The sequence below is a fragment of the Talpa occidentalis genome, unplaced genomic scaffold (assembly GCF_014898055.3).
Source record: "Talpa occidentalis isolate TD23 unplaced genomic scaffold, MPIMG_talOcc4v2.1 talOcc4.2, whole genome shotgun sequence".
Taxonomy (NCBI): domain Eukaryota; kingdom Metazoa; phylum Chordata; class Mammalia; order Eulipotyphla; family Talpidae; genus Talpa; species Talpa occidentalis.
Window position 1 is genome coordinate 55624701 of NW_023602073.1, and position 72089 is coordinate 55696789.

At 42.9% G+C, this 72089-nt stretch overlaps 1 protein-coding gene, 1 long non-coding RNA gene and 2 pseudogenes across 3 annotated transcripts; 2 read left to right on the forward strand and 2 right to left on the reverse strand.

The window, feature by feature from the left end:
* Window positions 1-346: 346 nt before the first annotated feature.
* On the forward strand, window positions 347-10173 carry LOC119253283 (uncharacterized). 2 transcript variants are annotated; one of them, XR_005127032.2, is made up of 3 exons: window positions 347-444; window positions 7155-7284; window positions 9960-10173. It is a non-coding gene; the product is annotated as an uncharacterized LOC119253283 (long non-coding RNA). The 2 variants fall into 2 exon arrangements; XR_005127033.2 differs by lacking the exon at window positions 9960-10173 and adding an exon at window positions 9211-9382.
* Window positions 10174-18369: 8196 nt separating this feature from the next.
* LOC119251394 (HLA class II histocompatibility antigen, DP alpha 1 chain-like) lies at window positions 18370-28425 on the reverse strand (annotated as a pseudogene).
* A 4302-nt stretch (window positions 28426-32727) lies between these two features.
* On the reverse strand, window positions 32728-52149 carry LOC119251395 (HLA class II histocompatibility antigen, DP alpha 1 chain-like). Its single transcript, XM_037518697.2, is given in 5 exon segments — window positions 32728-32799; window positions 50456-50571; window positions 51256-51471; window positions 51474-51524; window positions 51903-52149. Coding segments are annotated over 5 exon segments (702 nt in total).
* Window positions 52150-61471: 9322 nt separating this feature from the next.
* Window positions 61472-66480, forward strand: LOC119251396 (HLA class II histocompatibility antigen, DP beta 1 chain-like; annotated as a pseudogene).
* The last annotated feature ends 5609 nt before the right edge of the window (window positions 66481-72089 follow it).

Consider the following 72089-nt stretch of genomic DNA (forward strand, 5'->3'; position numbering starts at 1 on the left):
GTTATGTGCTTCTCATGTTCTGCATCCGTCCTTCCAGTTTTTCTTAGTCTTGCTGTTGTTTGTTTCCAAAGTTGTCTCTGTGGCCAGCATCAGCCCAAGGCGTAAACTTAAAGAGCTTCTCAGGTTTTTGCTGTTCTGTGCCTTTCTACATATCCTCATAAAAGCAGGACATTTAAATTCAAAGTGAAGGATTAAAGCAGGGGGGCATGGCTGTTAGTTCCCTGGGCGCCTCTCCCACTAGAGGAGGCTGCAGCATGGAACCCACAAGCCTGAGATAACTTCAGAGTTCCAGAATAGTCTCACAGACAGGTTCTGCCAGTCCAATTGTTACCTCGGTGGGCGACACGCCTGGCCTTTCCTACTTAGCCTTGTTCTGATGTTTCCTTATTATCCTTTTAAATATCCATGGATTTTAAAATGAAGACTCCTTCATTCTTGATCTGGGTAATTTAGCTAGAAGTTTATGAATGTTTGAATTTTTCATTAAACCAGGTTTTGGTTTCATGGATTTCCTCTACTTTCCATTCTCTATTTCGGTGATTTCTGCTCTTATCTATTTTTCCTTTTTTCTACTCACTCTGGGTTTACTTTGTGGGTTTTTTTTTTTTTCTTTTTCAGTTAAAGCATTTATAGCTGTAAAAAATTCCCCTGAGTACTGATTTAGTTACATTTCACCAATTTGTATGCAATTTTGTCTTCTTTTGCATTCAGTTCAAAATATTTCTAATTTCCCTTTTTGGTCCACAGGTTATTTGGTGGTATGTTGTTTAATTTTCAAATATTTGGGATTTTTCAGATATTATTTCTATTGTTGGTTTCTCATTTAATTCAACCGTGGTCAGAGAACACACAGTAAGTCCTCACTAACATGACCCAGTGAGTTCTTGGAACTGTGGCTATAGCAAAACGATGTACAAAGCAGGGCTTCCATTTAGTTCAGTGCCAGCCTGGAATTTTTTTTTTTTTTTTTACTCATCAATGTTATAACAAACAATGTTGAGCAAAACAACCTTATTTGAGGACTTGCTGTACTCTGTAGGATTCAATCTTTTAAATTAATTTGGACTTCGTATGACTCAGCATTTTGTGACTATCTGTTATGCACTTTAGAAGAATGTGTATTCTGCTGGGAGGGAGGTATCCTTTTATAAGAGTCAGTTGGGTCAAAACAATTGATAATGTTCAGGTCATCTGAATACTGCTTTTCTGTCTCTTCTGTCAATTATGGAAAGAGAATTACTAATGTCACAATTGTGGCTTAAACGATTTTCCTTTAACTCTGGTCAGTTTTTGCTCCGTGCATTTCTGCTGTTCAGTGTGTACACGTTTCCTGTTGTTATCTTCTAGATGAATTAAGCTATCACCGTGAGACGCCCTTCTTTATCCTGCGAATCTTCCTTTCTCAAGACTACAATTAATGTGGCCATTCCAGCTTTTTTTGTGATTCGTATTTGCGTGGTATATATTTTTCTATCCATTAAATTTTACTGTTTTTTACTTTTTTTTTCTAGTCTGGGTTTATGTCAGTTTTGGGTTTTCTTTTTCTTTTTTCTTACATTGTTGTTGTCCCCATAGTTCTCCCGCTATCATATCACCCAGTGAATCATTACCATATTCTTTTGTGTTCCTCCCTCCCCTGTTTTGACTCCCCTCGTTCCCCCTTCTGTCCTGTATGCCTCAGATCTGCGGTCAGCTTGCTAATCTTAACTGTTTCTTGATCTTTTGTTTGATTTCTCTTATTCTACATATAAACCATTGACATTTATCCTTTCCCTGTGACTTATTTCACCCAGCATAATCCTTTCCAGCGCCATCCATGTTGCAGCAAACGGCATGCGTTTGTCTTTTTTGATCACTGAGCAATATTCCATTGTGTAAATATATCACATCTTTTTAATCCTTTTAAACTGAGCTTCTTATACATAACTGAATCTTGCTTTACTGCCCAGTCTAAAGTATCTTTCTTTTAGTTGGAATATTTGGACCACTTAATTTTAATGTAGTTATTGATATCGTTAGTTTAGGTCTATCTTGAAATTTTTCCATTTTTCTGTCTAAAATTTGGTATATACCACATTCTTCTGATCTAATCACCCATCAATGGACATTTAAGTTGCTTCCATGTCCTATCTATTGTAAGTAATACTGTTGTGAACACTATGGAACATATGGGCTTTTGTGTTGATGGCTTCATATTGTGTGAATGTGTGCCCAAGAGTGGGATTGCTGGATCATATGGTATTTCCATTTTTAGTTTTTTAAGGTAAATTCAGATTTTTTCCCACAATGGCTATACCAGCTTACATTCCCACCAATAGTATACTATGTTTTCATTTTCTCTGTATACTCTCTAACACTGTTGGGGTCTTTAATATGTGCCATTCTCACAGGTATGAATTGGCATCTCATTGTAATTTTAATCTGCATCTCTCTTATTAGAAATGAAAATGAACACTTTTTCATATGTCTTTTGACCTTCTGAATATCCTCTTTGATACATTGTCTGTTCATATCTGCTGCCCATTTACTAATTGGATTGTTTCTTTTATTATTGACTTGTATGAGTTTTTTTTAATATATCTAGGTTATTAATCCCTATTCAATTATATATTGTGTGAATATTTTCTACCGTTCAATAGGATGTCTATTTAATCATCTTGTATTTTCTTCCACTCTATAGAAGCTTTTTAACTTGAGTTAATCACAATTTTTTTTTTTTATTTCCCCGCCATAGGGATGGAGTCGCCAAAAATATCTTTATTGCTAATATCCTGCACTGTATCACCAAAGTTTCTTCTATGTATTTTATTGTTGCTACTCTTATATCTAAATCTTTTATCTATTTGGTGTTTATTTTTGTGTACAGTATTAGCAAGTAACTCAACTTCATTCTTCTATATGTGGCTTTCCAATTTTCCCAACATCATTTATTAGAGACTGCCTTCTTCCCATTTTATAGTCATAGCTGCTTGATCATAAATGAGGTATGGCATATATGTGGATTTATTTCTGGGCATTTGATTTATGTATTTATTTTTGTGCCAGTACCATATTATTTTAATACTATTGCTTCCCAGTAAAGTTTGAAATTGGGTAACATGATACCTCCACTTTTCTCTTTTTTTTTTTTTCCTCAGAGTTGTCTTTGCAATTCAAGACCGTTTGTGGTCCCATAGAAATATTAATATTTTTTTCAGTTTCTTTGAAAACTATTGCTGGTATTTCTATGGGGATTGCGTTAAATTTGTAAATCATATAGGCAAGGATAGTCATTTTGATTATGTTGATTCTTTCCATCCATGAGCATGGGATATCCTCCTATCTCCTTATGATGCTATCGAAGTCCTCTAGTTCTATCTTATGTTCTTGCTGTATAGATCTATTACCTCCTTTATTAGGTTGATTCTGAGGTATTCTTTTTAAAGCAATTATAATTGGAGTTACTTTTTAAATTTCTTTTGCTTCTTGTTCATTATTGGTATATAACAAGGCTATGGATTTTTGTATATTGATTTTGTAACCTGCCACTTTGCTGTATCCATTTAATTATTCCTAATAACTTTTTGATGGCATCGCTAGGACTTTCTCTATATAAAATATCATAACATCTGCAAATAGTGGTAGTTTCACATCTTCTTTTCTGCATTGGATTCCCCTTATTTCCTGTGTTTGTCTAATAACTCTAACCAAAGCCAGAGTACTAAGTTAAACGTAAGTGGTGACAATGGACATCATTGTCTTGTTTTCAGACTTAATGAGAAAGCTTTCCATTTTTCACCATAGAGTGTTATGCTCGCTATTGGTTTATAATATATGGCCTTTACCATATTGAGGTAAATTTCTTCTATTCCCATCTTGTCTAGAGTTTTTATCAAAAATGGATGCTGAATTTTTCAAATACTTTCTCTGCATCTATTGATATCATAATTTTTATCTTTACTTTTGTTGATGATGTTACATTAATTTATGTATACTTACCCACCTAACCATGCTTGAATCCTTATGATAAATCCCACCTGATCATAGTATATAATTATATACATATAATATAGTGTATAATTATATATATATATCATATATATAATATAGTGTATAATTATATATATATATCATTTTCTTTTTATCCAGGTTGGAGTCCGTAAACTACTTGATCTATGGATTTAAGTATAGCAGTTCCATTCTGCTTTTGGTTCTTTTTATATATCTTCCATTTCTCTCTTCATTGTGTTCATGTTTCCCTTTAATTACATGTACATAGGTATAGTAATTGTTTTAGCGGCTTTGTCAACTAGTTCTGTGATCTCTGTCATACTGAAGCAGGGGCGGAGAGGACCACAAAAGGGCAACAAGGCCAGAGGCAGGATGGAAGAATGGAACGGCCACCCACCTGCCCAGGCTCTGAGATCAGAGAGCCACAAAAAGCCCCAAAAAGCCCAAAGGTCAAAAACCAAGGGCTATGGCAATACGACACCCACAATAGGGGCCTACTGGGCTGTAGCCTAGCAAAGGACAGTGCCCAATAAGAGGACAGGTCACTGTCTGTGGGTTCTCACCCACCCACACGATTGCTAGAGACCTTAGGCTCCAGGAACAACAACCATGGGGTTTATTTTACAAACAGGGGAAACAAAGAGCTTACTGTATCCACAAGTGGCAGCTGTCTCACCCAAGTACCATCAGTGATGGTCGCCACCAGTCACCAGGAATGCTGGGCAGAACTAGCCAGTAGTGATGGACACCACTGGTCCCGCAAAGGCGGTGCAGAGAACCAGTGTTCACAGCTCTTTGTGAGTTGCTGGGTTACACCAACAACAAACATCTCTCTGAGACACTAGGCCCAGGGCCTTTGGTGCTCCTTCCAGGCAATGTCAGAGACAGGACCAGGGCTCAGTCTGTGACAGAGTCCTTCGGCTTCTCTCCCCTCCTCAGAGGTTGGCTGCTTGATGCTTCCTTTCTTCTTTCTTTGGAGGCTGGAACCATCTTCTTTTTTTCAGGGGCTAGCGGCAGCGTCTCTGGGCTGATGTCATCTTCCTCCTCTTCCAGGGCTGGCGTTGGCTCCCTTCTCCAGGGTCTAGCTAGCATCATCTCTTTCACTGGGGGCGTGCGTTGCCTCTCCTTCAGCTCCCTTCTGACCCTGACTTATATCCTCTTTCTGGGTGTCTCACCCACAAGTCTGATTGGACCATTTTTCAATCCTGTGGCTGATTGGATCATTTATCAATCAGCCCATAGCACCTGATTGGTCCATTCCACAATCCAGGAAGTGCGCTTGGGGTGTACTTGTGTGACTTGTAGTGACTCATGGTGAGAGGCTGGGTCCTGGTAACAAAAGTCTGATTGGACCATTTAGCACCAATCAGCTCCCAGCTCACAATCTGATTGGTCCACTGTTACAGTTGCTTTGAGGAGCAACTGCCATAACTGACAAAAAGGCAGTTACTGAGCCCTGAGGAGCAACTGCCACAACCAACTCGTGGTGGAGTAGCGGGTTGAAAGATCACCACTACTCCTGCTGGCTCCCACTGCTGAGGTGGCAGGAGGTTGGAGGGAAGGTTGGAACAGCCACCCACCTGCCTGGGCTCTGAGACCAGAGAGCCAACAAAAAGCCCCAAAAGGCCAAAAACCAAACCCAAGGGCTATGGCAATACAATACCCACGCAACAGGGGCCTGTGGGCTGTAGCCTAATGAAGGACAGTGCCTGATAAGAGGACAGGGCACTGTCTGTGGGTTCACTTGCACACAATTGCAAGAGACCTCAGACTCCAGGAACAACCATGGGGTTTACTTTACAAACAGGGGAAACAAAGTCCTTACTGTATCCACAAGTGGCTGCTGCCTCACCCAGACAGTGTCAGCGATGGTCACCACCGGTCACCAGGGGTGCTAGACAGCACTGGCCAGTAGGGATTTTCACTACTGTCACGCAGAGGTGGTGTCAGAGACACCCTGTGTTAATGGCTCTTTGTGAGCGGTTGGGTTACCCCAACAACAACAGCTCTTTGAGACACCAGGCCCAGGGCCTTTGGTGCTCCTTCCAGTCGATGTCAGAGACAGGACCGAGGCCCAGTCCGTGACAAAGTCTTTCTTCCTTCCTCGGAGGGCTTCTCTTCCTTCCTCAGAGGGCAGCTGCTGGATGCTTCTTTTCCTTTTTCTTCAGAGGCCAAGACCAGAGTCTTCCTCTTCTTTCTTTTTCCTTGGGGGGCTGCCGGCTCCCACCACTGAGGTAGCTGGATTTGGTAACAATATTATGGTTACATAAATATTTTCCAATGTTGACCCTGACAGATTATCACGATTACATTTCTTTTATATCTGTCAGGAACAACTTTTCTTTTTGCTCTTAAGTTTAATGACTGGAAACCTGTGAATTAAACTAACAAAAGATTATTACCAAGAAAAAAAGCATCAATTTCTATTGATATTTACATATGTATTGTTCACAGAAAAGGAGTGGTACTCAAAGAAATAGCTTATATACCATTTTATCAAAGAAAATGGGGGTTGGACTTCAAGCAGTGATAAACCACAGGGAGCTGCCTGGGACATATAAGGGGAACTAACAGAAAATAAAGGTTATTTTAGCAAAGTCTATTCATGCAAACTCCTCTCAGAATGGCCTCACCTTCTCCCAGGCAGGAGGCACCTTCACAGAGGGCAGGGAATGTGTGCCTTGCTTAGGCAGGTAGGGAAAGGTAGAGAAGAACTTTTCCTTGAATCAGTTGATTCTCATTTATCTTCAGCTCAAAATAATCCTTACACCACTGTGACATATTTGGAGACAACACATCTAGATCCCCTTCCACATTTTAAATTGAGTTAATAAATTATCTAATATTTCCTTGCCATTGTTTCTCTTTTCCCTCTGTACTTCATTCTTAAATCTCTATCAGAATTCTAAATCTCCTCTGACATCAGTAAGCCTGTAGTTTCATTTTCTTTTCTGAGACACCCATCATGTTCCCTGACTAGCTGCTCCCACCTGGGACAGCTGCACAATTGTTCTCTCACTCAGTTATTGCTGCATAACAAAGATTCCCAAAACCTCAGTGACACAAACAATAAACCTTTATTTTTTCACATTTCTGTGGGTTGGCTATGGCTTGGCTGGTGAGCTCAAAACTGCATTATATCTGTCCTGTATCTGTCCTTGCAGTGGACAAGCCAGAACAAGTTCTCCTGGTGATGGCAGAGGTGCAGGAAGGCAAGTGGAAACTCGTGATCCTGCTTAAAGCCTAATTCTGGACCAGGCACCATGTCACTTCCTCCCACATCCACTGACACAAGTAAGTCATGGCTGAGCCAAGCCCAAGTAAAGAGGTAGAAGATATATTCTACATCTTTTGGGAAAAACTAAAAGACAACATGGCAAAAGTAACTGATACAGGGGAAGTTGAGGAATTGGGGTTGACATTGACTACCTCTGTTTTCTTTTTGAAGTGAAATCTGCACTGTGTGAATTCTCTTTCCTGCTTTCCAGTGTTGGATCTTCTGTCTTCTTGATCCCATGAATTTCTCTTTCTTAGATTACTTCCTAATTTTGGTGAAATACATCTCCACTTCTTTGGACACCTTTCTTTCTAAGTAGACTGGAATTTCATGATTGGGTACCTGTGTAGGCCTTTTTTTTTAATTTTCATTGTTGATGGACCATTTCAATCTGAAATCCTATGTCATTCAGTTTGGACAGTTCTCTTGGATGATATCTTTGATAATTCCCCTCTTCTCTGGCTTTTATTCTTGGACACATCAATATTTGTAGTCTGGACCTTCTGGATTAGTTCTCTGATTTTCTTATCTCTTCTTTGTTCTAAATTATGAGAGATTTTTTTCAGCTTTGTCTCTGAAAACTTCTATATTTTTAATTTCTGCTTTCATCTTTTTTTCAAAGAACTTTTCTAACTCTGATTATTCCCACTCTAAGCCTCATGTTCTGATTAGACTGATTAGTCTGTGTAGAAAGGTATTTTTTCCTTAAATGTTTGATAGAATTCATCAGTGAAGCCATCAGTGGACTTTGAATATTCTGTGAGAAGTTTTTCAATTCACAAACTTAAATTCTTTAATTGACTCAAGTTTGCTTTTGAGTCAGTTTTGTTAATTTGTGTCCTTCAAGATATGTTTCTATTTCATATTAGTTGGCCAATTTATTGGGATAAAAATGTTCATAATTACCCTTTACTATCTTTTTAATGTCTCACACCTGTTGTGATATACCCACTTACATTACTAATACCGTTATTAGGTTGGTCTCTCTTTTCCTTGGTCCATTTAGCAAGAGGTTTTTCAATGTTTTGAGTGTTTTGAAGAACCAGTATGTGGTGCATTGATTTTCTCTATTTATCCATGTTCCAGAGCCATGACCCCCACTCTCATTACTAATCTTGGGTTTAATTTCCTTTTTCTATATACTTTTTTAAAAGATTTTATTTATTTATGCATACAAAAACTGGGGTGTAGGCCAGCGGTGCAGTGGGGTGAGAAGATTCACCAGAGACAGAGTAGAGAACAGAACAGGCAGATCTCCTGAAATGCACTGCTGAGGTGAGCATTGAGCTCAGGCCAAGTGGCAAGCAATAGCTTGGTAGTGCTGAGACTTCAACCCCTGCACCACAAGAGAGGCCTCTTTTTTCTAGATTCTTACGGTTGAGATCATTGACCTAGAGTTCTTTTCCAATGTATTTAAAGCTATAGGTCATCATCTTAATTACTGCACCACACAGATTTCAATTGTGTGCTTACATATTCATTCAGTTCAAAATATCCCTGTGACTCTTCTTCAATTCCAGTGCTATTGAGTAGTGTGTTATTCTCCAAGCATGTGAGATTTTCCAGATTTTTTTGTTAATGGTTTCTAATTTAATTCTGTTGTAGTCTGAGAGTGTATTCTACATGAATTCAACTCTTCTAAGTTTATTGAGACATGTTTGTGAACTAGTACATCTTCTATCAAGTGGAATATTCTATGTGTACTTGAAAACAGTATCAATTTTGCTGTTTTAGGTAGAGTATTCTATAGATGTCAGTTAGGTCAAGTTAGTTGGTTCACACTGTTATTCAATGTCTTCTCTATGCTCACTGATTTTTTTTTTCTGTCTAATTGTTCTATCAATTACTGAGAGAAGTGCTGAAATATATTCCATTATCACTGTTTATCTATTTTGGCTTTTTTTTTTTTTTACATGAACCATAAAATTTTTTATTGGATCAAGAATTGCTAAGTCTTGGGCCTCCCTGGTGGCACAAGTGGTTAAGCACAGAACTATGAAGCTATCAGCAGCCACTACAGCACGAGTTTGATCCCCGGCCAGGGAGCTACCCACATGGCGCAGCAGACCTCTCCTGTCTCACCCACCACACCTCTGTTCTGTACCCCAGTTCTTATATGCATAAAAAATAAATCTTTATAAAAAAAAAAGAATTGCTAAGTCTTAAGTAAGAATTGTTCTATATTTTTGCTGATATGATCCATTTATCATTATGAACTAACATTATATTGATTATATTCCTTGTTTTGAAGTCCTATGTATCTAATTTTATATAGCCACCAGTTTTGCCACAGTTAGATTTCTTCCCCATCCTTTTCTCTTTTTTATCTATCTTTGTCTTTAAATTAAAGTAGGTATCTCACATGGTGTGGGATGGACGGAGGGAGAGGGACAGTAGGATGGTAATTAGAACTTTGCTGGTGGCCATGGTATGGTATCATACACGCTAAGAGGTGTGAAAAGTTACACTAAAACTTATACAGTGTTGTAAACCAATGTTACCTCAATAAAAACTAATCAGACATTTAAAAATAAAGTGGGTATCATGTAGACAGCATATAGTTGCCTTGCACTTTTATGTATTCCATAATTTTTGCCTTTTAATTGGAGTGTTTAGACTATATACATTTAATTCAGTTATTGATATGTTTTAAGTCTTCCATTTTATGATTTTTTTCTCTTTGTTCCATCAGGGTTTTGTCCTTTATTGCATCTTTATATCTTAAATAAATTATGTTTAGAAATTCATTTTATATTCTCCATTGGCAAGACACCGGTATCCAGATCTGCCTGAAGTCTCAAACTTTTATCTATATACTTATTTTTGACTGATTGCTGTGATATTCAAAGTATTCCTCTTTAATACATTCTACCTTCAAACAATAAAGCATCACTCCTCTTTACATATATAAGAAACTTACAACATGGTATTTCCTCTCCAATTCTTTGTAATATTGTCACATATTTTACTTCTAGGTATGTTATAAATCCCCAAATATATATTTGTTTTAAACATTATTTTTTATTTTAAAAATTAAGGAAAAAGATAAATTAAATTTTGTATTTATCTGTACACTTGCCATCTCACGCTGTTTTCATTTTAACATCTAGAGAACTTTCATAAAGGACTAAAGTCCTTGCTCAAATGATATGCTTTCCTCCCTGATTAAAACTGTTCTTCTCAAATCCCTGATTAAAAGTTTTCCTGATGATAATTTTAGCTCTCACATGGAGTGATTATAACAGGTACAAATTGGAATGAATGAAGATGGATTTTCTTTCTTATCACATGAAAAAAAAATCCCATGCAAAGTCACTAAGGTTAAGGGAATTGTAACCAACCTTGGGAAGGAGTCTCAGGGGATATGAGTGCTTTAATAAGATCTTGGGAGCCACAAAACAAGGGTGGTGGGAATTGTATAGGGACTGTAACCTAGATGAGAATGCATACATTGTGCAAAACTGAAAAATGATGTAAAAAAATAAAAAATTAAAAAAAAAAATCTTGGGATCCAGATCTGTCTGAAATCTCTCTTCACACAGACCAGATCTTTCCCCTCAGAGACTCCAACCACTCAGAGACTCCAACCACTGCAGTGTTCAAATCATACACAACCACAGCTCCATCCATGGCAAATTTCCTTCAATATTCTCACCCCATCCCTCCCTACTCTGTATTTAGGGAAGAACCCTGGAATGAGTTAATTTTCTCAGATCCTACTGTCCAGGTGGTGTCAGAACCTTCAGTATCTATACCTAGAATCCATCTTGAAAATAAGCTTTCACAACCCAAATGCCCAGAAATAGATGACTGGACCAAGAAGATGTGGTACATATACACAATAGAATATTACTCAAAAATATCAATCAAAAAAGATAAACTCATGCAATTTGCAACAACATGGATGGTGCTGGAAGGGATCATGCTCAGGGAAATAAGCCAGAAATAAAAAGAAAAATACCAGATGGTCTCACTCATAGCAGGAATTTGGATAACCTAAATAAGGGACCAGGAAACAGACTAATTATAATAAAGTAAAAATCAAAATCAACAAGTAACTATAAACCAGAGACACACTATGGAGGTGGGGAGGAATTAGGATCAAAATAAGGGGGGTGGAAATTTTATGGGGATTATAACCAAGTTGAAAATGGCATATATTGTGCAAAAATGAAAAATGATGTAAAAAATATATAAAATAAAAAATTAAAATTAAAAAATTAATAAATTCAGGCTTCAGGTACTGCAAAAAAAGAAAGAAAATAAGCCTTCATAAAATATTGCACATATGTGACCTGACCTGAGACTTTCAGCAAGAACTAAAGAGATTCCCAGCTCTGATATACTGACAAACTCATCGGTCTGAAGGATATCTCAAGAAGGACAGGAAGACCAGAGAATGAAGAACCCAGGGATGAAGCTGTCACCACATCAATGCTACAAAAATTTTGAAATTTAATAGTTATCTTTTACATGTTGGGAGCTTTGCTAAGGGAAAGGTGATGTAGGTGACAAAAAAGAGAGGACTTGAAGGGGACCGAAGAGGAAGTAAGATGAGAGTGGAGTTTGTAGAGCAGGTGGAACCCAGCTCTTTTCTAAGTTCTCTTCGTTGCCTGAGATTTTGTTACCTGCAGCAAGACACACACAGTTACTGTCATCCTTGGGTTCAGGACCCGCAGCTCATGTCCACCCTGCCCCAGACCTTCTATACCCGATCCCTCCTTTCCCTGCTCTCTGTGGGCCAGAGACAGGTTTTTCTCTGCGAATGTCCTAGTCTTCTAGGTTAACAACATGAGGAACCAAGGAGTATTCCAAGGTGGTAAAATTTCCCCACAACCTCCAGCTGATTTTAGGGTCAATGCGCGTGCTCCAAGTCATGCACTCTCCTGAGAAGTGGAGGTGCTCATTATTGGGGCCAGAGAAGACGCTCAACTCCAGGATGATGTCAATAAAAGGACAATTGGTTGCACTCTGAAGGGATTCCAAAACCAGTGTATATTTTTCAGCTGACCACCTGACAACTTTACTCAGTGCTTCTTCCTTCCTGAAAGTCTTGACTCCCTTGACTTACAATAATTTCTCCTAATTCTTCTGCTGCTCTTTCTTCTCTCCGTTTTCTTTGAGTACTTCATTTAGTATTTTAATTATAATTTTTGTATTATTTTTGATTTTTATATAGGTTATTAATTTTTTTAAATGTGTTACACGGCAATAGCTATTCAGATCTTTGCCCATTTCTAAATTGGGTTATTTGTCTTTTATTATTGACTTTTTTAAAAAAGATTTTTTTATGCATACAAGAACTGGGGTACAGGCCAGAGGTGCGGGGGGTAAAAGGATTCACCAGAGACAGAGCGGGGAACAGAACAGGCAGATTGACTGAAACACACTGCTGAGGGGAGAAGCGGGCGAGTCAGGAGAGGTCTGCTGCACTATGTGAATTGCTTCCTGGCCGGTGGGGAATGGAACTTATGCTGCAGAGGCTGTGGATAGCTTCATAGTGTAGTGCTTAACCCCCTGTGCCACCAGGGAGACCCTAAAATTGGTTATTAAAATATAATTGATCTTGGAATTTTTTTGTGCCCCTAAAGTTTGCACCCAAGACCATTGCCTCATCTCTTCATCCTAGTTTCTATACCTCCTCTTAAAGTCTGGCATTCTCTAGGGTTGCCTTCATTCTAAACAGTCCCCTTGGAAAATATCATGGTTTCCCATGCCATCAACAATTACCTACATATGTCTGAACTACTGACAAAAATGAATGGTAATCTCAAATGAGAGGTACAACACCAAAGGTATGATCCATGAATCAACTAATTAATAAGGTGAACTCATTAACAGATTTCTGCTTTGAGAAAAACAACTTCAAGGAATGAGAAGACAAACCACAGACTGAGAAAATATTTCCAAGAGACACATCCGATAAAAAGAATTATACAAACTATTGGATAAATCTCAAATCTCAAGAGAAAAGAAATAAACAACCCAATTTAAAAACAGGCAAAAGACCTGGACACTCACTTCACCAGAGAAGAAGCACAGATGGCAGATAAGCATGTGAAAAGATGTTCAATGTCACATGTCATTGGAGAATTGCAAATTAAAATAACAATGAGACACCACTACACATGTATGAGAGTGGACAAAAATCAAAACACTGACCACACTAAATGCTTGTGAGGCTGGGGAGCAATAGGAGGTCTCATTCATAGCTAGTGGGAAGGTAAAACAGTGCAGACACTTTGGAAAACAGTTTCTCACAAAACTAAACATACTCTTACCAAATGAGCCAACAATCATGCTAGTTGGTATTTATTCAAAGGAATTGAAAACCTATGCCCACAACCCCTGCATGCTGATATTTATAAGAACTTTATTGACAAAAGATGGAAGCACCCAAGTTTTGTCCTTTAATAGGTGAATGGATGAGTGAACTGTGGTATATCAGGCAATAGAATATTATTCAGCACAAAAAGTAATAAGCTATCAAGCCACAAAAAGACAGGGGGCCTCCCTGGTGGCCCAAGAGGTTAAGCACAGCACCGTGAAGCTATCCACAGTCTCTGCAGCACAAGTTCGAGTTCAATCCCCCGGCAGCCAGGGAGCTACCCACATGGCACCACAGACCTCTCCTGTCTTGCCCGCTGCTCCCCTCAGCAGTGTATTTCAGTCAGTCTGCCTGTTCTGTTCCTTACTCTGTCTCTGGTGAGTCTTCTCAGCCCCCATACCTCTGGCCTGTACCCCAGCTCTTGTATGCATAAATAAATAAATCCAAAAAAAAAAAAAAAAAAAGTAATGTAGGAAACTTTGCTCCTATGTGAGAGACATCAATCTGCAAAGGCTAAGTACTAGATAATTCCTACTATATGACATTCTGGGATTGCCAAGGGTTGGGGAGGAGGAGAGGGTGAAAGGCAGAGCGCAGAGGATTTTTAGGGCAATGAGACTATTCTGTATGATACTACAATCGTAAAATGTCATTTAAAATGTGATTGAAAGGCATAAGTAAAATTCTGAATAAATCAAAAAAGATTACATGCTTCAGGATGGAGTGATTTAATATTAAGATGTCAATTACTCCCAAAAGTATGTGATCCCAATAAAATTTCCACATAGAAATATTGAGAAACTTGATAATTTTAACTTAAAATTTATTAAGAATAGTAAGTATGTTTGATTAGCCATGTCAAAAATGAAGAAGAAAAGCTGAGAGAGAAATTATCTTTCCAGGTATTTACCGAATACAAGGTAGCGTAATCAAAATACTGTAAGAGTGGGACAAGGAGAGATGTGCAGATCAACGGAACAAAACAGAGCTCAGAGGCAGACTCGTCTATAATGGAAACTTTATATATAAAGGGGGCACCGCAAACCTGTGGAGAAAAGATGAGCCATTTAGAATTTCTTGGGAAAACTGGTCTACTAGGCAGTTAAAAATAAAATAAAACTTGATTCCCATTTAATACCAAACACAAAGATGGTTTAGGGGCAGGATGGGCACAGGGCGGGATCTCTATGATTCTATGCAGACAGGTAAAGGAGTAGTCCTGGAGTCCTTGGCGGCTTTTGCAGGCGTTTATTTTACATTTTACCAGGTACACGGCAGGTAGGGGTGCCAGGGGGGCCGGGAGGTTGGCAGGCCTCCCAACCCCCAGCAATTCTTCACTCTTTCTGGGTTCCCCCGCATGGCCTCTGTTACTGTGGTGGCGGTTCTCTTCCGCTCTCTGTTCCTCTGCTGTTCCGTTCTCTGCTGGCGTCCCTATAACGACACCCTTATAAGGCCAGTCTTAGCCCAGGTGTACCCACCTACCTATGCCCACATCCCACTCCAGGTGGCCACCATCAGGCATGCATTCAGGACCGCAGGGATCCATCATCAGTCCTAATGGCGGGAGGGCAGAAAAGTCTGATACCTTTTATTTACCCTACAAATGGATCCTACATAAATTAAAGACCTATATGTTAATTCTAAAACTACAAAAGATACTGTAAGAGAGCATCTTTGACACTTCAGCATGAGGAAAACTTCTTAAATCACAAAAGCAGAACATAAAAATATTGACTAATGGGACTAATTACAAAACCCTATTTCTGTTAAAAGAGAGAATTAGGAAGGAGCTGCTAGAAATCTAATTAGGAGGAAAACGATTGTAATGCTTAAAACCAACAAATGACTACTGAAAGACTACTACAACTTCATAAAACAAAGACAGTAGCACAGAGACACATTTTTAAAAGGATTTGAGCCAGCAATTTGTAACAAGCAGCTTACATAGAAAATGAACCAACTGTGAGTAATTAAGAAGCTCATTAAATTAAAACAGCAGAATGATATTATTCTATCACTTGAAATTGGCAAAACTTAGAAACACCGGTGTTGATGCAGATTGAGGAGCTGCAGAAAATTTCAGGAGCTCCTAGAGGGAATTAAGATTAGTGCAGCCATTTTGGCGAGCAGTTAGGCAGTATTTAGTCAGAAAAGGAGTTACATCTTCAATGACCCTGCAAACCCTTTCTAGGGTATATACATTCCAGAGATGTAGGTCCATATGGAGCACAGGAAATATTTGCAATTTGGGAGAACCAAAGGCAATCCAGGTGTCCCAGGGAGTATGTGGATAAGTGGGTACGCACAGTAGAATATTTTGGAACAACTGGAATCAAGAGGTTAGATGCACAGAAATAATCTATCACAAAATACCACTTTGGTTAATTTAAAATATTATATACTGAGTACTAGTATATATTATATAGGGTATAAAAAAATAAAAAGAAATTTATCAAATCCATCAGAATGCTTACCTAGGGGATTGAATAGGAGGTTAGATATGGGAGTGGAAACTGGGAATAGAAGAGAATAAATCACAGAGAAAACTAGGAGGTGCCAATGATGATAGCATGATTGACTAAACACTCTGCACCTGAGATCCAGCATAAATTCATCATCACCATCATCAATTAGATGTAATCACCATCTAATGATCACTATCTTAGCAGGAACAGAAATACAAAAACAGATAAACATAAAAATATGTTACGTGCCATGATAAATAGAAAACTATGGAAACCCAGCAATTTCACTCCTAGGCATCTACCCAAAGAACACAAATACACTAATTTGAAGGGAAACTTGCCCTCCCAGGTTCATCACAGCGCTATTTATAATAGCCAAACTATGAAAGCAACCTAAGTGCCCAAAACAGACATGTGGGTCAATGAGATGTGGTGTGGATACACAAGGGAATACTACATAATAATCAAAATACTACAACATAATCGAAAAAGATACACTACAGCAATCAAAAACGATAGACTCATGCCATGAGTGTGGGAACATGTGGGAACATGGATGAAACTGGAAGGGATTATGTTAAGTAAAATAAATAAGGATAAGACAAAAACCAAATGGTATCACTTATATGTGGAATCTAGAGAAACCACACACAAGGAGAGAGAAAGCCAAACTCAAAAAATAGCTCTTGAAAACTGACTGTAGAACTGAGATATTTAGAGAGGGCAGGGGAGAGGGAGGGACAAGCACTAAGTGGGAGGGAGCACAATGGACTATGGTACTTTGGTGATGGGAGCACCATGGTAACAGCGCAGGGAGCCATCCTATACTTCCAAATACAAACAACAATGTAAACCAACATTACCTCAATTGAAAAAAAACAACAACTATGGAACACCAGGAGGGGCCTGTGTGTGAATTTTGCCACTCATTGAGGCACCCATGACACTATGTATACATACATACTATGTGTTTCTATACATATTGTAATCGTGTATAGAAATATGCATCTGGTTTTTGTTTGTTTGTTTTGCCAGCCCTCAGAATGCTATTGGGATTTCTGCTCAGCAGAACTGATGGAGCTTCTGAGGAAGGAAGCCTCCTGGCCATAGGAGGTCTTCAGTACCCTCCACCTAGGGCAGGAGGAGCTCCTGACCTCTGCAGCACAGGCCTTTGCTGCACCTGCTACCCTACTGGTGGCAGGACTCTGGCATTTCCCCAGCTTTAGTCCCCTGCCCCCCTCCCCCATATGTAGAAGACACCTGCCTGAGCAACAAGCAGGAGGGAAAGCACAGTCAGTAACCACAGGTGGTAGTGAAAACAAGCTGGTGTCCACCAAAACCAGCCACTCCCCCTTTACCTCCTTGTAACTCTAGATAAATAGCCTTGCCCTCTGCCAAAGAGCAGAACTGTCGTCTTTCAGACACCAGTCTGTTGCCCTCCTCAATTTATTGGCAAATTAAACTATTTTCCTTCTCTTCAAAAAAAAAAAAGAAAGATGCATGTGGTTCCACTATTAGACTATGGGCTCTCTGAGAGTTTTAACTTGGTCTTTTTCTTCATAATATAGACAATTTCGAGGGAGCCTCCCTAGTGACAAAGGGGTTAAGTCTCAGCGCTATCAGGGAACTACCCGACATGGTGCAGCAGACCTCTCCTGTCTTGCTGCTCCCCTCAGCAGTGTATTTCAGTAGATCCATCTGTTCTGCTCTCCACTCTGTCTCTGGTGAATCCTCTCCCACCATACCTCTGGCCTACACTCCAGCTCTTCTATGCATAAATGAATAAAAATAAATCTTAAAAAAATAAACAATTAGAATAGTGTCTTGAATCCAAATTTCCTGGATTTGAAGGCAAGCACCATTATTTCTTATCTGTGTGACATTGGCCCCAATGCTTAATGTCTCTGTATAAAATGGTAACAATAATAGTACTTACTTCATAGAGTACCTGTGAGGACAGAATGAGTTAATAAAATGCAAATTCTCAAGCAAATGCCTGGGCAAGTTAAGTACTCAAGAAATTATCAAAACTGCTGCTTTGTTATTATGCAAAAGTCAGCATGCCTTACCAAGCTGAATTCATCCTCCCATCCTTTCAAACTACAGATCCCAGTATACAGATTTCTTATGTACTACAGATCTTTCCCTCTGACTGTGTCCTAAGATCCCAACTCTCAGAAGAACTCATGGGAGCCACAGGTCTTGGCATCACCAATCAAATGCTGAGATTTTGGGATGAGGTGAAGCCAATGTAGAAGCACACCAGGCCCACTGTCAGGTCCACAACACAGATCAAATTCTCTGTTGACTCAGACAGTTGTTTTAGATTCAGGGCCTCTAAGGGGGAAAAGGAAGAAATGGAGTCAGAAAGAACAGGGAGGGTTGGGACTAGGACATGTGTTGGTATTTAAGGTCACAGACAATTTGATAGCATGTTAGGATAAGAGAGAGACTGAACTGGCAATTGGGGAAAGCAAGTACAGAGGGTAGCAGGTTCTGAGAGTAGAGGGTGCCAGGGGGGTCATACAGAGGAAAAGAGTCTCCATACCCCACTGCCTGAAGAGGGCTTGTCCAGGCCCAGTGCTCCACTTTGCAATGGTCGACGTCCTTGACTAACGGCTTGAAGGTCAGGTAGTGGAACTTATGGAACATGTAATCTTTTCTGGGCTGGAAGAGGCTCTCAGAAGCACCTCTGTGACTGTCTTCCCGTTGTGAACCCACGTGACATTGATCAACTTGTCGACATGGCAGATGAGGGTGTTGGGCTGGCCCAGCTCCACAGGATTCATGGAAAATACAGTCACCTTGGGAGGCCCTGGAAGGAGATGGGATTTGGTAGGTCCCCTGTTATGGAATGAATCCAAAAGTTTCTTCTTTGGAGTGTCACCTACCTCAGACTTTGTGATACCCCTAGGTTACTGGATCAGAGCATGCGTCTTATTCCACTGATCAGCCTCACTCAGCGCAGCCTCTCTCTTGAGTGAGAAGAGACGCTGCAAGCCCTCAGCTGTACTGGACTAAGTCCGTGGCCACCTGGGAAAGAGGATCACTCAGCAGAGGGCATCTGGGTGTCTAATTCTGTGTGTGGCAAAGACACCTGCCCCTCCCTTCCCAGAAGCAGCAGCAAAGATGTGGGTACCATTTTTGGCCTGAGCGTGGCTGGAATGTTTGATTATGTTGTTCAGCTTTTCCGTCATTCTAGCCATGTTGTTCATGCCACACTGAGTCTCAAAAGTCAGGGCCTCAGCAAATTCCTGCAGATTCCAGACAGCACCCCTCTTGTGCATGTCCATGTAGAGCATCTCATCCTCATCAAACTCAAACAACTTCTCCCGAGTGTTGATATGTCTATACAAATATGGCATAAATTGACACATGACCCTGGCTGGCGGCATAAAAAAGCAGAGGAAGACATGAGAGCTGTAGATATGAATATGTAAGTGGTAGAGGCCAGAAAAATTAGTAACAACTTACTAATTATAAAAAAGGCAGAAGGAAAAAGGTCAAAGAAAGATGTAGTGAGGAAATCAGGTTAACGCCAAAAGGGAGTTAATACCAAGAAGAGAATAGTTATAAAAAGAAACGAGGGAGGAAGAAATGCAGAAAAGTATCATTGAGAAGTGAAGCTACTTCTGGTATTTGAAAATCTGGGCATCCCAACCTTCCTCAAACACTAATAACAATAATGGTAAGTGGTCTTTGTTAAGCACTTGCTATGTATCAAGGCCCGTTCTAAATGCATTATACATATGTACTCTTTTAATTGTCATATTAACCCTATGAAGTAAATACATCACATGCTATTTGCAGAAAAGTCAAATAATTTACTGTAGGTTCCACAGTCATTGATGAAACTAACAGAGAATTTTTTCTCCCCATATGTTAAAATATTTCTGACCCATGTGTAAAATTCTTTTTAGAGATGGGGGGGAGGGAATTAATTTATTTTCTATTTAATGAAAAGGGAGAATAAATAGAACATTGAGGACAGAAGAAAATGTCCTTTCCAATTTGAATGCTTTTTACAGTCTGTAGGCTTCTATTTTAGTTTATGAAAATGCAACTTTAGGATATAGTGTTTGTTTATGATATTTTTCATTTTAGGCACATTCAATTCAAAACAGTGAGTAAAGTTATTTGGGCAATGGTTTCAAACTTTCCTCTTGAATGCATGCTTTTAATTTTCATTTTAAATAAATTGTTGATGAGTTTGAAATACCCATGGGACTTAATTTACCTTGTTACTTAATATTAATTAGTTTATAAGAAGTAGTGATAGGGGCTAGGAAGGTGGAGGAGATCAGGGGAGACACTAAGCTGATATGGTAGGAAATCTCACACACATATTGTTTATGACCTGTCTGCTCTGAGTTAATTTTGCATCTGGAGGAGTGTGGGGAGCTAGCGCTATCTGAAGACCAGCCTCAGCACAGAGGGACAAGCATGAGGCCTGGTGTCCAGGAGGGTGATAAGGAGCTCGGGGGGCTGTACATCACAGATTCCTGGCAGCGGTGAAGGCCTGCTCACTGCCGAACTGTGTTCATCTCACTATAAAAAGGCAGCTGGAAATGAGATGTTGAGGTGGTTTCTTTAGGGTGCTAACCGCCCCCCAACTTCCAGATTGCCAGCTGTCTGATTAAAGCGCACTTTAAAAATTCAATTCCTGTCTCTACTTTATTGGCATTTGGTGGTGACAGGTGGCCCAAACTCTGGTCTTCCAGTTACAGTAGTAGAAATAAAAGAAACTGGTCTCACTCACAGCAGGAATTTAGAAAACTTAAATAAGGGACCAGGAAAAAGACTAATCAATACAAAGTAAAAATCAAAATCAACAAGCAACTATAAGCCAGAGACACACTACAAGGGGTGGGGGAAGGGTGGGGAGAGGAAGGACTAGAGTCAAAATAAGGGAGGGGGGCAATTGTATGGGGAATATAACCATAATGAAAATGCATACATTGTGCAAAGATGAAAAATGATGTAAAAATTATATAAAATAAAATATTAAAACAAGAAAGAAAAGAAACTATCATAAAATAAATCTGAAAATTTGAAGTTTTCTGGGTTTAGAGTGACAGATGAAGGAGTGAAAGGGGGGCTTCAAGGCTTATGCGGCCCACCCTCCTAACTCATTGATTTCCTTCACCGTAGCCTGGGATGAGGGTTCCCATTCTGTGCTTGGGCTCTTAGAGCCAGAGGGAAAGTGCTTTTCACAGGAGACTTAGGATCCTCCTGACTCTTAAAATTATGGCAGAATCACCTTCAGAACAAAGGATAAATTAAAAGGGACAAATCATCTAAGAGTTATAGTGAACAAAACTAGATGAATTTAGTTAGTACTTTTTCGATGGTTCGCAAAAAGTTCACAGGGATTTAAAGACCTGCCAGGCTGAGACAAATTATTTTCTTCAACTGTCATTTCGTTTACACACCAAAAATAGGTTATAAGTTTACTATATGTCAAGAACATTTAGACACTACTCAAATAAAAATAAGACATAGCTGTGTCCCCAAAGCACTTGCAATCTACTGAAAGAGACAGACAATGGTAGGTAGAGTTCGCATGAATATGAATAAGTGATGTGCACAGCATGCCATCAGATAAAGTATGAGGGAAAGTTTCCTGGAAAACATATTACTTGAGTTCAGGCAGTCAAAAAATAGGGGGACACCATTAGTCACACAGGAGAAGAATGCTCAGAAGCCTAAGTCCTGAAGTGACATCAGCAAGACGGAGGAGGAGGAAGCTCAGCAGAATAAAGCACAGGAACCAGGAAGAAACCCCCTAGACAAAGGCTACCCCCTTGGAATGGACACAAAGAGTGAACCACATCCTGGCTTGTCTAGGGACTGTCCAGGGGAGGGGACGAGTTTCTGTTTGGCCTGACTCAGAATGCTGGTGGGACTAGTGCCAGAGTTTAGAAGCTGCTGAAAACAGAGGCAAAGAAGCCAATTAGAGCTGCAAGTTACAGGCAAATGGGGGGGATGGAAAAGACCTGAACATTTTTTAGCATTCCTAATAGCTCCGGCAAGGTAGATTAGTGTGCATCCTTCCAAAGCACAAAGCTTGCAATGCAAAGACTGGGGGAGCTTCCGCTGTGGAATGGCAGCAGAGGAGAAGAGAGAGACCAGAAGGGTCAGATCACAATGGGCTTTACATGCAAAGCTCAGAAATTTGAATGCTATCCTGAAAACTCACAAGAAATCATTAAAGGAATTTAAATAAGAAAATGAAGAGCAGATTTGCAATTCAGGAAAGTGGCAGTGTCACCCAGGAGGAATGGCAGAGGGATTCTTCCCTTCCCAAGGAAGGCAGAGAGCCAGTTAAGAGAAAAGATTAGTTGCCTTTGAAGCAATGAGAAAAGTAAAAAACAAGCACAAAAGAGAAAGAAGTGAGAAGAGAAATGCAATAAACAACATTAGAACTGCTGAGTGATGCAGGGGTAAGAGAGGTGGAGAATTCCCAGGTGACTTGCTTGTTACTATATCGGCCAATATAATCCACTTGATTCCATTGAATGAAGAGATGTCAAAGAATGAGGATGAGGATGAGGCCTCCCTGGGGGTACAGGGCTATCAAGCTATTGCCAGCCATTGTGGTATGAGTTTGATCCCTAGCCAGGGAGCTACCCACATGGCGCAGCAGACCTCTCCTGTCTCGCATGCTGTTCCCCTCAGCAGTGTATTTCAGTCAGTCTGCCTGTTCTGCTCCCCACTCTCTCTGGTAAATCCTCTCACCCCCTGCACTTCTGGCCTACACCCCAGTTCTTGTATACATAAATAAATAAAATAAATCTTTGGAAAAAATGAAAGAGGATGGGAGTAGATGTTGAGATCAATTTGGAGCATTTGAGTTTGACGCTCCCTAGTATCAGCACAGCAGAAAGGAGCAGTGAACATGAGTCACTCTCCCTGGCTGGGTCCTTAGGGTTCTCCAAAGTCTAGTCTTCCAAGTTCAATAGTTACCTCAAGACATAACCATAGGGCCGCCCCTGGTGGCGCTGCAGTTGAGCGCTGGGCTGCGAGGCTGCCTGCAGCCTCTGCAGCGCCGGTTCCATCCGGGGCTGCAAGCGAGGGTCCCACATGGCACGACAGACCTTTCCTGTCTTGCCCGCTGCTCCCCTCAACAGTGTATTTTGTCAGTCTGCCTGTTCTGTTCCCCGCTCTGGCTCTGGTGAATCCTCTCACCCTCCCACGCTTCTGACTGTACCCAGTGCTTGTATAAATAAATAAATAAATCTTAAAAAAAAAAAAAAAGACATAACCATAGATCTTGAGACAAGAAAGCTTGTGAACCACCCACAAATATCCTGGGAGGGTCCTAGACGCCTGGGAGAAAGGGAGAACACAGGATAGCTCTACCTGCATTTGCTCCCAGGTTCTAACACAAAGAACGCAAATCTCTGAGTTTCTCCAAAGCAGCTACACAAAGCAGGGTCTAGGGATGCAGGCCAGACATGGAGGAATGCAGGCGAGACAGGGAGGGATGCAGGCATCAGCTACAGAGTTGCTGTGAGCAGATGTCTAGGGTGCAGAGCATAATCCCCAGAACTGGGTCTGAGTTGAAACTCTGGCTCTTTGGCTTGGTGTGTAGTCATGGCAAATGTATTGCTCTTGTAGAGCTTACAGTTTTTTCTCCTCTAAAATGGGGGAAATTTTATCTTCACTGAAAGCTCTTCCAAGGAATAAGTGAGGAGAGATACTCAGTAGGGGTCTGGTGAGCTGTGGCTGCTATTGCTATGATTATCATGAGTGGGAAGGACAAATGAGTCTCCTAAAGCTACAAGTCACAGCAGCCTGCCCCGGCTCTCATCTGCTCCTCTTAGGGGGATTCTCTTGCATCCTCCTGACCACTCACCTCTGATGACCTCAGCTCCTTGGAGACTCAGCAGGGAAGCCCTGGAGAAGGGTTGTTGTGAGTTCTGGCAGCTCTGAGCCCAGAAACAGAGATGAGGAACTGGGGTGGGGTGGAAGCAGACAAGAGCTCCAAATTGGTAGGCATAGAAAGGAATCAATATACCTAAACTCAAGCAATTCAGCAATAATAGCACTTGAAGCAGGACGTTTCCCAAGCCTGCTGCTTGGGGGAGTCTGCTCCTTAGATTCTGCTGCTTGCTGGAGCGGAGAAGGTGCTGGGTGTACTGCACTGCTTGTCCACAGAGGTAGCCATGGGTACCCTGACCCCCTTCCCGAACAATAAAGAATGTTTATGCTATGATGGATGGGGTAGAAGTTTCCCCACACAAACTGTATAAAACCTGCCATTTTTACTCCGGTGTTCAGCCTTTTGATAGTGCTCCCACTGAGCCCGCCAGTGTGACAAATAAATCTCTCTCTCCGCCTCTGAGTGCCCTCTGATTTCTCTGGGAAATTGCCGTAACACACTGACATTCTCCATTGCTATGTAAAGGAAACAGTGCAAGGGGCTGGGAAGGATATGGGAGAATTTCATAGACAGCATAACCAACGGAACAACTGAGACTTGAAATTGTAAGTAACCGAACATTCTTCCCACAACAAATGTTTTATATTATGTGATAGGATGGGTGTTCCCTCATTCATTCCTCCCTCCCACGCCCACCCCAACATTCAGCTTACCTTTGATGGTTATGTACATTATTTTTCTCCAAATGACTTTTATATTTCATTTTTTTAAAGATTTATTTATATTTATACAAGTACTGGGTACAGTCAGAAGCGCGGGAGGGCGAGAGAATTCACCAGAGCCAGAGGGGAGAGCAGAGCAGGCAGACTGACGAAGTGCACTGCTGAGGGGAGCAGCGGGCGCGGCAGGAGAGGTCTGTGCGCCATGTGGGGCCCTCGTTGGCGGCCGGGGATTGAACCAGCGCTGCAGAGGCTGAGGCAGCTTCGCAACCCAGCGCTAAACCACTGTGCCACCAGGAAGGCCCTATAGTTCATTTTTGTGATTATATACATACATATGTGTGCATGTGTATATGTGTGTATATGTATATCTATACATGTGTATGATTAATATACCAATTTTTTATCCATTTATACATCAGTGGACACTTGCTTCTACCTTTTTGGCTATTGTAAATAATGCTGCTATGAACATGGGATTACAAATAGTTCTTCAAGACTGTGCTTTCAATTTTTTGACAAAATACCAAGAAATGGACTTGCTGCATCATATGGTGATTATAATCTTAATTTTTCAGGAACTGTTATACTGTTTTCCATAGCAGCTACAAGATTTTATGTTCCCACCAATATTGCACAAGTATTCCCATTTCTTCACACCCAAGTTAACACATTATTTTCAGACTTTTTGATAGTAGACAGCCTTGTGAGTGTGAGGTGGGGTTGCACAGTAGCTTTGAGTCCTTCCAGTGAATTTTAGGACTGCTATCAGGGTGACTATGGCTCATTTTTTTTCAGAGACCTGATTGTTTTCTTTTCTCTGAAGAAGACCTCAAAGATTGTGTTGGCTCATCTAGAGAGATTATTATCCTCTGACTGTGCCACCTCTCACATCCCTACAGGCAGAATTCTGCTTTGTTTCATTTTTATGTTTTCTATTTCTTTGTTGATATTCCCATTTTATTCAGAGTCCACATCTTCCTTTAGTTCTTGAGCATCTTTAAGACACTTGTTTTACATTCTTTGCCAAATAAATTCACTGGTCTTTCCCTGAGACATTTTCTGATGGTTTATGTTTTTTTCCTTTGACTGAGTTTTTTTGGCTGAAAATTAGACATTTGAATATTATAATGTGGACACTCAAAATCAGATTCTCCCCCTTTCACAGGTTCTGCTATTCCATCTTTGTTTTGATTTTATTATTTAATTATTGCAGGCTATCTCTATGCCAGGAAGCAGCCTATAAACTTAAGATGTCATCAAACCTTTTGTGAGTCTGTGTCTTTCCCTGGGCATGTGCGGTGACTTTCTAAGTTACCCTGTATATGCTGTTGCTGTTGAATATCTTAGTCCTTAAATGTCTTTTTCTCAAAAGAGGAAAAGTGGAAGGACAAAAGGTGTTGGTTCTGTAAGCCCACTGGAAGCAGCTTAGCAGGCAGATGTGACAATGAGGGGTATGTGGAGCATCTGTGTCTGCACCAATATTAGAAGTAGGTCTCTGAATTGAGACATAATGACCCTGATAGCAGTGTTATAAAAGAACCTTGGGTCCCCTATATTTCTCAAAACTAGCAGACTTCTAGGAGGAAGATTACATGGGCAAATGCAAGTTGTAAATATGCCCACCAACAAAGGCAAGTTAGGGATTCCAGAACTCATTCTGAATTCTGGGATGGGTAGCCTAATCTCTCTGTATTATGTCTCTGAATGAATTTTTACACACTAGAATAGCACTTCCTTCACCCAACTGTCCTGTGGGTGTGTGAGAGGTGGCACAGTCGGAGGGGATAATAATCGCCCTAGATGACTCAATAGAATATTTGAAGTCTTCTCCAGAGAAAAAAAGACATAATCACTCAATACTTCATGACTTATCCTAATGCGAAAATGAGCATTGCTGTCCTCCATGTGCCATCTTCAGTGCATCATATCTTAATTGTTAAATTTCAAGCTAAGCGGCCTCCCCACTGGCTCAGCGGTTGAGCGCTGGGTTGCAAAGCTGCCCGCAGCCTCTGCAGCGCCGGTTCCATCCCTGGCTGCTCCCCAGCCACTGGAGGAGGGTCCCACATGGCGTGCAGACCTCTCCTGCCGCCCGCTGCTCCCCTCAGCAGTGTACTTCGGTCCTTCTGCCTGCTCTGCTCCCCGCTCTGGCTCTGGTGAATTCTCTCACCCTCCCGCGCTTCTGACTGTACCCAGTGCTTGTATGCATGTATGTATAAATCAAACAATCAATCAATCTTTAAAAAAAATTTTTCAAGCTAAGCTTCTGCACAATGAGTGATATCTAATATCAAGCTCACCACCCATGGGTGCCTTTCTCAGCATTTGTCCAATCCCAGAGATCACAGAAGACTCCTTTGGGCCCTCCGATATTTCAAATAAAAGCTCCACTTAATGAGTTCTCTTTCTCTGACCCCAACTCTCTCCATCTCATCACCCTTCTTCCAGCTCCATAATGGTCCTACAGGTTCCTGAAGCCCTCTGGATGGTGGCCCTCATGGTGCTATGAACAGTGCTGAGTAATCCTGTGGTCCAAGGCGAGGCTAGTCCAGGTAAGGTCAGAGTAGCTATTCCTGCAGGACTCGTTCATAGAAAAATCCCTCTAAGGGACCAGACTCTGGAGACTATAGGGGCTCCTGCCACAGATCAGTTTCCTCAACTGTGAGGGCTGGGCCTTCAGAAGCCTGAATTGTAGAGGGAGGAGATGGGGAAAGAGGAAGCTGGAGAAGCATCTAGATGATACTGAATAATGTCCAGCAGGAGGCAAGGCGAGGCATTGCAAGGAGCTGTTCTGTGAGATAATGGACAGCGGGGGCAGTTGTCAAGGAACGCTAACATAGGGTAAACAGAGGCAAAGTGTACATGTGATGGTGGGAGACTGAGGGGTGGAGAGGCAAAGGGTGGGTTAGAAGAATGAGAATGTGTAGGCACGTGAAAGAGACATCCTGCCCAAAACATATGCTCCATAATAACTCCCTGGTGGAGGAGCTGGAGTCTGGGGAAATGTGGGAGGAGTGGGCAGGGCGGATTCTATAATCTCTCTCTTCGAATCTACAATTCTTCCAACTCCAATAGATTTCCCAACCTCAAACTGCAGAAAAGACCTGAGAGAGGCAGACTTTGGAGGAAGAGGTTGGTTGAATAACCCCTAAAGAGCAGGAGGAGGCAGCAGATGGGCCCCCAAAAACCCAGACTCACAGAGGCAACATCCTTATAGCTCTGACACTTTTTAAATGAGCTCTCGTGACAGGGGTTCCCCCCTTCACACACTCTGTACCCCAGGAGTTTACAGCACATTCCATCTGGGCAGTTGCAGGAATATTGTGGAGTGGGGTCTTTGTGCACTTACTCGTCATTTTCATGCCCAAAAGGAAAGAAAACCAATAGGAAAAATGGGAGGAAATTGGCAGTCAGCAAATCCTCAACAAAAACTTTTCAGTCATTAAGACCTGGTCCAAATGGCAACTCCTACAGAGATTTTCCAGTAGCCAGTGGGCAGCACTAGCCCTTCTCTCCTCTGAGTTTCTTGAGGACTTTGCACGTTAAAACAGGTCACACACTGAAGGTGAAGGGGCCTGACATGCACTGAGCAGAGCCAGACACAGCGTTACATGTTTTTCTCTTATCAGCTTACTCAGTTCATACAGCAGTTCTTCAGGGTAAATGGTGTTCCTGCCATTTTATATTTCAAGAAATGGAGATAGAGCTAATGAGTGGTAGAACTGCGACTTGAGCACGTACCTGTAACATCTCTGTCATATCTTTCAGCAATTACACATTTTAATAGAGCCTACAATGAATGAGAGATACTTCACTTAAATCAGTAGTTTTCTAACTGTGTTCTAGGTAATTCAGAGTTGCTTCAAGTGTCCCACAAACAGTACAGAATTCCTCATATACAAAAAATGAAGAATTCAAATCGCCCAAAACAACCTACTCCCATTTTTGTCTGTGTTGCAAGTAAAATGCCCTTTAAAAATCAACCACAAATAAGCAATAAATGTTTCAAGAAAGAAATTTCAAGATTACTTTCCTAGACTGGCCAATGGTCCCTGACTGATAAATGTGCAGAAGAAAAAGGACCAGCCCATTAAAATCACAGGGGACACTTTGAGGACTGGGAGGTGGGGAGGGTGGGGGGAGAGGCACATGGCTGCAGGAGAAAACCACTTCTGCCCTAGAAGGGGCAGGGCTCAGGGTTCTGGGGCACAGGCACCAGCACAGGAGGCAGGTCAGGGCGTCTGAGCCAACAAGTGGGATGTTGCCTTAGCCAGGACACTGCAGACTGAGGCTCTTGTGGTGCCCCTGAGGCCTGCCCCACCCCCTTCCCCTGTCCTCCACCACCCGCTGTGCAGGAGCAGGTGAGCTGGGAGGGAAGCAGAACCCACCAGGTGAACCAAGTCATTCAGGTCACACTGCAGGGACAGAGGGGGCGACCAGACCCTGTCTACCACCACCCCCTTGCTCCTGAAATCTCCATTCTCTCTTCGACCCTCAGCAAAGTGCCCCAGTATTTAGGGCTAGAGCTGAGACAGCAGCTTCTTCGGGGTTATGTGCTTCTCATGTTCTGCATCCGTCCTTCCAGTTTTTCTTAGTCTTGCTGTTGTTTGTTTCCCAGGTTGTCTCTGTGGCCTGCATCAGCCCAAGGCATAAACTTAAAGAGCTTCTCAGGTTTTTGCTGTGTCTGTGCCTTTCTACATATCCTCATAAAAGCAGGACATTTAAACGCAAAGTGAAGGATTAAAGCAGGGGGGCATGGCTGTTAGTTCCCTGGGCACCTCTCCCACTAGAGGAGGCTGCAGCATGGAACCCACAAGCCTGAGATAACTTCAGAGTTCCAGAATAGTCTCACAGACAGGTTCTGCCAGTCCAATTGTTACCTCGGTGGGCGACACTCCTGGCCTTTCCTACTTAGCCTCATTTTGATGTTCCCTTATTATCCTTTTAAATATCTATGGATTCTGTACTGATGACTCCTTCCGAGGGCAGAACTCACCAGGTGAACCAAGTTATTTCAGCCACACTTCAGGGACAGAGGCAGCAGCCCCACCCTGTCTACCACCACCTCCTCTTTTCTCCCATGACCTCCATCCTATTTTCTTCCACCCTCAGGGAGGACCCCCAATATTTAGGATAATGCAACATCACCCAACTTTAACCTCATTTGTATTCTTTTTCTGATCTCTCCTTAGTCACCCCTTGACATGGTAAAAAAAATAGGGGAACATTCTATTTAAAAACAAACTTGCAGGCCAGCTGTAATTAAATTCCTCTCAGCAGTAATTTGATCCTATTACCGGGTCTCAGCCCCCTCAGCAGTGGGAGCGGCAGGAGCAGTGATCTCTCACCCTGCTGCTCCCCCACAAGTCAGTTGTGGCAGTTGCTCCTCAGAGCCCAGTAACTGCCATTTTGTAATGGGCCAATCAGGTGTGAGTTGTGAGCTGATTAGTGCTAAGTGGTCCAATTAGACATGTGGGTGGGGCACCCTGAAAGAGGATATAAGCCAAGATCAGAGGGCGCTGAAGGAGCCCCTGAAGAAGAGAGGATGCCAGCCCCGCCCCCACCCCCACCCCCCCGCAAAGAGGAAGAAAGAAGGGGAAGGCTCTGTTCCTGGCCCCTGAAGAAAGAGGAAAAGAAGCATCCAGCAGCTGCCCTCTGAGGAGGGAAGAGAAGCTGAAGGACTCTGTCACAGACTGAGCCTCAGTCCTGTCTCTGACATCATCTGGAAGGAGCACCAAGGCCCTGGGCCTGGCATCTCAGAGAGCTGTTTGTTGTTGGTGTAACCCAGCAACTCACAAAGAGCTGTAACACTGGGTGTCTCTGATGCCACCTCTGCAGGACCAGTAGTGACCATCACTACTGGCCAGTGCTGTCCAGCACTGCTGATGACCAGTGGTGACCACCACTGATGCCAGCTGGGTGAGAGAGCTGCCACTTGTTTCCCCGGTTTATAAAATAAACCCCATGGTTGTTCCTGGAGCCTGAGGCCTCTTGCAATTGTGTGCAGGTGAACCCACACACAGTGCCCTGTCCTCTTATTGGGCACTGTCCTTTGCTAGGCTACAGCCCACAGGCCCCTGTTGCATGGGTGTCATATTGCCATAGTCCTTGGTTTTGGTTTTTGGCTTTTGGGACTTTTTGTGGCTCTCTGGTCTCAGAGCCTGGGCAGGTGAGTGGCTGTTCCATCCTTCCATCTGGCCTCCTGCCTTGTTGCCCTTTTGTAGCCCTTTCTGCCCCTGTTTCAGTGTTAGATTTAGTATTTAAATTTCAGGTACCCTTTTTGATGAGGCAGCAAAGGTGACTTTAAAAAACACATTTAAACATTTCAAGTTTCTGCTTATGTTCCTGGCAAGTTGATAATTTTGTTCACTCATCCCCTAATACACAAATATTTCCTATGTGCTATGTTAGATACACAGAAAGAAATGAAAAAGACAATAGGCATTTGCCTTGAGAAGTTAACCTGTAGAGGATGAAACAGATATCACACCACCTGAATTTGCCCAGTGTGACCAAGAACAGGGTAGTTTCAAAGGGACTCAGACAGAAGCACACAGGTGGTCAGCGATGGGTCTGTACCTGCAAGAACTCTGCTGGTGGCCACCTAGGAAGATGGGCAGGTAATAAAGGCTGCCACATTTTTTAATGTTAAAAACTGCATCACTGGGCCTCCCTGGGTGGCCCAGCAGTTGAGCGCTGGGCTGCGAAGCTGCCTTGGCAGTGCCGGTTCAATGGCGAGGGTCCCACATGGCGCGCAGACCTCTCCTGCCGCCCGCTGCTCCCCTCAGCAGTGTGTTTCATTAGTCTGTCGGGTTCTGTTCCCCGCTGTCTCTGGTGAATCCTCTCATCCTCCTGCACTTCTGACTGTACCTAGTGCTTGTATAAATAAATAAAAAAAAAATCTTTAAAAAGAAAAAAAGAAACTGCATCACTAATGCCTCTAGGAAGATGGCGCCCACCCTCACAGTGCTCTGGAGGATATGAAGATTTTCACTGACAAAGGTACATTCCACACCAATTTTTGCCCCGTTCAATCATATTGAGATAAAATTGACACACAGCACAGTAGTTTAAGGTGTACAGAGTAATGTCTTCATTCATGTGCACACCTTTTGAGGTAAAGTCTCTCTCTATCATGTTTGAAAAGTGAAAAGAGACATTCATTTTCAAACTAGGAAGTCCTTCTGACAACAAGCTATAAGAAAACTTCAAGAAAATTTCTGTGCATTCCCAGCATACAACACAACAAAATGGAAGCATATTCTGGATGTAATACTGGTCCAGAAGGGAGAACACCTAATTGGAAAAGAGAGATAAGGGAAGGCTTGTGGAGGAGGTGACAACTGAGCCATAACTGTCACTGGATGACTCCACTGTCCATGTCCCCAGCTCCTTTGTCCCTGCTGCTCCCTTACCTGAGGCCTTTCCTCCCTGCTGAGATCCTGCTCCTCCCTGGCTCCTACATCAACTATCACCTCCCCCAGGTCTTCATCACCCCCTTTTCCTGCCCCTGGTGCAGAACTGATTACTTCCTCCTCAGTGACCCCTCCTTTCTGAAGATCACAGAATCACCCCCTGGCACTGAGAGACACTATATATTTGCGTATATGTTCCCATGTTTGTTTGCTTACTAACTTCTTTTCCCTTTTAGCCTTGAGTTTCCCTGAAAAGGGTGTTTTTTCTATTATTCAATGCTAAAATGCACTCCCAAAAATCATTTTGTTAGATCCTCATTTCATTGATGAGAAAATTAAATTAAGACTTAGAAAAGTTTTATGATTTGCCTAAGGTCACCCAACTCACTGCTAGAAAGTATTTTAACATCCAGCCCCAAGGTGGAAAACTTAGGGAGGACAGCTAGAACCTTGTACATTAAATAAAGGGTGCATATATCTTTGTGGGAGACACGTGTCCCCAGTGATGCTGAGTTCCAAGATGCGCTAGGATCTGGGGCGCCTCAGAGCTCCCGGGCCTTTGGGCAGGCCAGGAGCAGGGGACTCGGCGGGAGGTCGCAGGAACCATCCAGGCTGCTCGGCTCAGCCAGTACGTGCTGCTCCGGGAGCTCAGAGGGTGTGCAGGTCGTGAGGTCGCTGCGGCCCAGGCTGAGCGCCGCCCGGCTCCCGGCTGAGCATCACCTGTTGCAGAGACGTTTCGAAAGTTCGGGGTCCAGCGGCAGGCAGAGCCTGGCGGATAGATGCGCCTGTAACCGCGAGGGTCCGCGCGCCTCGACAGCGACGTGGGGCAGCACCTGGCGGTGACCGAGCCGGGGCGGCGGGACGCCCGGGACTGGAACCAGCGGAGGCAGGTGCTGCAGCGGGCGCGGGAAGAGGCGCACGGCGCGTGCAGACGATCTGGACCAAGACGTACCCCCGACTCGCGGAGGGCATGTGCGGGCGGGGCTCACCCGCAGGCCAGGGAGCCCCGGCGCCGCGCAAACCCAAACGACAGCAGGTTGTGGCGAGGGGTGGGAGGGGACTTTGTAGCTGGGCGTCCCTGGGGGAGGGGAGCTAGTCCCAGGCTAGACCAGGCGAGTGAGGGCGAGGAACGAAGAAATGAGACGAGCTCGCCAGGAGCCCGTCGAGCGTGGCAACTGGATGGCGGCGCGGGCTGGGGTGAGAGGATAACCTCCGGGTGGTGCGGGAGATGGCCGGCAGCTGTGTTGTCTTTGCCTTGCTTTCACATCGGGGTGATATATATTAGAGAATATTCCACATGTGCTCGAGAAGAATGTGTAGTCTTATGCTGTTAGATGTAAAGTGCTGTTTATGTCTGTTAGGCCCATTGTCTATGCTGTTGTTTAAAACCACAATGTTTTATTGATTTTCTGTTGGGTGTTCTATCCATTATTGCAAGGGTGGTATTGCAGTCTCCTACTATTATTATGTTACTTCTAATTTCTACTCAAATTTGTCAATATTTGCTCTATACACTTAGGTGTCCTGATGTTGTGCACAGTATATTTATAACTCTCACATCTTATTGGATTAATCTTTTTATCATTATCTCATGATCTTCTCTGTCTCTAGAGACAGTTTTTTTTTTTAAGTCTGTTTTTCTGATATAAGTAAAACTAACCTTGCTTTCTTTTGGTCTATATTTGCATGGATTACATTTTTCCATTCCTTTATTTTCAATCTCTGTGTGTCCTTAAAGTTTCTTATAAACAGTATATACTTGGATCTTGGGATTTTATCCGTTCAGCCACTCTATGTCTTTGATTGGAGAGTTTAATCCATTTATATTAAAGTAATTTACTGGGAAGGATTTAAGATTGCGTTTTGTTAACAGTTTTCTGTTTGTCTTTCAGTTCTTTGTCTCTCTTTGTCTTCCTTTGTGTTCTGTTTATTTGTTTGTTTGTTTGTTTGTTTTTGCATAATAGGCCTAATTCTTTCCTTTTTATTTTGTGTGCCTTGTATAGGTATTTTCTTTATGGTTGCCGTAGGGCTTACACATATATATAGTTATAAGTCTGTTTTATTCTGATAACAACTTAAGTTCACATGCATAGAAGAATTCTACACTTTGATCTCTCTTCCCATTCGTTATATTTTATGGCTTCACAATTTGCATCTATTTATATTGTGTATCCATTAGTATAATTGTTGTTGTTATTTTAATGCTTTTGTTTTTTAACTTTTATAGAAGAATTAAAATTGATTTACCTACTTCTGTTATAGGAAATAGTATTCTGTAATGTCTATATATCTGCTTTACCAATGTGTTTAATGCTTTCTTATACTATAATTTAACAATAACTTGAAGAATTCTCCCTAGCATTTCTTATTAGGCAGGTCTAGTGGTGATGGACCACCTTAGAATTTGTTTTTTAGAGAAAATCTTTATCTCCCTTTCATTTTTGAAGAGAGTTTTGCCAGCTATAGTATTTTTTGTTGCAAATTGTTTCTTTTGGCACTTTGAATATGTTCCTTTTAGCCCTTTAGCACCCCATTCTGATCTACAAAATGTTTGCTGAATAATCTACTGATAGTCTTATTGGAATTCCATATATGTGGCAAGTTGCCTTTTTTCTTGTTGCTTTCAAAATTCTTTGTCTTTAACTTTTGACAATTTAACTATGTGTCTCAGCATTGGTTTCTTTGGAGTCATCTTAGTATTCTTTTTTTTTTTAAAGATTTATTTATCTATACAAGCACTGAGTATAGTAGAAGAGCGGAAGGGTGAGAGAATTCACCAGAGCCAAAGCAGGGAGCAGAACAGGCAGACAGACAAAGTACACTGCTGAGGGGAGCAGGGGGTGGCAGGAGAGGTCTTCGCGCATGTGGGACCCTCGCCAGGTGGCCGGGGATCAAACTGGCACTGCAGAGGCTGCAGGCAGCTTCGCAACCCAGCGCTCAACCGCTGCGCCACCGGGAGGCCCCTTCTTAGTATTCTTTAAACTTACTGGATCTGCATGCATATTTCCTTTCCAGATTTGGGGTGTTTTCAGAATTTTTTTCTTCTAATAAGCTCTCTCTCTTCTTCTTCTGAGACTTTGAAAATGTATACATTGATTCATTTGATTGTGTTTGAATCCCATAAGTTTTCTGTGCTCTTCATTCATTTTTCTCTAATTTATTTGTTTGTTTTATTATCCTTTTAATTGTGGTAACATTAGAATTCTCTCCATCAGGGATTACAACAGTAAGGTATCTGCCACCAAATCATCCATAATCCACCACTATAGCTAAGTGCTTCCTCCTTCATTTTTCTTTTGGCATCTCTAACTAGATGATTTCCAATGAATTGTTTGTGAGTTCACTGATCCTTTCTTCTACTAGACCTAATGTTAAATCTCTCTTTTGAAGTTTTCAGTCCATTGTTCTTCAACTCTATGATTTCTGTTAAGTGCTTTTAAAATATTTTCTATCTCTCAGCTGTAAGTCTCACTTTGTTCATACATTGCTCTCCTGGCCTCAGTGAGCATTTTAAATTCTCTGTTGCAATTCAAACATCTTGAATGCTCTGTTGGGTAAGTCACATATCTTCATTTCATTAAAGTTGGTTTCAGAAGATTTGTCTTGTTCTTTTGTTTGTAATGTATTTCCCTGTTTATTCATTTTCTTTGACTCTCTATTGGTGTCTGTGCATTAGACGAAACAGCCACCTCTTCTGCTTTTCACTGACTGACTTCATATAGAAGACTCTAACCAATTAGCCCAGTCATAGATTCTTGGTGCCTCTGAAATCTGTGTGCATATTCAAATTGCTGTCTTTGCTTTTAGCAACCCTCAGAAGACTAGAGTATGAAAAATTTTATCAATGCCCCAAGAGAAGGTAAAAGTCAGTCCCTTGAGTAGCAACTGTAAAAGTTAGGGTGCTACATAGTCCAGTTTCTTCTCTTTTCATAAAGAAGCTAGGAGCTTGAGTTTATTACCCACTCACTCTGCCCTAAGTCAACAAGAGGAGCTGTAGAAAATGTCTACATTCTTATTCAAAAACACACACTCTTTTAAACCATTGTTTTCCCCATTGTAACCCCAGAATAGCAGGCCCTGTCAGCTCTCAGAGACCAATGAGTTAGAAGCCACTTCACCAGCAGCAGCCGGACAAGTTGAAAAGCTAGGAGTTGAATGTAATAGTCCAACTCCTTCCAAGGTGAAACTGGGAGCTTTATTTTTTTGATGGAGCAAGACAGGGGAGGAGAAGCACAGAAAACTGCTGGACATGCCTATTCAAGCTCTGGGAGAGTATGATTGCTTGTCTCACCAGATCCCAGAGGAAGGGGAGAAAAAGTCAGACCCTCGGGTAGCTGCAGAAAAAGTCCCTGATAGCTTTCAGAGACAGATAAATTAGAAACAAAACCTTCTTGTTTCAGCTAGAAAAGATGGATGCTAGATGTGTAGTTGAAACTCTTTGTTCCTCAAAAAAATGTTGATAGACTTCCCTCCCAATTAATCGGTATTGTGTTGGGGGGGGGGTATATGAGAAGAGTATGTCTCAGTTTTCATGCCATTTTCATTGGGGATATTTTCTCAACTGATGTACAAGATTCTCTCAATCAGATTCTCTGGATTTCTCACAAAAGGAATGGATCCATGCATAATTGTTAATTTACCATGTCCATGGGGGGAAAGAGAGTCCATAGCTCCCTCTACTACCATCTTGTTGACATCACTCCTAAGGATTTTTTTTTTTCATAAGTAATAAAATGACAGCATCCAAACTGTGTTTTCAGAAAAATGTAAAGTAGTTCGAGGAGAGTAGAAACTGGAATCAGGGAAATAGGATAAGAAAATGCTATTATTATCTAGAGAGATTTAATGAGAGCATTAATTAGAATGAGGAAAAAACAGGGGAGAGGAAAAGAGGGAACTGTGGAAATTATAATGAAAATGCCCAACAGAATTCTAAAACTAATTTAGCAGATGTTTTGTGGACATTCAACAAGGAAGCCTTGGAATACATAGTATTCCACATTTCAGAGATGTAACCATTTGCCTCTAGACTTAACTTCAGTACCTCTTGAAGGCCATTGTGTTGTCTGGGCAAAGCACCTAATGAGTAAATGTTTTGTTTACTGCCCAGGTGCCCTGTGGAAAGAAAAAAAAGGTGAGTTGAACTGGCAGATGGGCTATAAGCTTATGGTCACATAGGGGTTTAGTCTCAGTGTTTTCAGGCTGTCACCACTGCAGCACGGGTTCAATCCCCAGCTAGGGAGCTACCCACATGGTGCAGCAGACCTCTCCTCACTCACCTACCACTCCCCTTAGCAGTATATTTCAGTGGCTCTCACTTTTCTGTTCCCCACTCTGTCTCCTGTGAATCCTCACACCCCTGCACCTCTGGCGTACACCCCAGTTCTTCTATGCACAAATAAATTATTTTTTTTAAAAAAAGTGGTTGAAGTAGGGTGAGACTATAAAAGTGATACATCTGCGCACAAGACAAAAATGTCACAAGGAACAATAAATATGGGTATAGGTCAAGACTATTCTTTTTCCTGAGCCAGCCCCACTATGATCTATTTGTGTACAGAGAAAGTAGAAAGGAAAGAACTAAATTATTAAGAACCTAGAAGCACTGCTTTGGGAAATTACTAGGTACACATGGACATACTCTGCCCTCTGGAGGAAAGAAGGATACTGGTGGCAAGAGAAACTGCACCAGGTTTCTGGAGGTCACAAGAAGTAGGCAGCAGCTTAGAAATTAGTCTACAAGCAGCACAGACGACGAACAAGGAGAAGAGGGGACATCAAATAAAGAAATGCAGTGGTATAGACAAAACCTGATAATTTGTGAATTCTTTCAAAGAACTGAGAAGACATACTGCAGGGGAAACTTGAGAAAGGACTAGAATTCCTACTGATCAGCATGTAGCAGCTCAGAATATTGGTTTCAAAAATGTCACTGTAAATGTGAATATTTAAGGGGCTTGCAGGGGAGACCGGGGGGGGGGGAATGTTACTTAAAGACTAAACATATAAAATTTGCTTACTTTTCTGGGGCCTCCCCAGTGGCACAGCAGTTGAGCGCTGGGTTGCGAAGCTGCCCGCAGCCTCTGCAGCGCCAGCTCGATCCCCGTCCACCGGAGGAGGGTCCCACATGGCGCGCAGACCTCTCCTGCCGCCCGCTGCTCCCCTCAGCAGTGTACTTCGGTCCTTCTTCCTGCTCTGCTCCCTGCTCTGGCTCTGGTGAATTCTCTCACCCTCCCGCTTTTCTGACTGTACCCAGTGCTTGTGTGTATGTATCAATAAATCTTAAAAAAAAAATTGCTTACTTTTCTTATTTTTTTATAAAATAAAGTTATTGGGTTAGTATCAGAGAATACTGTTACTGATATATTCAATTTTAAGAAAGCATTCAAGAATATTTCACCTCCTCTTAATCAAGGTAGGGCATTGAAAAGATCATTTTGCATCTGGTTGGACAGTCTTTGTCTAAGGACTATCAATGACTTATTATTAAAATTTCTGCTAAATGTGCCACAAAGTGCTGCCTCTTCTAAATCCTTATTTTGTCATTCAAAAATCATTCATATTCCATTTGAAGGCCTATTTCCATCTTTTCAGTACCATTATTATCTACTAGTGTAATTATATCATTTACATTTTAAACATCTAGAAATCAATTCTCTCATGAAAAGCCTCTAAGAAACAATTATCTCAATTGTCACAACTTTTTTCTTTCCAAATCCTAGTCCAGCCTAAAGTGAACATCTCCCCCTCCAGCACTGGAGGCCTGTGCTCACCCCAACCTGCTCATCTGTCATGTGACAGATTTCTATCCAGGCAACATTCAAGTCCACTGGTTCTGGAATGGACAGGAGGCAACAGCTAGGGCTGTGTCCACCAACCTGATTCATAGTGGAGATTGGACCTTCCAGATCCTGGTGATGTTGAGAATAACCCCCATAAGGGAGATGTTTACACCTGCCAGGTAGAGCACATCAGCCTGGACAGCACTGTCTCAGTGGACCGTAGTGAGTTGCTCCCTGACGACGACGTAATGTCGACATTCTGAAAAGCGGGGGACACTCTGGCCTCTAGGGCCCATTCACCTTGCTTTATGTGTATAGATACTCGGGTCACATTTATCTTTTCCCTATACAAGCCCCTGAGATAGTGCAGATCTGGTGGTGATTGAGATTTGCCCATTCCTGGCTTATAGGATGTTAAGGATTCATAAATCTACACCCTTTCAGAAAATCTAGGAAACTCAGACACCTTCCTGAATTGCCCTGACACACAGTAGTGTTCTCTTCCTTGAGACTTTTAGCTTATTCTGAATCATTTGGAGAGGTAACTGCCAGAATAGCAGTGACTTTTTGAAGTCACACACTAAATTCCAGCCCTCAGGATTTCTTTTCAAATTTACTCTTTCTCCAAGTTGTCTCTTCCTCCCGGTCCTCAAGATGGTATTCCACATCAGGATCCAGAATCTCCGAGGGAACCCCAGGGTGCAGTAGGAGGTGAGACTGACACTGGGTCTGTTCTTTCCAGGGGCACCATTTAATTCTTCCCAGGAAAAGGTGCTGCCTGGAACCATAATCTTTGTGGTGGGACTCGTCTTCCTTACCATGAGCATCTCCCTGTCTATGAGGAGCATGAAAGGTAAGAAAGGCTGAGAGGTGGCTGAAGATTTTTGCCTTTCTGTTGACTTACTCACACCCTTCTTCTCAGAAAGGATGGACACCAAAAGCCATGCCAGAGAATTCTGGAGCTTATTGAAATCAGATGGTCAGGAAGCAACTAAGACCTGTAGGGAGAGAGGAATCCCCAGGGTGGAATATTATCCCAACCAGCTGCACGAAGTCTCCCAGTGCTCAGGCCCATGCAGGGAGGTCATTTAGTGGTGGATCAGTCTCCAAGCAGCATCTGCCTTGGAGATGGGATGAAAAACTTTATCTAATGTCTCAGGTGTTTTTATAATTTTTTTAAATTTTAATTTATTCAAGCATTGGGTACAGTCATAAGCGCGGGAGGGTGAGAGAATTCACCAGAGCGGGGAACAGAACAGGCAGATTGATGAAATACACTGCTGAGGGGAGCAGCAGGCATGGCAGGAGAGGTTTGTCGCGCCTTGTGGGACCCTCGACCCTTGCCGGCGGCTGGGGATCGAATTGGCGCTGCAGAGGCTGTGGGCAGCTTCGCAGCCCAACGCTCAAATGTCTCAGGTGTTTTTAATGGCTGAATGTGTTCCCTTTCCTCCAGGGAAAGGAGGCTTTAGGTCAAGGAGGCTCTTGATGAACAGGTAATGCTCTGGCTTTGTTTTCCTCACGGGGGTGGTAGCAGACAGACAAAGTCCTTTCATTGCATTGTGAGTCCAAGGCACCTACTGAGAAGAAAGTCTGAGGCCTGAACTTCACTTTCAACCTCAGTCCTTGGAAGAGTGAGGGAAAGAAGCACTACTTTGTGCCTTGATAAAGAAAGCCCAGAAAAGCTCTAGTTTTCATCAGCTAATGTTCACTCTTCCACCATAATTTTTTCCCCTGGGACTTAGGGTAAAAGGGGTCAACAACCTGGGCTAACTTTCTCATATGCCTCCACAGTACTCCTGATCGACTCCATGTGCCTTGAAACCAGGATTCTTATGTGCTTCTTCAGGTCCCAGGGGCTGGTTCTGGGACACACCCCCAACTCCCCAAGAGGATGTTACAGCCAAATAATTGTAGTGCTGAAACTAGTTTCCATGGTCCTTCTCTTTGAAGTTTCTTTCTTTCATGGAGACTCCAACCATGTTCCTGTCTCCTTAGCTCCATAAATAATAAAAACCCAATGTTACTGGAGCCTATATTACAATAATAATGTGCACCAACAAGCAAAGACAAACTTTAAAACCAACCCTTGAAAACTGACCATAGAGCTGAGGCATCTAAGGCGGGGAGGGGAGAGCACAATGGACTGTGGTGAGGACTGTGGGTCTTTGGTGGTGGGGGAGCCCGATGGCTGTACCTAAGGGGACAGATCCTACATTGTCAAAATATTAACAAAGATGTAAAACAATGGTACTTTATTAATTAAAACATATAATATGCACCAAGCCATCTCTCCCACTGCTTTTGTTGGAGAGTTTTGATGAACAGTAGGAGTTAATGAAGTTCATTGTTGTTTATACATAGGCAAGAAGAAAAACAGGAAGATAGCAATACCCCAACTAGCGGGTAAGGTGGCAAACTGGGCGTGCACCTCCTCTGAGTTTGTTGTCTGTTTCCTGCCCCATATTCGTGTTTGCTCTCTTCATCCCTGTAGATCTGAAACTATGATTCTTAGTTATTCAAGAATGAGAATCATGTGGATTCCAGGTTCCCTGCCTCACATTCACACAGCACTGATTCAACATGTATCTTATTAAGAACATGTTTGACATTAAGAAATTAAATTGAGGTCAGAATTTAAAATTAGAACTATAATGTAATAAACCCTTTTCTTTGTACACCATGATAATCTAGGCCAACAAGGCTTAGCCTTTTTTTTTTTTAAAGATTTATTTATTTATGCATGCAAGAGCTGGGGTATAGGCCAGAGGTGCAGGGGGTGGAGGTGAGAAGATTCACCAGAGACAGAGTTCACCAGGGGAACAGAACAGGTAGATTGACTGAAGTACACTGCTGAGGGGAGCAGCAGGAGAGACAGGAGAGGTCTCCTGCACCATGTGGGTTACTCCCTGGCCGGTTGGGGAATTGAACTCATGCTGCAGTGACTGGTGATAGCTTGATAGCGCTGTCTTTAACCCCTGCATCACCAGGGAGGCCCTGCTTAGCCTTTTTAATGCATCAACTTATAGAAGATATAGACTCATCCTTTAAGTCTGTATGTATCAGACCACCCAACCCTCCTGTTTTAGTAATTCACACAGTGGGAAATACATCCCCATTGTTTAAAAAGACTCAAGCACTCTTTTTAAAATATAGGCTGCTTTTACAATCCAAAATGATTATGAATTGTGTTTTATATTAAGTGATTATAGGTTTTATGTTTAATATTAAATTATTTTTAGAGTTAAGAGAGGGAACACATGTGGTCTAAGTATCCTTTTTGCACAGAGCACTACCTCCTGATGCACATATCAAGCACTCAGCAAATTGGTGCCCTGGCCTCTCACAAGCAGCCCCTGCGTCTTGCTTGCCCTGGCTCCCATCCCTGGTCAGTTCCCACTGCCATGTTCCCTTCACCCATCTCCCCTCCCAAATCATGCCTTGCATCTGGGACCAACTCACCCCATTTCCAAGAGAGCTCAAAGCAATTGCTAGAATAAGGTAGAAATAAGCTAGAATCCACTGAAAGAATGCAATCAATAACTGATGAAGTCCAGAAAAAGAAACCCAGGCATGGCAAATCAATCATTACTCATGTTAGAGCGAGCACACGGTGCTCCATTTAATCCTCACAATTCAGGGCACAAGGGACAAGGGCACAGTGCTGCTTTTTTTTCCTTTACTCATTCAAGGTGACTGTGAATCAGAAGTGGAGAAAATGAGGCAGGGCAGGAGGGAGCTGGATCCAGGACTTAATTTCCTACCCTAAGAAGGGAGAAGGATTGGAGGTGAAACAGGTTGATGAGACTCAGCCAGACAGAAATGTCAGAAGGGCTATATATATGACTGGGAAAGAAGATGCTAGAAATGCCGTCATGAGAAAATTGTCAGGACCAAGATGGCCAAGAGTCCCAAACTATGTGGCACTTGGGAATAAGAGGAAGGAAAGTAAAATGGGAAACATAATCACTTTCCTCTTAATGGGATTGTTTGAAAATATGTCCTTTAAGTTGATCATTGAGTATTTTATATTTGTAGTGACAGTGGTGAATGGATAAATATTCTTCAAAATTTCATATTGATTCCTAGTGAAATTAGGAATTTATTTACTTGTTATCAAGTGATATTATTATATTGACCCTTTTTTGCCTTTGATCATTTGATAATTTGATAATAATTTGATGAATTTGATAATGATTTGATGTTTCCAGATATTTATCACAATGCAAAAAATATTTAATTATTTCCTTTCTAATTCTTTTTGTCTTCTTGAAAAATTTTTATCTTCTTTTATAAGAGATTTCTCTAATGTTTTTTCCACTGTTATTTCTAAAACTAACTCTTTGCCTTATAACTTCTTTGTTTTATTATAAATTTGTGTAACATTATAAGCCCTTAGTATTTACTAATAAAATGATGGAACTGGGGCCCTCCCCGGTGGCCCAGGGGTTAAGCACAGCACTGTGAAGCTATCCGCAGCCTCTGCAGCATGAGTTTGATCCCCGGCCGTCCAGGGAGCACCCACATGGCACAACAGACCTCTCCTGTCTCACCCGCTTCTCCCCTCAGCAGTGTATTTCAGTCCGTCTGCCTGTTCTGTTCCCCACTCTGTCTCTGCCCCCACACCTCTGGCCTGTACCCCAGCTCTTGTATGCATAAATAAATATTTAAAAAAAATAAAATTATGGAACTGATAATATTAAAATTGTGTGTCATATTTACTTGTCATTTTTGTTTTGAATTAGCCATACTTTGTGATAATTAACATTTCTTGATTCCTTACTGTGTGAAAGGCTCTACTTTACATGAGTCACTAGTACTGTTAGTCACAAGTGCTGTTATCCCAGTTAGATCTCCCAATAAACCAATCCCAATAAACTATCCTCCATAATAGCTACCTGAAAGAAAGCTAAGTCATGACAGGTTAAATATCTTGTCCATGGTCAGAAAACCAAGAAGTAGCAGAAAAGCACATTTTATTCTAAACTGGTGCCTGACCACTTTACCAGACTTTATCTTCATTCAAAGAGAAATTTCAAGTTAAATAATTTTTATGCTTTAAATTAATTTACCCTTATTTTATTTAATGTGTTACAAACATATATTATGTGTTAGAAACCTATATTCAATTTGTCACTTTGTCACTTTGGTTTTCTGTTTAAGCAAGAGTGTATTTGCCGCATATCAGGGACCAACTATAAATTCTAGGGAATAATTTGATGCTAAATATGACTTAAATCCAGAGTTGGAATTCAGATATGAGTAAACCATCTAACAAACAGGGGATCTCCAAAGGGGGTTGCAGATGTCCCTGAAGGACAATGAGGGAAATAAGTCCTGGTAGGATGGCGGGGGAGAGCAGAAGGCCCAGTGGGACCACTACAATAGGATGCTAAGGGAACTTCTCCTGAAGTCACCTCCACCTTAATGATTTCTGCACTCTGGGACAAAGAGGGTCGTGGTATAAAAAAAGACAATGAGTTGCTAAAGGCTCAACCACTTTCTTTTGGGAAACTTGCAAAACAGAGCATCTGCTGCTCTGTGGGGCAGATGGGGGGAGTTGGAAAGGGAACCTCCTGGAGTTTAGAGTCCAGAAGGTTAAAATTCTGGGTGAAATAAGAGGGAGGATTGTCAAAGGAGGTAACAGCTCACAGAGACAATGTGAGGAATAGTTCAGAGTAATCATCCCCTTAGTGAGCACCAAAAGCCCTTTTCCCTGTACTTCAGGGAAAGGACGCCAGGCAGAGTGGACAATCTCTAGACCTGCCTCCTGGAAGGATCAGAAGCTGCAGTATTGCCTCATGTTACAGCCCAGGATATGTACTTCAAGGAGATGAAGATACAAAGAGACCAGGGAAGACCCTGGAGTGTCAAAGAAGCATGAGACAGATCTAGCTCTGACCCACAGCAGCACTTATTGATGTCTGGGATTGCTCAGAAAGGATGTAGCATAGGGAAAGTCACAGAGGAGACAGGGTGATATGGCCCACCATATCACCATACTTCAAATTTCAACATGTATTGAGTTCTTCCTATGTGCCAGGCCCTTTCCAGGGTGCTAAGTATGAGGACAGCAAACAGACTGCAATCAGGGGTCTTTGAGGACATCAATCAGTGGTGTTGAGCACAGAGATCAAAGGAACTGAAGCTTTAAAGAAGAGCTGATGCTGGGGACTCCCCTCCATGCTCTTCCATCACAGAAAGGTCATCACCTGCAGCAGGACAAACAGTGGGGTTTGAGCTCCCAGCTTAGCATTGCATCCTCCAGCCCTGTGCACCTGCTCCCCTCATTTCCTTCCCTCAGAGGACCTGAGGTGGTCTCTCCAGCAAATGTCACTGCCCCCGATGAGGATTTGCGAGAAAGTGGGCACTCAAATGAGATGTCATTTCCCTCCCTCCAGCTCTGCACAGCCCACGCTGAAACTCTGAAACTCTGAAACTCCAGAGAAAGTGAGGCCCAGCAAACAGATGCTGAAAGTTGAAGGAAGGAAACTAATAGTTTATGCTTGTTACATGAACAATGTGAAACTGGGCACAGTGTAAGAAATTGCTCTTTAATAGGGCTACAAAATCACTTAATTCAGGCCTCCCTGGTGGCACAGGTGGTTGAGTGCTGCACTGTGAAGCTGTCTGCAGCCTCTGCAGCGTGACTTCGATCCAGGTCAGCTGGCGAGAATCCCACATGGAGAGGCAGACCTCTCCTATCTCACCTGCTGCTCCCCTCAGCAGTGTATTTCGTCAGTCTGCCTGTTCTCTTCCCTACTCTGTCTCCGGTGAATCTTTTCACCCTCCTGTGCATCTGGCCTCTACCCTGGTTCTTGTACAAAAATAAATAAATCTTTAAAAAAAATCACTTAATTCCATGCCCAGTGGACACTTATTGTAGTTGACAGCTTAGGAACCTCTAATACTGTTAACTATTTTCTCCTTCCTGAGACTTCTACTCTCTTCATTTATGCGATACAACTTTTCTAATTCTCCTGCCTCTCTGCTTTGTTGAAGTCTTTGAGCACTACCTTTCTATCCCTTTAGTATATAGTAAGAAAAAGACAGGTAGCATTGCTGTAACAAATGCTCTGATAGTTTTTGCTCAGGCTACTTGTATAACATGAGTCAGCAGGTAGCTCTGCTGACCACAGGTACTCAGGAGCCAGGCTGACACACCTCCATCTTCACAAGGGCTCCCGTCATCACCCCAGCTGAGTGAAGAGAACCTGGTTCTTCACTGGCCCTCAGTGACCCTTCTAGAAGTAGTCAAGTAGCTGCTTGACTGCATCTAACTTGAAGTGGGTTGGACTCTTTAGAGATGGAAAATATTCTATAAATATTAAATAATGAATAAATTTACTCACTTACACCAGATACATGTATTTATAGAACCTACTATGAACCAGGAACTATGCTGGGTAAAACTAGGTAAAAAGGAGCTTCTGATCCCTGAACGGTTTACACCCCAGTCTAAGTGCTAACCAGACCCAAAGCTATTTATTTTCCAATATCAGATAGACACAATGAAGTTGGTATGGCCATAGATGTGTGTACAATCTTCTCCTGGCCTAAGGAAGGCCTCGGGATGCTGGCACAGTTCTATATCTTGACTGAAGCACTAGTTACATGGGTATTTGCCTGGTAGTCATTGCTTGTACATGTTGTTTTGTGTATTACGTATGTTTTCTGGTTTACAATAAAAAGATATAAAAAGTGAAGTAAAGAAGGATGTTGGCAATTTGAAGCTAAAACAAGAAAACAACAAATCGGGACTCCCCGGTGGCGCAGCGGTTGAGCGCTGGGTTGCAAGCTACCCGCAGCCTCTGCAGCGCCGGTTCGATCCCCAGCTCCCGGCCACCGGAGGAGGGTCCCACATGGCGCGCAGACCTCTCCTGCCGCCCGCTGCTCCCCTCAGCAGTGTACTTCGGTCCTTCTGCCTGCTCTGCTCCCCGCTCTGGCTCTGGTGAATTCTCTCACCCTCCCATTCTTCTGAGTGTACCCAGTGCTTGTATAAATAAATAAATAAAAATAAATCTTGAAAAAAAAAAAGAAACCAACGAATCAAGCATAAATAGTGAGTTTTAATAATGGTTGTAATAAAGAACATTTAAGTAAGATAATTAGTGAGGCTTTTAGAAGTGAAAATAATGAGATAAGACTAAGAACCTCTCTTAAGGGCAGTATGAAAGATTAAACAATAGGATGTATAAAAGAAAAAACAAAGAGACATAGAGGATAGAAACAGGTGTTCTGACATCTTGATAAAAAGACATGTAGAAAGTGGGGGAAATATCAAAGGGAGACAAAATATCTGCAAAAAGAATAGATTTCTAGACTTTGAAGAAACATGAAATAGTTTGAAATGGTACAGAGTGACAAATAGATTTTTAAACCATTATATTAAAAAACGTACATATCTTGATGTATTGTAAGAACTGTAATTCTAAATACTTGAGGAGAGAGCAGTGCACCTATAAGAAAATAAGAGCAGACCCATCCGTGAAAGAACAAGAATCAGAGAGACAGACAGTAATCACCAGTAACACTTAATGCCAGAAAACAATTGGATGTTACTTTCATGGACTTGAAGAAAAAAAATCTTTCAATCCTGAAATTATATCCCAACTAATGTTCACCCCCAACTAATGTTCAAACATTTCAACATTAGATGTTTTGCTTTTTCTAAAGCACCCAAATAAGAAGAACACATCCAAGAGAATGCTACAGAAGTGGAAAGTAAGAAAGATCAAATAATTTAACAAAGTTTATTATTATCTTTATTTTAAAATTATTTTTAAAATATTTTATTTATTTATTTTTGCATAGAAGAATTAAGGTGTAGGCCAGAGATCCCCAGGGTGGTGAGAGGACTCATCAGAGACAGAGTGGGGAACAAAACAGGCAGATTTACTGAAATACACTGCTAAGGGGAGCAGCAGGTGAGACAGGAAAGATCTGCTGCACTATGTGGGTTAGCTCCCTGGTTAGGGATTGAACTCAGGCAGTGAAGGTTACAGCATAGAGACTCAACCCCAAGGTCACCAGGGAGACCCTATTGTTATCTTAACAGTAGCACTAAATTTTTTAAAAGGTAAGAAAAAAGTGTATTTAAAGCAAACTAAAACTAAAAATGTAGTTAATATCACCATAGAGGAGATATCAGTGTTGATAACAGAGAAACAAAAATACTTCTTTTGTGGGGCAAGGAGAATGTAGGAATTCATCAGGTTTTTTTTAATCAGTAGAGTAAATAAATGTAATTAAGTGTATTATGTTAAACCATCTTGTGAGTATAATTAGAATACATAACTTTTATAACAGCAAAATTTGGCCTAGCTTTTATGAAATAAGAAATGAGAAAAATGAATACAAATAAAGGATATTAAATAAACCATTTTAATAATGTGATAGTGAAGTTTTAATATAATACTAATTGTAATAAATTGAATGGGTTAAACAATTAATTAAAAAGAAGAGACTCTCAGATTGTATTTTCAACAAAATCTAACAAAGTCAAACAGAATAAAAGAATATAGAAAGGTTGAAAATTTAATAATGGAAAAGGGCACTTCAGGCAGATATGAAACAAAGATAGTTGACATAAATTTAATATCTGCCAAAAGAGAATTAAAATTATAAAAAAAACTAGATGAGGGAACAATAATAATCATGAACACATATGTCCCTGAAAATAAAGCCACAAAATATAAGAGCAACAAATAACAGAAACACATGGAGAAAGACACTAAAAATTAAAATTAAGCCATAGGTTTTAACATATGCTCAAAAACTAAGAGCTGAAACCAAGAGAAAACAGAGATATAGACCGAAGTAAAATGATTAAATATTAGGATCAAAGAATTGGTTATATAGAGATTTCTGGAACCAACAAAAAGAATATACACATGAATTCCAAAAACACATGTAATATTTCTGAAAACTTAACACTTATTAAGCCACAAAGGAAGCATCAATATATTCAAATTAATCAGTATCATATAAGCTTTATTCTTTGGCCATAATGTAATTGAATTCTAAATCAATTAAAAAGGACAAATCAATTAATTCCATATACCTAAACATGCAATTAAAATAACCATGGAAATTAAAATATAAGTGATGGAAAACTTCATATTCAAAGAGAACCTGCCTACCAAAAATGAGCTAATCATTTCCATAAAGAGAATGGAAAAATAAGAATACAGCAAAAGTTTAAAAAAATATGTAAATAATAAAGACAAGGGCAGAATTCAGTGAAATAGAAAACAAAACACAGGGAAGATAAGCAAAATCAAATTCTGATTCAATAGAAAGTTTAAAGAGGTCAATAGACCTCTGGCAAGACTGTCCAAGGAGATAAATGTGATTCAGAATGAAAAAGGACTGATCGCTGTACACACCAAGACTTCTACATGAAAATAACTTGTTATGATCAACTCTTGTCAATAAATCTGAAATTTTAATAAGATGGATACATTTCTGGAAAGATATAAAGGTCAAACTACAGGAAAAAATAGAATGCTAAAATAGAGGATAAATACTGGATGTTGAGTTGGGAGCAAAGAATACCTTCCAAGGCCTCTGTCCTGAGAACTTTACAGTTGGCGAGTCCCCAATCACATCTCAAGGAACAAGCCCTTCGTCTCTTACACGTGTTGTTCTAGAACATCAAAAGGAACATAAGCTTTCCAAATCATTTCATGAAGTTGTTACACCTTTACTTCCAGATAGCACAGGTAAGGATAGCACAAATGAAGAAAATTATGGAATAATTTCACCAATGCCATTGAATTCAATAGTTTATTATAGAAATAATTCATTTGCTCAAATAAGATTTATCCTAAGAATTCAATGTTGGCTTAGTGTCTAACAAGCTATAATATGGCCAACATATCAGATAAAAAAAGAAAATTCAGTTAACATGAGCTGAATTCAATAAATATATGAACAGAATTCAATAAATCTCACCACATTGTAAAGATTATAAACAAAAAATCTGTAGGCAATGTATTTATGGAAAAACCAGATGCATTCCCTTTGAGATGATATAAATAGTAGGATGTCTTTTATTATCATAAATGTCTAACAGTATGAGAAGTTCAAGACACTGATTTGAGGACAGAGGAAATCATGGCTATGAAGATTGTAAGGAAAGAGATAATTGTGGCTGCCAGTGATGTGATCTACACATTGGACAAGACTGCAGCTTCTGGGGTGCAATGCCTGGGTTCCTTCCCATCCAAATTCTGCACCACCCAAGCTGTGTGACCTCAAACAGATTCCTTCACCTCCCTTTTGTAACCCCCTCTCTAACATAGGGAAAGTAACAGTACCAACTCCAAGTTTAAATAATTTGAATACAAAAGAAGTATGGAGAACAGTGTTGGGTGCACAGTAAGCAGCTCATCTGATGTTATCAGATGTTATCATTTTGTTGTTGGCATCTAGTTCAATAACTCCAAAACATGAGGTGCTCCAAGCACCCCACTGAGGTGTTTCTCCTTCCCATCCACCACCTGGAACATCTACTTGCCTTAGCACTGTGCCCCAGCACCCCCACCCCAGGATGATTCACAGTGGCTCCTGCCCCAGCATGTGGAAAGGCCCACTGGTTCTTTCCACAGGACGATGGTGGCAGTGATGATGCCCGCCAGGTCCACCAGCAGGCCCAGGGCACAGACCACAGTCTCCATTGTCTCAGGCACCTGGATGGGCTCCCAGGCCTCTGGGCACAGAGGAAAGACAGTCAGAAGAACAGGAACTTAGTGTAGATGTCGGGGTATTACCACAAGAGAACCATAAGATGTCAAAGTCTGGATAAAATGACCATAAAACATGAGATTAAGGAAAGCAGGTGCTGAGGGATGGACCTTAGAAATACAGCTGGTTGTGTGGAGATTTCTGACCTACTAAACATAGAGCTTCCATATGATCCAGCAATTCCACTTCTAGGTATTTACCCAAAGGACAGAAACATCAATTCCAAAGAACACCTGCACCCCTATGTTTATAGCAGCACTATTTACAATAGCTAAGCTTTGCCCAAATGCCAATAGATGACTGGATCAAGAAGATGTGGTACATATATACCATGGAATATTACTCAGCATTCAAAAGATAACACATGCAATTTGCAGCAACATGGATGGCGCTGGAAGGGATCATGCTCAGCGAAATAAGCCAAAAGAAAAAGAAAAATACAGATGTCTCACTCATAGCAGGAATCTAGAAAACTTAAATAAGGGATCAGGAAAATGAATAACTATAAGAAAGTGAAAATCAAATCAACAAAAAACTATGAACCAGAGACAGCAGAGGAGGGATTGGGGTCAGAATGGGGCATGTGCAGTTGTATGGGGGATAGAAATACAGCTGGTGTTGGGATGGTGACTGTAGAGGGGGTCCATACCCCAGTGCTTCAGGAGCAGCTCGTCCAGACCTCAGTGCTCCACCCTGCAGTCGTAGACATTCTCAGTTGTGGGGAGGAAGGTCAGGTAGTGGAAGCTGTGGAATGTGAATTCTGTGTTGGGCAGAAAGATGCCCTCAGCCACACGCATGGCGACACTCTGGTGCAGCCACGTTACATTGAGCACTGGCGGGAAGAACTTGTCTGCATGGCAGATGAGGGCTGGCCCAGCTCCATGGGTTCCTTGGGAAACACGGTCACCTCAGGGGGCTCTGAGGAGAAACAGGACCTGCTGAGTCTACTGCCTTTGGCTGAGTCTCAAAGTTTCTACCAGCCCAGCCCTTATATTCTCTAAATTCTGGGCCACCACTCTCAGGCCCACCCTTCTCTCCCCCCACTCCCACCCCTGGGACTCCCAAGTCAGAGCCATATTGCCTCACATTCCTGGCCTAGGGCCCTCAGCCCCATCTTTTTCTGAAATAGTAAAATGTCTCCTCTGATGACCCAAGTGCCTGACTTTGGGGACCAAATACGGCACACTCCATGGTGGGGCGTCATTCACGAAGGGGCATCTGGGTCTCCCATTGTGTGTGGCAGGGGACTCCACCACCCTGAAGCTGGACTGCAGAGAAACAAGCAAGGGCAGGTACCATTAGTGGCTCTGGTGTGGTTGGAGTGTTCAATCATTTTCTTCAAGTTCTTCCTTGCCATGATGATGGCAGCAATTCCCCTCCAAGGATCATAGTCAAAGGCATGAATAAACTCCGGCAGGTGCCAGATGGTCTCCATCTTATCCAGGTCCACATAGAACTCCTCATCCTCATCAAATTCAAACATGTGCTCCCCAAAAGTTCTGTGTGTCTGGACAAACTCGGCATACGCTGAGGTATGGTCCATTGCATTGGGAGAAGGGGGGGCTAGAGGATGGGTAGGAAAATAAAGCAAGTTAATAAAGAGAAGTTTATTAGAGATACGGAGGACTAACACAAATCAAGAAGTGTAAAACAGGGCCTCCCCGGTGGCGCAGCTGTTGAGCGCTGGGTTGCGAAGCTGCCCGCAGCCTCTGCCGGTTCGATCCCGGCTGCTCCCAGGCCACCGGGGGAGGGTCCTGCATGGCGTGCAGACCTCTCCTGCTGCCTGCTCTGCTCCCCGCTCTGGCTCTGGTGAGTTCTCTCACCCTCCCGCTCTTCTGACTGTACCCAGTGCTTGTAAAATAAATAAATAAATAAATAAATCTTTAAAAAAAAAAAAGTAAAAATCAAAATCAACAAAGAACTATGAACCAGAGACACTCTATGGGGGGGGGGGGGCGGGGAGGGGAGGGATTGGGGTCAAAACAAGGGGGTCGCAATTGTATGGGGAATATAAAAATAAAATTTATAATAAATAAATAAATAAATAAATAAATAAATAAATAAAACAAAAAAAAAAAAAAAGAAGTGTAAAACAAAGGGGATAGAAGAAACAGAAATGACTTTCTGAAAATTCAAGCTGCTGGGGCCTCCCTGGTGGCACAAGGGGTTAAGCACTGCACTATGAAGCAATCTGAAGCCTCGGCAGCACGAGTTTGATCCCCGGCTGGCCAGGTAGCTACCCACACTGTGCAGCAGACCTCTCCTGTCTTGCCCGCTGCTCCCCTCAGCAGTGTATTTCAGTCAGTCTGCCTGTTCTGCTCCCCACTCTGTCTCTGGTGAATCCTCTCATCCTCCCGCATCTCTGGCCTGTACCCCAGCTCTTGTATGCATAAATAAATAAATCTTTAAAAAGAAAAGAAAAAAAGAAAAGAAAATTCAAGCTGCTTCCCTTGTTCCTGAAGTCTTCAGCATCTCTCTCTCCAGTACAATAATAATAGCACTGAGTACAGTAATAAGATACTATTCATTGAGGACTTACTATGTGCTCAATTTGTTCACCACTCTTCATGCCCCCAAGTAGAGCATTATTTTGTGCTTTAGGGAACTGACCACAGGCGTTAAGGCTCCTCTCCAAGGCCACACAGCTCCTGGTAGAAGCAGTATTGAGCCATCACCTGCCCGCCCCCACCCCTCAAGATCTTGGCATCCTTTTGGTCCAGACACATAAAATCAGTGATACAAACACAGAGCTGGTGAGGGGAGAGTAAAATTCAAATCTTTCTGAGTGGAAAATATTTTAAATAGTGAGGGAAATGAAAAGACCTCCAGAGTCAAGGTGCTATTTATAGACTTCAAGTTACTTTCTTAGTTTTAGAATAAAATCAGCAGGTTATATAATTCTATTCATAAAGTTATCGTTTTAGGCACATTAAATCTAAAAGTATTATCGTCTACACAACATTTCCAAATTTTCTTGCTGAATATATGCTGGCAAGTGGAGTTTTCATTAGAAATAAAGTTGCTGCATTTAACTGCAACCTGAGATGTTACTGGGATTAGTTCTTCGTTTTAACTGATGTGTAAGAAGCAGCAAGAGGTTGACACCAATAAAAACTATTATTATTACAGTGAAATAACAGAAATGAGAGAGTTTGATGTTGACCGAGACAGAGGACCTAAGGAAAAATCACACTAGGGGGTTCTCTGTCTCCCTAAGTAGTGATTCACCCTTGCAGCCCCAACACACAGAGACTAATCCTCGCCTGAGACTTTTAATGACAGGATTCATAGTCACTCACAAGTGCTTGGGATCCCTGACTGGATTTTGTGGCTAGAGAATCACAGGAAAAAAGTTGAAAGGGAAAAATTGGCTCTGTGGGTATAGTTTATTCACTTCCAATATTTCATTTTTATCATTTTCATAAGCTCTTAAAACTAAATATCTGTGCATCCTGAAGCAAACTATACTACAAATACTAATTTTTATTCAGTAAAAAATCTTATTGTGTAGCAACTGTAGACCAGAGGCACACTACTGAGGGGGAGGGGTGGAGGAGAGGAGGGATTAGGGTCAAAATAAGGGGGGGTGGGAATTGTATGGGGAATATAACCAAAGTGAAAATGCACACATTGTGCAAAAATGAAAAATGATGTAAGAACTACATAAAATAAAATAAATTAAAATGAAAAAATTAAACAATGATGTAAAACATATCTAAATAAAAATTTAAAAATAAAGATGACATAAAAAAATAAAAAAATCGTGTTGTGAATGTTCACTCTCTAGCACTAAAGATTTAACTCAGAAGATCTCCTCCCGATTCTCAAGTTGCTAGAAAATCCAAAGAATGAGACAAAGAAAAGACAATGCTACATATGTGGTTTATTGTTGCTAAATTATCCCAAGGTATACACAAGGTGCTACTTAGGAGCAAAAACAGAGAGTTAAAATCCAAGTGAGCTTGGAGCGAGGCTTCCCAGGAAGCGCAGAGCCAAGAAAGGGGAAAATGGCATTTCCAGCAGGAGCAGCAGGCTCGAAAGCAGCCAGACATGAAACCCGCATGAAGAAGCGTCTGTTCTTCACTATGACTGGAGCTGAGGGGCGATGTTGCAAGGGGCTAATCGTGACCCACCAGTCCCTAACAATGGGGTTTGCATTTTATCCCAGCGCCCACAGGAAAATCGTCACAGGACCTTAATAAAGCGAGTAGCAGGACCAGACTGCGCTTGGCAGTGGCACAGGGGGATACTGGATTGGAGGAAGCTAGTTTGGAAAGAAGAACAATAGGACCCCACAGCAGTGAAGGTGGAGATGGGGCGGTACCACAGGGCTGGAGAAGAGCTGAGGGCTTTGAATGGCATTAAGAGATGAGAAGCCACAGAATCTGTAGATGGTGTGGTGGAGTCAGGACACTGGAGTTCACAATGACCACTCCAGATGTGAGGAACTGGGGCGTCAGTGACTAAAAAGACAACGGAGGAAAAGGGTGAGAGGAGACAGAGTGTTCTGTTTGGGACATGCTCAGATACCTTCCTGGGGAACAACATGGAGTTGGTTTGAGGGCAGCTGAACTAAATGGGTGGGCTGCAGGCTGGTGCCAAGGCTGAGGGTCATGACGGCAAGTTCGGATGAGCTCACCGGAGGGGTCGGGAGTGCGTGTCTTGCGTCCTGGCAAACACAGACAATTTTCAAAAGACTGAAAGACAAAAGGCTAAAGAATCGGAAAAAGCAAGGAGGAAGCATACTCATAAAAACTAGGAACAGGGCCTCCCCTGGTGGCGCAGCGGTTGAGCGCTGGGTTGCGAAGCTGCCCGCAGCCTCTGCAGCGCAGGCTCGATCCCCGGCTGCTCCCCGGCCACCGGAGGAGGGTCCCACATGGCGCGCAGACCTCTCCTGCCGCCCGCTGCTCCCCTCAGCAGTGTCCTTCGGTCCTTCTGCCTGCTCTGCTCCCCGCTCTGGCTCTGGTGAATTCTCTCACCCTCCCGTGCTTCTGACTGTACCCAGTGCTTGTGTAAATAAATAAATAAATCTTTTTTAAAAAGTAGGAACAGAAAAATTCCAGAAAGGAGGAAGTGGTCACGTCACGGTATCAGTAATGACGCTGTCATCCGCACAGAAGGGATGTGGGTTCTGCTGGTGTGGAGACAGGTAACAGCCTCCCTAGAGAGCACCAAGACGGAGAGGCAAAGGGAGGATGCGGTGGGTTGAGGACTGAATGAAACAAGAGAGGCCAAAGCCACACACTGCAGACGCCTGTGTCAGGGACTCTGCGCTGAAATTTAGGAGACCCACAGAACACATCCAGAGGAGCCGGGCTCTCCCTCATCAGCACTGTGCACGGGGCTGGTGAGACATGGGCCAATATCCTTAAGTCTCAGTCTTTTCATTTCTAAACTTAGAATAATAAATGCCTTCCTGAAAGGCTGTTGTGAAATTTAAATGAGGTTTGGCACCATCTAGGGTGGCTGTTACTGTTAGAATGACAGCGAGCAAAAGATGACCTCACACGAGAGGAAACGGGGGAGAGAAACAGGACAGAAAGCAGCACCTGAGGGCCCCAAATCTCTGCTAGCTCCCCTCCCCCTCCCCCAGCACTCACCCCTGATGGCCCAGGTCCCGGGGGACTCAGCGGGGCGGCCAGGGTGATGGCCTGCAGGATCATGGGACTGGCTTGGCTCCTGTGTCTTCCAAGTGGCCACTGCGAGGCAGACAGAGGGGAGATGAGGCAGGGCAGGGGGCGCTGGGTCCAGGCTTTATTTCCCTAGAAGGCTTGGAGGTCAAACTAGTTGATGAGACTTAGCCAACGAGAAATGTCAGAAGGAGCATCTCTGTGGCTGAAAAAGAAGATGCTAAAAGAAGATGCCAGGAGAGGAAATGAGAAAACTGTCAGAACCAACGTGGCCCAGAGAATCCCAGGCTATGTGGGATTGGAGATAAGATGAGGAAAAGTAAAATGAGAAGGGTAATCACCTGCCTCTTACTTGGGTTGTTTGGAAAAAGTCATTTAAGTTGATCCTTTTTACTTGTATTGACATTAGAACTGGACAATTGTTCTTCAAAATTTCATATTGGTTCTTAGTTCCATTTATGAATTCATTGGATTATTATCAAATGACATTTACCATTTTATACCTTTACAATTTTATTTTTTTAAATAATAAAGTTTATTTTTATATTCCCCATACAATTGCAACCCCCCCATTCTGATCCCAATCCCTCCCCTCCCGCCCCCCACCCCCAAAAAGTGTCTCTGGTTCATAGTTTTTTGTTGATTTTGATTTTCACTTTCTTATAGTTATTCATTTTCCTGGTCCCTTATTTAAGTTTTCTAGATTCCTGCTATGAGTGAGACCATCGGTATTTTTCTTTTTCTTTCTGGCTTATTTCGCTGAGCATGATCCCTTCCAGCGCCATCCATGTTGCTGCAAATTGCATGTGTTTATCTTTTTTGAATGCTGAGTAATATTCCATGAATACCTTTACAATTTTAGGGAAATCCTTTGATCTTTCTAGACAAATAAGCAGAAGACAAATATGTTTAATTGTTTCATTGCTAATTATCACTCCCTTTATTTCTTCTTCATATGGTGATATGACACTTTTATTTAAATCTTATTTTTAAAATCAATTTTTCTAATCATTTTGCATTAAGTCTAATGGCAGAACCTTCTTTAAATACTCAGTTTCTTTACAGGGTGGTTTGGAACTGTATTTCTCTGGTAGTTCTTTTTAAAATGATAAAACTTCTATTATTGGATTAAATAATATGTTGTATTGCATGAAGAGGTTTTTGGTGTTCTGAGCTAGCCTTGCATTGTAATAATGAACATTTCTTAATTCCTTACTATAAAAGACTCTGTTTTAAGAGATTTACAAATGCTGCATATTATCCCATCCGGATTCCCCAATAAACCAGTGACAGACTCTATGGTAGTCTCCATTCTACATGAGGGAAAACTAAGTCACAACAGGTTAAATAACTTGCCCATGGCCACAAAGTATCAGGAAAGAGAATTTCACTCTAGGAAGTCTGTATCTGACCACTTTACTATAAGCATCCTTTTTCCTAATAGAAAACCTAAGTTAAATAATTTTATATTCTCTTATTCAGTTCATCAACATTTTATTTACATATCTAGGAAATCTGTTGGAATATATTCATTTTGTCATTTTCCCTTTTAGATTTTGTAATCAGAGGGAATATATTTACATCATTTGAAGATTTAGCTGTAAATTTGTTTGTTGGGGATAATTTGATATTTCAAAACTAGAAAGCATGCATATTAAATTGCAGAAAGAAAGGATGGCCTTTGATAATTTCATTGGTCTATTCAAAAACTCCAAAACATGTGTAAGGCATTTATAAGTAAGCTCTCGTTGGACCTTCACAGAGCCACTAAGAAGGCAAATGCCACCTCCACACTTCAAAAATGAAGAAACTGTGACCCAATAAAAAGAAATGGGCTTGAAGTTGTAAGCATCCATGCCTTACCTGATAGTAAAACCCAGATGCCTCATTCCACATCCTTCATACCTCAAAGGGCTAAGGAAGCCCCGAGAGAGCGATGCTGCCCGGACACTGCGGACACCTGCTAGAGCCCCCAGGACTAACTCAGAACTTGGGCAGGTGGTGTATCCCCCTGATCTTCATTACCATGCTTACGACTCACTCCATCCCAGAAAACATCCACCAGGGGGGCAGGCAGCCACCATCGAGGACGAATGCCATGCCTGGGGAGATTTTCCTAAGGAAGCAAAACAAAATAATCAAGCCTTATGACTCACCCAGTTGCTCAAAATGAGGATCCTTTTCCTTATTCTGTCTTCAGTGACTCTTACACCTTGAAGAATGACATGATTTGCACCAAATCTCTGCCTGGAGAAGGATGATTCCCACTTATTGGTTCATTTTTGGAATCTGGCCATACCCAAGGGGGTGCAGAAGCCTGGCCTGGCTTATCAGCGTTGACATCTTAGCAGTGGGGCCCACGGTGGTGAGCTGCTCTGACTGCAATTCCTCAGTCCCTGTCCTTGCCCAGCGCCCAGAATGGTGGTCCTGCAGGTCATTGGGCCCCCTGGATGACAGCTCTGACTATGACCCTGGCAATGCTGAGCTCCCGTTTGGCTCAGGGCAGAGACATCCCAGGTTAGTGCAGAGTTGCTGCTCTTGGAGGGCCTGCCTCAGGGGAGTGCCCCGGGGCTTCCTCATGTGGGCCCACTCCCTGAGAAAGGCTTTGGGGCTCCAACATTATCCAGGGGCCTCAACTCCCTCCAGAGAAGAGTTCCAGGTGTGCCTCTGGTCCCAGTGGTTTCTGATGGTCTAGAATGATTTAGGAGGACAACATTCTCACAGAGGGGTCATCAAGATGACATGTTTGGGCCTCCCTGGTGGCACAAGGGATTAAGCACTGCACTATTAAGCAATCCACAGCCTCTGCAGCACAAGTTCGGTCTCCGGCCACCCAGGGAGCAACCCAACATGGTGCAGCAGACCTCTCCTGACTTGCCCACAGCTCCCCTCGGCAGTGTGTTTCGGTCAGTCTGCCTGTTCCGTTCCCCACTCTGTGTCTGGTGATTCCTCTCACCACCCACACCTCTGGTCTGTACCCCAGCTCTTGTGTGCATAAATAAATAAATAAATATTTATTTAAAGTAAAAATATTTACTTTTTTTTAATTAAAAAAAAGATGACATGTCAATATTAAAGATCAGAAAGGGGAAATTATGATCAGGACTCCAAGATCATGTTGTAGAATCTGTGCTCCAGGTCAGGTTCTTCCACAGAACCAGGCAGGACCCCTTCCCTGGAATAGTGCTGGTCAATGTGAGGCGCCAAGGTGAGTAGTGAGGACAAGCCATGGCCCACCCATCCTGACATTCATTTTTTCTGACATTCATCATTTAGATGGAGAATTTGACAAGGGCAGCTCAGCTGTGGGAATCATGCCTACAGATGAGAGAAGAAAGTGAGTCTTAGAGAGCAGGTGAGAGTTGTGGGAGTAGCTGAGAAGGAGGTGAAAGGAGAGGTAGCACAGGAAAATGCTCTGGGAACAGGGACACTGCTGTATGCTGATATAAATACATTGGAAATCAGGACTTGGGGCTTCTTTGAGGTGAATAGTGAGCAGAGTGGTGTGCGGTTGTAGAAGTTGTGGGTGAGGTGGAGAAGCCAATGGGTTCAGATCAGTAAGGAATGAGATGGAGTCTAGTCACCATGTGAAAGAATCTGCTGGAGGAAGGGGAGAGGAAGGGTAGGCCCAGAGTCCTCTGCAGTTTTGGTGCTGAGAGAAATGTGGAGTCCAGGGTAAGTCTCCAAGGACTGAGCAGATGCCCCCAGTTCCTTTTTATGCCCCCAACTCATCACAGTTTCCTCAACTTCCAACAGAGCAGAAATGAGAAGGGACAAAAAGAGGGCGTGGGTTATGGTGAAATTGTTGAGAAAACACAATGACTACTGGGTCATGAAGAAAATTGTGGAGAAAGAGAATATCCAACTCATGGGTGCAAATATTATTTATTTTTGCATTTTTATTTCACTTGATAATATGCAATTATTATACAAGATGAAATATGCAACACAGGGCCTCCCCAGTGACGCAGCGGTTGAGCTCTGGGTTGCGAAGCTGTCCGCGGCCTCTGCGGTGCAGGTTCGATCCCCGGCTGCTCCCCAGCCACCAGAGGATGGTCCCGCATGGTGCGCAGACCTCTCCTGCTGCCCACTGCTCCCCTCAGCAGTGTACTTCGGTCCTTCTGCCTGCTCTGCTCCCTGCTCTGGCTCTGGTGAATTCTCTCACCCTCCCGCGCTTCTGACTGTACCCAGTGCTTGTATAAATAAACTAATAAATCTTAAAAAAAAAAAAAAAGAAATATGCAACACAAAAAGGCAATGAAATCACCACGATAAAAGCCATAAGAGTGGCTCAAGAGAACAGCACTATGAAGTAAACCGCAGCCTCTGAAGCACGAGTTTGATACCCGGCCGGCCAGGGAGCTACCTACATGGCGCAGCAGACCTCCCCTGACTCTCCTGCTGCTCCCCTCAGCAGTGTATTTCAGTCAGTCTGCCTGTTCTGCTCCCCACTCTGTCTCTGGTGAATCCTCTCACCCCCCGCATCTCTGGCCTGTACCCCAGCTCTTGTATGCATAAATAAATAAATATCTTTAAAAAAGAAATAAAGAAGGAAGGAAGGAAGGAAGGAAGGAAGGAAGGAAGGAAGGAAGGAAGGAAGGAAGGAAGGAAGGAAGGAAGGAAGGAAGGAAGGAAGGAAGGAAGGAAGGAAGGAAGGAAGGAAGGAGGGAGGAATTAGACCTTCTGGGTTTAAGCTATATTTTAAAAAGAGAGAGAGAGAGAGAGAGAAGGGGCCTGAGAGGAAACTGCTTAGGAAAGCAGGGGTCACATCTTAACAAGCCTCACATATCAAGTCAGGAAGACAGGACGTCATCCTGTGACCTTGTAAGTTTCAGGCTTAGGCAAGGGATGAATGAAAGGAGGCAAAACTGAGGCTGGAGAAACGTTAGGGGCCACCGCATTCACCCAGGCTGGGAAAGAGCGACCTGACTTACCTATTATAGTGGACAGGGGGACAAAGTGGGAACAGGGAGAGATTCAAGAGGCAAAGTATCAGGTCCTGCTCACTGATCAGAAATAATAGGAGAGTGAGTTCTGTGACTGAGCTCTCAGCTAGAGGAGGGGATGAGTAAGACTCCCTTTCACCAAGAACCGGGGGCGGAGCGGGTGTGCAGGAGGAAGTCGTGAGTTTTATTTGGACCAGCTGATGATGAGGCTCCTGTGGGATGTGCAACTGGAGGTGTCCGGGGACAGATGTAGAATTTAAAAAAGCGCATAGGGCTGGAGCAACACATTATGGCTGGTATGTGTGGAATAATGTGAGTAAAATAATCCCAGTGGAGAATGGCCAGAGTGTCAGGAACACAGCAGAGGGCACGCAGACACTTGAGGGGTGTGAGCAGGTAATTAGATGCAGCAGACACTGGTCTTTGTCAGCAGCAGCTTTGTCAGGGCAGATGGGGGGAGGGGGGTCAGTGTTCACTTTAAAGTGCATGGGTTTGGAGCCAACCTGGTGGCGCAAGGGGTAAAGCACCACACTGTGAAGCAATCTGTAACCTATGCAGCATGAGTTCAATTCCTGGCCAGCCAGGGAGCAACCCACATGGTGCAGCAGACCTCTCCTGCCTTGCCTGCTGCTCCCCTCAGCAGTGTATTTCAGTCAGTCTGCCTGTTCTGCTCCCCACTCTGTCTCTGGTGAATGCTCTCACCTCCTGCATCTCTGGCCTGTACCCCAGCTCTTGTATGCATAAATAAAAAATCTTTTAAAAAAAGGAAAAAAGAGAAATACATAAAAAAATGAAGTGCATGGGTTTGGGCTTCCCTGGTGGTACAAGGGGTTAAGACACAACCTATGAAGCTATCCACAGCCACTGCAACAGGAGTTCAATCCCTGGCCAGGGAGCTACCCACATGACACAGCAGACCTCTCCTGACTCGCCCACTGCTCCCCTCAGCAGTGTATTTCAGTCAGTCTGCCTGTTCTGTTCCCATCTCTGTCTCTGGTGAGTCCTCTCACCCCCCACACCTCTAGCCTACATCTCCATTCTTGTATGCAGAGATGGATAGATCTTTGAAAAATAAAAAAAATAAAGTGCATGGGTTTGAGGAGGAATGGTCAGGAGAGGAGAAAGTGGAACTGGCAAATGTCCAACACTCTTAAGGCGCTTGAAAGTAAATTCACCTGAGAGATGGGGCGCAGCCAGGCGAGAGCAGAGTGCAGAAAGAACACGCACTGGGTATTATCACTGCGGCTTTATGAACAAAAATCTGCATGTGATCACAACTGCTGTTAACTGGGCCAGTACTGCATTCCAGAGTTGCATATAACCTTCTTGATCCCAGTTAATCCACACAGCGTTGTCAGGGAAACGGCCTTGTTCCCATTTCACTGCTGAGGGCACTATGCCTCCTTGAAGTTACACAGTTAATAAGTCATTAAGGTAGAAAAGCAAGCCTGCTCTCCCCAGCATCCGTGTCCTTCAGCATTACACTTACTGCCTCTTGATGCTGTGTCAGGAACGTGGAAACCCCTCCTAGCCCTAAATCCTATACACAGACTTTGCTTCATAGTCTCCCTCATATTCTTTTTTAAGATTTATTTTTATTTATGCATACAAGAACTGGGGTATAGGCCAGAGGTGGGGGGAGGGCTGTGAGAGGATTCACCAGAGACAGAGTGGGGAACAGAACAGGCAGACTGACTGAAATACACTGCTGAGGGGAGCAGCGGGCGAGACAGGAGAGGTCTGCTGTGCCAAGTGGGTAGCTCCCTGGCCAGGGATCAAACTCATACTGCAGTGGCTGGTGATAGCTTGATAGCACTGAGACTTTAACCCTTGCACCACCAGGGGTTAACTCTCATCCGTGTCTTTATCATCTCCTGTCTATTGTAAAAACATCTAATCTACCCTTATACTCCCCACAGATGGCCTTCTTCGTGTGCAGGTCAGCTGAAATCTCTCACTGGCTTATAACAATCTGTTCCCTGTAGGAAAAATCCCCAAACTCCTAACTCTGCACAGTGAACAGACAGCACCACCCTCCTGTTCTCATCTCCTGCCACCGCAGCCACTCCCTTGCCACTTTCCTGCTGCTCCTTCTGGTCCCTGGCACCTCTGCCCTGAGCGCCTTCCCCAAAGATCCCTCTGTAGGATCCTGCCCTCCACCTCCCCACAGGCACTGTCAGCTCCCTCCGAAACCCTCATAAGTCCCCTTGCCTCTGACTCTCAACGAATTTAAGCTGCTCTTCACGTGCTCCCTGCCCCTGCAGCCACACCTCTGTGAGCCCATGGTCACTGTGTCCACATTGTGTCCACACTTCCAGATCTTAAGGTTCTCTCAGGTGGGCCTCTGTGCAACTAGTGCCCAGAAGGACGTCAGAGATTGTTAAACCCCCCTGTGACTGGGTAGGAAAACTTTGGACCAGGGAGGTTCTATGAGTTGTACAAGATCACATTATTGGATATAAGAAAAATGCATATTTTATAATTTCACCCTGGAAGGTGACAGGTTTAGATGTAGTTAGAAAAAAACCTTTACAGGGCCTTGGTGGTGGAGTAAGAGGTTAAGACGCTTCACTATGAAGTTATCCACAGCCTCTGCAGCACAAGTTCGATCCCTGGCCAGGGAGGTGACCCACATGGTACAGCAGAACTCTCCTGTCTCACCTGCTGCTCCCCTCAGCAGTGTATTTCAGTCAGTCTGCCTGTTCTGCTCCCCACTCTATCTCTAGTAAACTCTCTCACCCCCCACACCTCTGGGCTGTACCCCAGTTCTTGTATGCATAAATAAATCTTTAAAAAGAAAAATACCTTTACATCAACAGTGATAAATAATATTGTACTGAGTTATTCATTCGCCAAGAAAGAATAACAAAAAGAAGCAAAGAGAGAGAGACAGAAAATGCTGAGAAGAGAGTGACCGCAAAGCTTTTATGTTGGCAACGACCTAGTCAGCGGCCCTCAGGCCAAGAGCAGAGTGAGTCCTCGGCCTGGACACTCTGCAAGAAAGAAGATGGAGAGTCAGGAGAATAGAGGCAAAAGATCGGGACTATGTGGCCCTGCACACAGCCTCTCGACATCAAAGGACCTGGAGGGAAGTAGGCCTGGCGTTGGGGCATCAGGGGTCAGAGGGTCCGAGCAGGCCCGGCCTGAGGCGGCACCGCTCTCACTCTCCACAGAGCTGTACGTGTACCAGAGGAGGGTCAACTGCTATGAGTTTAAGGGGACCCACGACTTCCTGGAGCGATATGTGTACAATAGAGACATGTACGTCCAATTTGACAGTGCCGTGGGGATTTTTGTGGCTGTAAATGAACTAGGACGGGAAACTGTCAAGAACTGGAACCACCAGAAGAAGTTCCTGGAAATGAGACAGCGCTGTGGACACGGTCTGCAAACACACTTACGAGCTGGTCTGGACAAGGGCTTCATGCTGAAGCGCAGAGGTGAGGGCGCAGCTGGGAGAGAAGGTCCCTGAAGGGTGGGCTTGGCAGCAGGGCCGGCAGGTTCTGTCAACTCCAGGCCCCGTGTGCCCCAGGCTGGTAGACCTGAACCCAGGGGGCTTCCTGGTGTGTCCCGCACAGACAAGCGTGGGAAAAGCCAGCCTTCTGCTAATCCAACACTATGGAACTAAGAACACTGGGTTTGTGGGTCTTGCTACAAACTTTTTTTTTCTTTTGGCAGAGAAGGCAGGAGACATTTAAGTTAAATGAAGAACAAATCAGGCTGCTTTATCTCTTCTTTTTTTTAATGAAGATGTCAGACTGATGGATCAGAAGGATGCTATTGGCTGAATATATTCTGATTCCAAGATAATATTTGGCAGGATTATACATCCTTTGTACAAGCTAGGAAAGTGTAAAATTAGGTAGCTTCATCGCTGAATCAACATTTCTGTTCAAAGACTATTAATCACCCATTTATACATTTCTGGCAAAAGTTTCTAAAGTGCCAGCTTCCACCCTCTTCTATGCCTCTCTGCTCTTTCTTATGCATAAAAAGGTTGTTCTTGGAACATTTGCATATTTTATTCTGTTTTTCCTACTTTGTTCCCCATCTTCTGCCTCCAGATAGCTTTCTAGATGACATCATCATCTTTAATATCTACAAGTCAACTTTGCAAGAAAACAGTTAAATGCACTGCTTGAGCTGTCTCAGTTGTCATAATAAGATTCTTCTCCCCACTCTTAGTCCAACATAAAGTGAACATCTCCCCCTCCAAAGGGGGGCTCCTGAAACACCCCAACCCACTCATCTGACACGTGACTGATTTCTATCCATGCAACATTCAAGTCCGCTGGTTCCTGAATGGACAGGAGGAAACAACTGGGGTTGTGTCCACCAACCTGATCCATATGGGGACTGGACCTTCCAGATCCTGGTGATGCTGGAAATACTCCCCAGCAGGGAGACATCTACACCTGCCAAGTGGAGCACCCCAGCCTGGGCAGTGCTGTCATTGTGGAGTAGAGTGAGTTACTTCCTGATGGCCCTCTCGCCCCTGGGCTCTGGGTGCATTGCACATTGGGGGTCACAACAACCTGTGTTTTTCCTACTGACTGTGGCCTGGGTTGTGTGCAGTGGGGATCCAGTGATTCTAGGATGCAGTTATCCCCGCCCTGGTGGGTCCTAAAGAACCTCTCCTTGTCAGAAAATTTCAGAAAGGAGAACACACATGGCAACTGGCTTCTTCCTTCAGCTCTGGAGCTTGGACTTCAAGGCTGATGTAAAACCAGATTTGCCTCCTGTGGAAGTCTCCACTCTGTAACCCAGAATTTGGGTGCTTTCCATATCATTCCTTCTTCATCCTGTCTCCAAGCTTGGTTTTTCCCTGTCCTTTTTCTTTCTGTGGTATATACCAGATCAGGATCCAGGGTCAGATGGACACAGGTCTGTCCCTGTGGCAGGTAGAGGTAAGACTGACCCTGGCTCTGCTCTTCCCAGAGGCATAGTCAGATTCTGCCCAGAGCAAGATGCTGGCTGGAGTTGGGGGCTTCGTTTTGGGGTTCATCACCTTTGTGTTGAGCACCATTCTCCATTTTCGAAACCTGCAAGGTAAGAAACTTCTGGAAAGTGGGTTGGCATTGCCTTTCAACTGTCTCATTCTCCTATTCTTCATTGATGAAGTTGAGACAGAAGAGCAAAGGGGGCCACTGAACTCAGATTCTGATAAGGCCAAGACATCCTGTAGGGAGCAAGCTGCCTGGCCCAGTAGGACACCCGAGACCACTAGTAACTTATTCTGCAGGCTGGTCTTTCAAGCCCCTGGGGTTGGCTTACATCTACCAGTTGGGCCTGCTCTAGTTGCCACTGACATGGGGCATGGGGTGCAAATGTTTGTATAATTTTCTAAAATGTTCTTGATCTTTACTTTCAAAATTACTGAATTCATCTTCCTTTTCACTTTCATTTCAGGATGACGAGGACCTCAGCCAGCAGGTAGGATTTCCATTCCCTTCGTCCTTGTTAGGCTGTAACTCATGTCATTGCCACACAAGTTGGGAGCATTTAATGAGTGCCCTGTGTTCAGGACCGATCACAGGCAGTGCTCTGAGGATGAGGGTGGGAGGGTATGCTCAGAGGCTGGCCCCTTTTCAAGTTGAGCGAAACTGCCCCAAATTCTTGGGCCTCCCTGGTGGCACAAGGGGTTAAGCACAGCACTATGAAGCTATTGCAGCCTCTGCAGCACGAGTTCCATCCCCAACCAGCCAGGTAGCTACCCACATGGCACAGCAGACCTCTCCTGTCTTGCCCACTGCTCCCCTCAGCACTGTTTTCACTCAATCTGCCTGTTCTGCTTCCTACTCTATCTATGGTGAATCCTCTCACCCTCCACACCTCTGGCCTGTACCCCAGTTCTTGTATGCATAAATAAATAAATCTTTAAAAAAAAAAACTGCCCCCAATTCTTAGTCCCATATTCATCTTTGGGTAGGTACAAGCAATGAGCACTATTTTGCGCCATTTCTGAAGGAAACACCAGAAACTCTCCTCCATTTCTCATCAGGCCAACACCCAGCCTCTCTCTATACTTTTTTTTCCCCTCTCTCCCGGGACTCTCCAGGGAAAGGAAATGCAGCCTCTGAGTTGGGTGGTTTCAATTCTTCTTCACAGGACTCCTGAGCTGATCAAACGTCACCTGTAGCTGTGAAACAGTGTTCCTGACACTTATGTTGTCCAGCACCCCCACATCCAAAAAAGGCACTATAGCTGCTTCTGTGCCCCTGATGCCAGTTTCTGAGCCTCTGCATTTTTGTTTCATGGACTTCTTCATTGTTGGGGTCTCCAGTCTCTAGAGTGCCCTTTTCTGAGGAATATAACCACTCAAATCCAATGATGATCCTCCTTTCTTCTTGAGACGAAGGAGACAGTTGTGGGGCCAAGTTTATGCTTGAAAGGTTCTGAGATCACTGGGTCCAGTAAAGAACCTGGGGCTTCATCAGTATTTCTCCCAGGTGTGCAGAAATAAACTGCTTGATGGTGATCGAGTTTCCTTACTGAATAAGAAGGCAGCTGATAGTGGGTCTCCTAATATGCTGTATTTCATTGTAGATGCCCAAATTCACTCGATACTCTTACCAATAAGGAGCAGAGCCATCACTCCTAGTAACACAAGATGGAACAGATATATGATTATGCCATTGAAATTTATACACAATGGATAAGGTTGTCAATTATTAAGAAAATGCTTTCCAAGTGTAAAAATCAACATAAGATTATAGCCATAAAGAGCAGTTATAACAGCATAACAATAATTTTTATGTTATTTTTGCATCAAGTTATATTTCACTCCGTAACTCTATGTGCCCCAGATCACCCTAAACTCCCTACCCTCTGCTTCATTCAGTGGGAAGAACATCTCCAGTTTCAAATGGGTGATCTATATCTGCATACCAGCTTTTTCAGAGATCTGCTTTTATTTTTTTATTTTATGTATTTTTACATCGTTCTTCATTTTTTTGCAATGGATGTTTTCTCATCTCGATTATAGTCCCCATGAAATTCCCACCACCAATTCATCCGTGTACCATCACCAAGAGACCTACTTTTAGAATATAGTTTATTGCAATTTAGTAAAACATATCAAATGATATGAGACCAAGACAGAAGTATTTCACAGGATGGTGTGCCACCTGCACACCAGTTTTATATAACAATCATCAGGAAAACTTCTCATTCCTAAAATATTCATAGATTAATACCAACTTTCAAAATCAGCAGAGCTTTAATTAAGTTTAGAATTTTCCTTTCTAAACTGACCTTCTTACATTTGAATAAAGAAAATCAATTTGGGGCCTCCCTTGTGGTGCAAGGGGTTGAGCACACCACTGTGAAGCTGTCCACAGCCTCTGCAGCATGGGTTCAATCCCCAGCCCACTAGGGCACTGCCCACATGGCACAGCAGACCTCTCCTGTCTCACCCGCTGCTCCCCTCAGCAATGTGTATTTCAGTCAGTCTGCCTGTTCTATTAAAAGAAAAAAGAAAAAAGAAGAAAAAAGAAAATCAATTTGACTAAATTTATGTTCATAAATCATGAGTGTAAATCTGATTTTAAATATTATGAGATACCAATCCCATGAGTGGCTGTCATGGGGCTCCAGGGCCACCCCACGGTGGATGACTCACTAGCGGGATTCAGGGACTCACTGTGCAGCTGTGCTCACAGCTGTGACTCTTTATAGTGAAAAAATAGAAAGCAAAATCAGCTCAGGGAAAAGGCACATGGGGTGAAGCCTGGAAAAGCCCATGCAGACTTCTAATGGTCCTCTCCCTTTGGAGGGAAGGGGGATTGTCAGGTCAATGAAATGGTCAGGCTTTTACAACACTGGCCTCTGTGACTATCACCTGCGGCCTTGAATGCAGAGGCCCTTGGCAGCGTGGGCGGGGGCACAGGTGCCTGATGGTGGACACCTGGAGTGTGGTGCGGGCGAGCATGAGTGGGCACACCTGAGCCTGGAGGCTGAGGCTGTAAAGGGCGGCGTCACTCAGAGACAAAAACCTGCTAGAGAGGACAAGTGACTAGAGAGAGGCAGAACCACTGGAAGACACCGCAGAGAGCCCAAAAGGAAAGAGAAAAGATTCCCCAGGACTGGGAGGCCTGCCAGCCTCCTGCCATCCCCCCGTGCTTTGCCAGCCTGCGGGCTTGCCCCACAACAATTGGTATGAAAGAGCATTAAAGTCTGAAAAGCCACTGAGGTCTCCAGGACTCTGGTTTATCCATCTGCCCGAATCGATAGTGGTAAAATGCTATTTTTTATTGGAAAACAAATATCAACTAGGAATATATTTTAGGCAAATTGTGCCATGAGGAGACTTTCTGTAAGTGGCTAAAACAAAGTTTAAAAAGCAAGTAAATGAAAACTGACCATAGATCTGAGGCACACAGCAGGGGAGTGGGAGGGAGAAGGGTCAAAACAGGGAAGGGACGAGCACAGGGGACTGTGGTGCTGGTTCACGGGTGATGTGGTGGCAGAACTACAGGAGCTACACCGAGGGGAGAAATCCAATGCTGTACAAAAATGAATAACAATGTAAAAAAATTATTAAAATAGAAAAAAATAGGGGCCTCCCTGGTGACACAAAGGGTTAAGATGCAGCACTATGAAGCTATCCACAGCCACTACAACATGAATTCAATCCCCGGCCAGGGAGGTGACCCACATGGTGCAGCAGATCTCTCCTGTCTCACCCACTGCTGCCCTCAGTGGTGTATTTCACTAGATCTGCCTGTTCTGCTCCCCACTCTGTCTCTAGTGAATCCTCTCACCCCCTGCACCTCTGGCCTGCACCCCCAGCTCTTGTATTCATAAATAAATCTTTTTAAGAAATAATAAAAATAAACAAGTAAAATTTTTTTAATGTTTCTAGTACAGGACAGTGGTTACCAAAAAATACTGTGTGAGTACCTATAAAATAACCCATTTTGCCACAGTGCAACTTTTTTTTTTAAAGATTTATTTAGTTTTATACAAGAGTTGGGGTACAGGCCAGAGGGTGAGAGGATTCACCAGAGACAGACCGGGGAGCAGAATAGGCAGATGACCGAAATATACTGCTGAGGGGAACAGCGGGCATGACAGGAGAGGTCTGCCGTGCCATATGGGACTCTCCCTGGCCAGCCGGGAATCGAACCTGCACTGCAGAGGCTGTGGACAACTTCACAATGCTGCGTTCAATCTGCTGCACCACCGAGGAGGCCCCACAGTGCAATTTTTAAGAACATACTGTTGATAGCACAGTTCTGCTGTTGATAGCCGCAGTTCAAGCAGAGTGACAACTCCACACTTCAACAACAGTTCCTAAAGAAAGCTACTTTTAAAAATAATTTAACCCACATGTTCATTTAACCAACTCCATCTTAGCTGTGCAGAAAGCTTACATATTCCCAGAGTAAGCACATGCAATGTGTTACCTGATCAATTTTCTAAAATAAGATTTCTGGACAATGACAAGATAAGGGAAGAAAACACGGACACACGAAGTCCTGATTACTACCCATGCATATTTTCTGATGGTAGGGGAAACCTTTTACAGATAAGTTACAAAGAAAAGGCAAATAAACAATTTGCACAAGAAATGTGACACATTCTGTACAATGGTTTCACTTTGTTGACATCAATTGTGCAAACTGATCAGCATTTACTTTTTTTTTAAAGATGTATTTACTTATTTATACAAGCACTGGGTACAGTCAGAAGCGCGGGAGGGTGAGAGGATTCACCGGAGCCAGAGCGGGGAACAGAACAGGCAGACTGACAAAATACACTGCTGAGGGGAGCAGCGGGCAAGGCAGGAGAGGTCTGCGCACCATGTGGGATCCTCGCCGGTGGCTGGGAATCGAACTGGTGGCCGGGGATCAAACCAGCGCTGCAGAAGCTGCATGCAGCTTCGCAGCCCAGCACTCAACCATTGCACCACTGGGGAGGCCCTGATCAGCATTTACTTGACCACCATCATCAACATCTGCTTGCCTGACCACTTCATCTGTTAACATCTCACCCAGCTTTGTCATCATAGCGAAGCAGTGCTGCACTGAAGGGGCCATCGTGTTCTCACCAAACACACAACTGCTTCTCTGACTTCTTCACTGCCTATGCCTTTCATTTTTCTTGCCATTATTGTCAGAAAGCCTGGGAAGTCAATTGTGCGGTTACCATCAGCATCTACTCCATTAATCGTGTCCTGTGATTCGGCTTCTGTGATTCTGCCTGAGAGACCTCATTACAGATCCCATTTCCTTTGCTCTTAGGGCTCCAGCACCAATCCTGTCAGGTAATGGAAAAGCTTCTTTGAATTCTGCAATCTGTCGGCTCTTCTGTCAGCTGTTCAGTCAGACCGCGAGCACTAGGGTCTTTGAGACACGACTACACAGTCCAGCTCCCATTTTTATCAAAGAAAGTCTTATTTTGAAATAGAAAACATTCTTAAATCCTGGTTTTCTTTTCTTCTTTTTTTTTTTTTTTTTCGCAGAAGAATTGGTCTATAGACCAGAGGTGCAGGGGCTGATAAGATTCACCAGGACAGAGTAGGCAACTGAACAGGTGGATCTACTGAAATACACTGCTGAGGAAAGCAGTAGGTAAGACAGGAGAGGTCTGCTATACCATGTGGGTTAGCTCCCTGGGTGGGGACGGAACTAAACTCAGGCTATTGAGGACTTTACCCTAAGCCACCAGGGAGACCCAAATTTTGGTTTTCTACAAAAACAGTGGCTATTGCATATAGACACAGAGCTAAATTCATATGGTTATTTTTCATTATTATACAGATGCTTTATGAGTCCTATCAGCATATAAGCAGTTTTGAAAAGCTGAAGTGACAAACTAAGGATGCACATAAAAATGTTCTATTTTGTGACAGTTTTGTTTTCTCAGTGCCATGAGAAATTACATATGCTTTGTTTTGTGACATT